This window comes from Siniperca chuatsi, linkage group LG1, assembly GCF_020085105.1.
Source record: "Siniperca chuatsi isolate FFG_IHB_CAS linkage group LG1, ASM2008510v1, whole genome shotgun sequence".
Lineage (NCBI taxonomy): Eukaryota > Metazoa > Chordata > Actinopteri > Centrarchiformes > Sinipercidae > Siniperca > Siniperca chuatsi.
In genome coordinates this window covers 6,474,318-6,535,265 of record NC_058042.1, presented here as the reverse complement: position 1 = coordinate 6,535,265, position 60,948 = coordinate 6,474,318, and the positions used below count along the sequence as shown (strand labels likewise).

Below are 60,948 nucleotides of genomic sequence, written 5' to 3'. Positions count from 1 at the left end.
TATCGGTCAGTGACATGCTTGGGAGCATGGCAGCTGCATTTTGCATTTGATCAACTAGCAACAGAAAATTCCAACTTATTCAACCAGGAAAAGAAACTTGGACTGAGAATTACTGTCTAAACATGATGTGATGAAGATGTACCTTTTTCAAGTTCCTCATGGAGTATGTCTCAGATTCAATTTTTTAACTGAGAGAAATTATGTACAAAACATTGCAGACCACTTGGACTCAAAACCAGACCATTTTTACATCAAGCAAGGTGAAACCAGATTTTCCAAAGAAATGTAATACATGCATGGTAAAAACTTTTTTTAATTAATATAAACCTCTTCAATTCATTCATTCAATGTTTATTTATATAGCACCAAATCATAACACAAGTTATCTCAGGGCACTTAGAGCAGGTCTAGTCTGTACTCTTTATAACATTATTTACAGAGATCCAACAATTCCCACCACGAGCAAGCACTTGGCGACAACAGGCAGAAACCTCGAGCAGAACCAGACTCAGGGTGGGCGGCTATCTGCTGCTGCAGGTTGGGTTGAGAGAGAAAGCGAGAGGGGAGGAGGGGAGAGAGAGAGAGAGAGAGAGAGAGAGAGAGAGAGAGAGAGAGAGAGAGAGAGAAAGAGAGAGCAGGAGAAAAGAGAGCATGCAGTATCACAATGAAAGTTCCACATAGAGATGTAAAGTAATGGTAATGGTGATGGTAATAACATTAATATTAATAAAATAAACAATAATTGTAGTCACAGGTGTTGAGCAGTAACATGGGGGCAGTCAAGACTCTACAGCTCCGAGTCAGAGTCCTGCTGAAAGCGACAGAAAGAGAGATGAGAGAGATGAGAGAGATGAGAAAGCACAAAACTATGGTAGAGGGACGATGTCGAGTCAGTAACATGCATTAATGGGATAAGAATGCGTACAGATGGAGAGGGAGAGGAGGAGAGATTAGCTCAGTGCATCATGGGAAGTCTCCCGGCAATCTAGGCCTATAGCAGCATAACTGGGATGGTTTAGGACTCACCCAAGCCAGCCCTAACTATACGCTTTATCAAAGAAGAAAGTCTTAAGCTTTCTCTTAAATGTGGAGGTAGCGTCTGCCTCCCAAACTCAAACTGGGACCTGATTCCACAGGAGAGGAGCTTGATAACTGAAGGCCCTGGCTCCCAGTCTACTTTTGGAGACTCTAGAAACCACAAGTAACCCTGATTCGGGGAGCACAGTGTTCTAGTAGGGGTAAGGTATTATGAGCTCTTTAAGATTTGATGGTGCCTGACCATCAAGGGCTTTGTAGGTGAGGAGAAGGATTTTATATTCTATTCTGGATTTTACAGGGAGCCAGTGCAGAGAAGCTAATTTGGTAGGAATATGATCTCTTTTCCTCGTTTATGTCAGTACATGTGCCGCAGAATTCTGGAGCAACTGGAGATCCAGTTGCGTTCATTTGACAATTAACAAAGACTGTCCAGTAAGTTATTGACCTATTTTGCAGATTTTTATAGTGGGTCTATTTGCAACAAATTTGACATGTTACAACAATTTAAATAGGCCCATCCCAGGTATCATACTTACTTAAACCTGTGGGGCATAATTAACCTACAACTAAAAAGGAGTGGCACCTTTAAAATTAATTGCCTGCCATGTTTAGTTTCATGCTTTGCCATGAAAGTTTTGTCAGTGATGTCTTAAAGTGGTGTAAAGAAATCCAACTAAGTCAGATTTGGGAAGGAGACATCTGTGTTTTGCTCTCCTTCTTTATCACTTAAACAGTTAGCACCATGGAGACATAAACTTGGTGTGTCTCAAACTGGTTTCCAGGTCAGTAGGTGATGATTTGTTCAGGAAGTCAGCTAATGTATTTTCTTAGGTGTGACAAAATCAAGCAAACTTGGTGTTTTATTTAAAGTGAGGACACTAAATGATGTTCCATTTCCCGTCAAATTGAACTGGTAGATTGGGCAGCCAGAAAAAAAAGTAAAAGAGTTTGATGCACAAACTGACCTCTGCCTGTTCTCCCATGGTGTTCGGGCAAAAGAATTCCCTGGGGGCTCACACACTGACTATTAGTTCCATGAGGGTAACAACAAGCGGGAAGTGGGGAGAGAGGAGTTTACGCACCAAATGTTTTATACCATGATGTTTTAATTGAGCAAATAAAGACTAATCATTTCAGTGACTTAAAAATGTGCAACTAGGTTTTAATTTAGATTAAATTGGGTAATCACCTAAACCTGAGGAATACATACAGTATATTCAGGATGATTTGCGTGAACAATGATGCATCAACTTTCCAAACTTCCAGTGAATGTAATAATTCCATTTCAGTTGAAACACTACTTTATCTTCCTCCCTGTCTTTGTATGTCCTTTTCACATCTCCATGAGGAGACTATGGTCAAAATGGGATAGTCATCAAGCAATAAACAATACTGTTTTTCCTCCCCAAAATTTTTATTTCAGGTGAGAGAAATGTGCAAACTGAAGTGGATATTTGTCCATGGTAGAAAAGAGGTGATAAAGGCTATGACTAGTTTCTCTTGATTATTCATGGTGGTAATAGATGTGAGTGCTGCAGTGTACAGGTCGCTGGGCTCGGTTGCCTTGGGATTTTGTAGACGGGAACAATGGTGGCTGCCAGGAAGCATGAGATAACAGCGAGGTGTAGGGAGGGAGTCTGTTACAATGGCTGCTAATTGGCCTGCACATGCCCAGTGGACTTGCCCTTAAAAGACTGCATGTTCTGCTGCTTTGCAAGTGTTTATCTATTCATACTTTTTATTATACATGAATGTGTGATGGATGTGTGTGTCAAATGTTCACTGCTTTGTATTAAGGCTTGCTTTTGAAAAATGAAAAATGCTCAACCAACGTGAAAAACTGCTCTGAGTCCAAATATTTCAAAATAAAGGAAAATCTCCCCCAAAATGAAAATTCAGTCATTATTGATTCAACCTTGTGTTATTTGAAAAGCCATTGAAGTTTGCAGGATGATGAAAGACATAGCCCGTTAGCCTTCATAGTTACATCTCAGCCTTTTCCTCAAACATATTTTACTGCTCCAAAATTCTGACTATAATTTCCATCAAAAATGCACATGTTTTGTTATAACCCAAGTTTTCAAAGGGCAATATTCTAAGAGGAATAATAATGCAAATGTTTTACCTTTTGGACCTATATTATAATCATTTGATCAAAAAATAATCCTTTTATCAAAAATGACAATAACTTCCCCACATTTTGCCTCATAAGATTTAACGTCTCCCATAACATGACGTGTAGACCGTCTACTGTTACCTACTCACTCACTGAACAACCACACTGTGAGAATAATTTAAATATTGAATCACTAGCAGTGTCTAGCCAGTGAAAGCTGACTATTGCATGCTTGAATGCAAGTTGTGTCCTGTTGTGCATCATGGCTGATATATTGAAAAGTCCCTTTCTTAATAATAACAGAAATGATCCTTTTCTGGGTGTGGAGTGCAAGACTGGACAAACGCTTACCCCACACATGCTGAGTAATTCATGATGACTGTCGCAAATTCATGAACGTGCCAGATAGCCTGAGGCTGAAGCTCTGCAGTGACGCATCCATTTCCGTCAAATACCAGCAAATCACAACAGTCATTATGTGCACTACACACTGCCTGCAGGGAGATGATATTGAGCTGAGCTTGTGGCAAAATCTCTCTGGTGAGATCTAAAATTGCATAGGAAAATGTTTAAACAAGACCAAAAATGAAGATTCTTGTTTTGTTGGAACCCATGGCTTCTCCTGTGACATGGGAATGGTGGGTGAAAGAATGATAAGGAAGTGCCAAAGAAAAAAGCTGTGTTGTTCATGTGTCTCCAGAATTGCACATAATAAATATCCTCTAACTGAGATCTTGAGCTGTTTCCGAGGTATTTTCCCAACTGTCAGCCAACTGATCTAACACTTTTGTGAATGCTGTTTCACACGATGTTGTCCATAATTAAACTGCTGGTTGAACTTCATTATATAACAATGTGGTGATCGTTGATGTGATGATGGTCTGCTGTATTTATTTATTTATTTTGTATGTTTCCTACCTGTCTTGCCTGGCGTGAAGACCTGTACAAAATTTTTAGTCAGGACCAGGTTTTGCATTCTTGCATTTACCTTTATTATCAAATAAAGCTAACTAAAATGTTGGTGAGTGGGTATGTCCATATGTATGTATGCATGTATGCATTTGTGCTGACTGTCATGTTAGGTCAAGTATATCTGTATATGTATGTGTAAATATTCCTTCCAATATACCCTTGTCTATTGTGTACAAATACAAGGATGAATATAACATGTACATTTTTTATTGTCATGCTGAACCATTTGCCACCAGTTTTGGCCTATTAGACACCAGTCAGATATTACAGCAATTTTATTTGAATACTTTAAGTTGACATCCAACCTATTTTTGTTCCACTTTTTGTTAGATACACTGTTTTTGGGGTTAGAGTGTGGTCATTTACAAAATGTACTGTATCTCAGGAAAGAGGTAGATGACAATAACAAGATATTTAGCTTTTCGGGTGCTTCTTCTTTATTTATATCTGGCTGCCATGTATTGTTTTATGGCCTCTATAAACATTAAAGTGCAGTAAACACAAGATTTAGCCTGATCAGTGGTTTTTGTTGTCATTTTTATTTTTTATTACATGAAACTGAAGTGGTAAATGAGATCATACAGCCATATTTCCTAAGTAACTGGTGTCATATTTTCTATTGTTCATCCTCTTCCAGCAAGAAATATCTGAAAACTAATTTATTTCCTGAACAACTGGCTCTAAAAAAAAAAAGGTAAATGAGTGTTTGTGTGCAGTGTCTGAGGAGCAGGGGGGAAAAAAGCGTGAGAATGTGTGTGAGGAAGAGGGTGTGTTCACAGGTGTGCCAGCCCTCCTGTGTGTGTTTGTGTGTTGCCAGCCATTGTTGTACTGATGTAACACCTACTTGCTGTTGTGTATAAAAGGCATGGCATGATTCTGCTACAAATTATCAGTTCAGTGTGCCAAATAGCTCCAGCTCACTAAACGTTTCAGTCCATGGCTCCATCACAAGTTTCTGGTATGAAGATGAGGAATCTTCTTTTTGGGGTTATTCTTGGACTTGCCGTTGTCCACTCGACACCTGTTAACAGTAAGTGAAAGAACTTTTTTTAATTGTATCTGTTTTTCACAGTGTATCTCCCTGAAACACTTAAACCAACACTTTCTATTTTAGCTGAGTATCTGTGATTTTATTAGCTATGTCATTAAACTGTAAAATTAAGATCCAAATCAAGGTAGATTTTTTTCTTCTTATATCATCATGTAAGATATTCACTGGTGGTCAATGAAATTCTTTTGCAAAATGACATTCTTCCATCTCAGGACTCAGGGAGCCATAGTCATGGGTTTTGCGGTCTGACAAATACAGTAATTCTTCTATACAGACCTTTCAAATTTCAATAATTGCCATGGTGTCCTTTTTCTTACCCCGTAAGTCAGCAGTTTCCCCGCCGCCACCTAAGATGCCCTTAATGTTTCAGGTGTAACTCTTTCTGCAAGAATGCCAGAGTAGTATTTCATTGCCGGTGCACAGGTTTCACTGGCACCTCCAGATTACACACAGAGATCTTTGTAAAATGTTCTGAGCTGCTCCAGGAGGTGCATTAATGCGTATGTCTTGAGTAAGGTGAAACCAAAGATCAGCAAAGAGCTGTTACACAAGTCTAACTTCACAGGGAACACTGGAGCTGAACATGACAGCGCAGAAATGGAGAGTGGAGATGCATGATTTGATTCTTAGGCCTTTTATACTTTTTTTAAATTAGCTTTTTACTGACCCTTTTTTGACTTTATTGAGATTCAACAGATTATTGCTAATAATGGTCAGTGGTGGAAGAAGTACTTCAGATCATTTACTTAAGTAAAAGTACCAATAATATGATGCAAAAATACTCCATTATAAGTAAAAGCCAAGTATTTAAAATACTACTTAAGTAAAAGTACAGAAGTATTATCAGCAAAATGTATTTGAGGTATCAAAAGTTAAAGAGCTCGTTCTGCAGAAAAATGGTCCTCGAGCTAGTGCTAGTTTTAACAATTATATACACAATTGGCTTAGGCGGTTCCCAGTGAAGGGGTCGGCCCCTCCGAACGGTCAAAAGATAAATCTGAGGGGTCGTGAGGTGATTTTAATGAAATATTGGATTTTTTTCCCTCTTTGGGCCGCGAACAGTAATTTAAATGAAACTATCTGAGAAGTTTTGAGGGAAATATTTATTTGGTGGAACTGCTAACAACAAAATCATAGATATCTGAACTCATAGGCACTGCTTTTTTGTAAGCGGTAACATGCCAAAAAGGCTGGAAACCACTAGTTTATTCTTTAACAATATGTTGTATTTTGCACGCTTATCATATATGTTTTTTGAATGGAAAATCTTATTCTGAAAAGTAAGTAGTAGCTATAGCTGTCAGATCAATATAGTGGGGTAAAGCACAATATTTCCTACTGAAATGTAGTGGAATAGTATAAAGTAGCATGAAATGGAAATACTCAAGAACTTCAAAACTGCACTTAAGTATAGTAGTTGAGCACATGATAAATGCTAAATACTTTCTTCCCACCACTGATAATGGTAATATGCTATGAAATAGAAAAAAAATCAACACTATTAAACTATGATTATGCAGGCAGTTAAAAAATAAATTTAAATGAGCAAAAAAAAAAAAAAAAAAAAGAATGTTTGCATTAATTATAAGATAAAGCACATTGCCTTATTTGTCCCCTTGCTTCCTCCTCCTTAATGGAACACATCCCTGACAATGGCTTCCTTCCAACTAAAACAGAGAAAAAGAATAGTCATGGTTTATTCAGTTGTACTGGGTGTGTCAAAAGTGCGGTATGCTCTGCTTTGATGAGGCTGCCTCTTTTTTGATAACCCACTCATAGATGATTAGTCACCCAGGTTAATCATTACTGTCTCTCACCACACCTCATCAAAAAACACAACACAAGTTTATACAGGAATTTGGGCATGTAAGCCCAGTGTGGTCATTTTGCAATACATCAAAAAAGCTTCCTTTTCGCTCATGTCAGGGCTGGTAGGTAAACATGTGGATTTTTTCATCTCTCTTTCTCCTAGCTGTGACTCAGATCCCCGCCAAAGCTGACAATGACGTTCTCCGAGAGGCCATGACAGATGGGTTCCTCATTGAGCAAGCTTTTCTCCCTTCACTCACGACTGAATCACCCAAAAGAAACACAACTGTTCAAGCCTCCCAGCAGCCGTCCTCTGACTCCAAAAAGAGTGACATGTTTGAGGGCAGTGCTGATTTGGATACCAGCGAAAAATCCACGACCTTCCTGTTCGTCCAGCACTATGCAACCACAACTCAGAGTGTTTCACATGCTCAGAGAATTACCTCCACAGTGTTGTCAAGGGACACTGACGACTCCAGTTTAGATTCATCTACCACCCAAAGCCATCCTGACATCCTGAGCACTCTGGGTTCTGATTTAGGGTCTGGCGATGGAGAGAATCTAGGACAGAACCCCGCTACAAGCTTCAGTATGACATCTAGCTCCAACACAGACACTAGCACTACATCATCATCCTCCACGGCTACTCCACACAAGTTTGAAGAAAGTGAAAAATCAGAGGAGGTGTCACCCATTTTTGGAATGAAAAGCAGGTTGATTGATCAACCACTCAATAATGGTAAATACCATGTACTTGTCCCAGTACTTATGCCTACAATCACTATCACATTGTCTTTATTGATTGCCTATGGAAAAGTTTAAGCCTGTGTTTTTCTGTTTAAGAACCAGAGAAAGAACCTGTCAATACTTCATCACCCCAGAACAACGGACACAGTACACCGGGTGAGTCCAGTAGTCCAGTAAACCAGTTTTCTGCATGATTAAACTCTGTCTTAAGACAGTCCATAATATTAATTCCTACTCTCCCACTCTTCAGGTTGGATCATCATCGTTGGTTTTATTGTTGGTGTTGCAGCACTGGCAATGCTCTGCGCTGCCATCGCTACCAGAGACAAGTAAGACTTCAAAATCAGAAAAATAGGAAAATATTTTGACTATAACTTCATGAGCATAGAATTAAATTCTCAATTCCTTATTGCGCAGGTGGAATGGACCAAAACAGGCATCTCAACTAGAGACCAAAACTAACTCCTCAAACCAGAAGAGGGAGCTAGAGATGGAGACATTCCTGCACAAAGACAATCCCAGAGAGAATGGAAAGGCAGCAGAGTACACAGTCATCCCCCTGGATGAGCTTTCAGAGAAATATTCATCAAAATGAGATTCAGAAACAAACCCTCTGGAGGCTTGAGCTCAGAACAACAAGACTGTCAGGGCTATTGAGCAAAAAGTTTCTATGGACTTTCACAGCTCATAGCCCAGTTTGAACGAGAATTATGATCTGTTTTTTTCCAGCTGACTCAGAAACTCTTATCTTTACTTTGAAACTACAGCAATATTTCTGTTGATGTATTTATTGCCATATCAACTCTTTTCAGCTGAAAAGTCTTTACATTGTTTTATTTCCTGTTTTTTTCTTTGTAAATAATTAAAAATGATTTTTTTTTTTACTCGCAGGTCTGTTAGTGGACACAAGACAATGATTCTGTGATTTGGTGAAAATGTTTTTTTTTTAAAGTTGTAATATTATTTTGAATCTCTTTGCCTTAATATTGAAGACCATGTTGTGGATTGTAACTTATATTAAGCTGCTCTGTCGTTTTCCCCACATTCATATGGGGGCTCTGTTCTGAACAGTGCTTAGCCCACTAACTCAGTAGCTTCTCTTGACAACCTACACAGCACTTCAGCTGTTATATGCTCTTATTGAATGTTCATATGCTGTATCATATCCGCCCTCATCTGAGAAATAAATACAACAAAGGCTCATCAATAAATTTATTTGTTTCCATTCATATTTACACACAAGTATTAAAACATTTACACACTTTCAGTCCGTTTGCCTGACAAATATTTTTGTGCACTGTTATAGTTCATTTAGTACGAGTGCATTCAGTCCTGCTTGCATTTAGTCAGTCACAGTCAAAAGAAGTTTTGCATTACAGTGAATGTCAGACACAAGGACAATGTTGAACACATTCTGGGACCAATATGTGCATAGAATCAAAAAGAAAGATAGAAAATATAAGTTTTATTGTCTAAAGATTGTACAATTTCACATGTTCATAGAAAACACCTGCTATCTAGGCCAGTTGACTGAGAACATGTTCTTATTTAGATCAAAGCCCAATAACAAATGAAATAGATGGTAAAGGGATGTAATGAGTTAGTAGATAATGGGTTTTTGACATAAATCAGGGCATGCTGACAATTACTGAGGAAGATTCTTTTCCATTTTGGAGGAAGGCAGTGCTTGAGCCAAACAATGGATGGCTTGCAGAGGTCTCACAACATGTAGACATACTGTAGCTGCCAACACCAATATCCCACACACACAAAACTGCCTGAATGTGTTCATAACCCTTCAATAACAAAGTCTACGATGAGTCAATAACAACATTCATTCCTTAAACAAGTGAAAAACGTTGTGCTTTCTTCTCTGACAACCATTTGGAGCTCAGTAGTTTCTCTTAAAAACAGATACATTGAATGCATTGTTTGTAAATAAATGACCCTAAGTTCACAACCTATTGAGACAACTAGTGGCCCATAAAAGGAAAATTAACAATCGCACTAACATTGTTACACACGCACATATATATACATAGTTATAGTCTTTATAGAAACCTTTAGCATAGCAAAAACAATTCTGATAGATGACATAAAATGTCAAATTCTATGCATTTAATTGATACACTTTATCTAAAGAGAGTATATACACAAAGTGCAAGGAGGCACTTTAAACATGAATATAGAAGCTGTCGCTTATATGAAATATGAAGAGAAATAAATAATCCTGTTTTCACCTAGGTTTGAACAGAGTTGCCTTACGGAGTTAAACTCAAAAACATGTACATATTCAGCCAACATCCAATGACATTGTTACGGCTTCAGATTTATTTGAGTGCTGGAGGCAGAATTTAGTGTGCTTCTTCTACTAAAATGCGAGTCCCAGTATTCTATTGAAATGAAAAGTGGTAACTTTGATCCAAAAATGTATTAGTCGTCACACCGACTGCACTCTGCAGTTGACATCATCAAGGCAAGGTTGTCATATAGCAAAGAAATAAACAGTTTGAAATAAAACGCTGAGTGTTTGAGAGACACCCCCCACCCCCCACCCTCCCTTCACTCTCTCATTGAACCCCCAAATTTATTTCCTTGTTAATCTTCCTCTCTTGCTCTCAGAAACACACATGAACACACATAAATTCCAGTACACAGGCATTTTTTGACTACAAACAGAAACTCAGTGCTTCACTCATAAAGAACATATATACAAAAAAAAATAAATAAATAAGTAAATAACTGGGAGGGCACCTGTCACATATCTATTTTCTGCTTTACGGCTCTCTGCAGCACATCCTGGACTGTGGTCTAAGTCCTAAGCTTTGCTTCTTAGGCTTGACCATGTGTGTGACATCAGGGCGTAATCCCATAAATCAACAGTCAAAGGTGATGCAGTGTTAAACCATCCTGCACTTACATCATAATACCACACAAAGTTCATGGTCTGTTTTCATAAATCCAGTTTGCATTATTTTCAGCCTTTGGTCTAGTGTTTATGGATATTTCATAAGAAGCGTGTCAGAAATCACAAACACACAAAACCATTGATAGTGACAACCATTCAGTAATGAAGTCTGTCAAATGCTGATGAGCTGATCTGTAACATTTGTTCTTAGGTGATTTACACCAACGTTTATATTATGCCTCACTTGGTCCTTGTATTAAATGTAACTGGAAAGGCCATCATCCACATATCATCTCTGCCCTTTAAACTACAATGAAAATGTTTCAATACAAAAGGTAGGAGAATTCTTTTGTTGACAGAACAGGAAGCTTGCAGCAGCACCAAGTAAGGCCCTGAGTGTTGTCAACTGAATGATTTATTCTTCTGTACAAAGTGCATGGAATGCACCAGTTCATTACAGTTTGTGTCTAGTTAGTGCAAATGCAAGATCTAATACAAGTCAGTGAATCATCTGTAGTTTGCGCCAGTAGCTACCCAGTTGGGTAACTGTAAGAAAAAGACTGGCCGACTGTTTGTTCTTGTGGTACAGTGACTCTGCTAACTTGCACTTTTTTTCCCTTCTTTTGTACGTGATTTTTTTTTTGTTGTTTTTTATAGTTGTGACGGCAAAAAGTAAAAACTGTTGGAACTCAGGGTAAGACGCAGCAGCATCTGGATCTGCTTTACTCGCATTTCCATGGTCCCTCCTCAACAAGAGAGAACTCTGCAGTCTTGCCATTTTTGCCCATGGTGACCTGTAAGCAATTATCAAGAACATCTAACTATGGGGCCAAGGCACTGTCATGCACAAAGTGTCAGCGGTTGGGAGCAGAGAAGCCATTGCTTCATAACATTCAGGCCATTGACCTTGGGGGTGGAGTTTATGTGTGAAACCAAGGCTAATTATAGCTTTTCAGAGTTGGCCATGTATTTTATGGATTCTCTGCCCAACCGAATTACAATACTCAGTTATCAAAATAATCAGAATGCAACTTTAGCGTCAGACAAAAAGTTGCATCATACAGACACTGAAATATCAACAAAATTCTACTGTATGAGTGAAATTCTCTAAAAATAACAATTTTACTCTTGTTTGTTTAGAAATCTAGCTACAATATTGTGAGGAAAGGATCTTCAATAGGCATTTCATGAATGTATGCATCACTTTGGATGAAACATGGTGAAACAGCAGTCTTTATGTATACCACTGGCTAGAAAAATGATTGAAAACTGTAATTTGGTCAGGGCTGCCACAAATACATGTCCAATTAAGTAGACAAAAGAAAAAAAGTACAGATCCTAATAAAATCAAGACATACCACATCAAAATACAAGTTGAATAGAATTGTGTACAAGATAGCGCATGATTTCATGAGAGTTAAACAGAGATAAAAAGCCATGATAAAATACCAGATGTATAATATATATATATTTTTTTTTGCTTTTGATGAACCTGGTATCACAAAAACTGCTTTTTCATAGGTTTAACAGGTGAATAAATAAATATAGAAATATTTATTTAGCATTTTCACCCCTTTTTTAAAAACCATTTTCTTCAATGAAAATATGACATTTGCTAGTCACATAGACACAAATACACAAATATAAGAGGTCACACAGAAAAGAAACACAGACAAGAAAGGAAAGACGAACACAGACACAGAGCTGGGGAGGATTCTCTACATACAAGTCTCTATGTCCGTTAACGTGAAATGTACCTTGCAGTCGTCTATCAAGATTGAGTTGTGGTGAGCGTATACATTCTGGTTGGTGTTATTTTCAAAGAAGGACTGTGTCTTTGCCATCTCAAAGTCCTCCATCCGGGTCTGTTGGGAGTCGAAGGAGTCAAGCTCGTGTTTGGAAAGGTGGTACACGATACCTGCTCCATAGGAGTCCCCAACCACATTAACAGAGGTACGGAAACGATCCCTGCATGTTGAAGAGGAAAGATACAGGAAAATAATTAATGAAAGAAAAGGTGAACCACGTGCAGCAAGGAAAAGTGCTACAATCTCTACATCTTCAGAAGAAGAAAATCAAGAAAATCAAAGCCTGACAGCCAGAGTTGTTTACACCCCCAAAACGTATGTTAGAGACCTGTAGAACATGCTCACATGCTGCTTTGTCATGAGACACACTAGCAAAATCTGTACATTCAAATTAAAGTCAAACATCTGTTTTGATGCTGCTTTGGCCACTACTGTGATTTAGCTCTACAATGTACTAATTATATGTGCAAACATGTGTTGCTCTGGAAATAAATGCAATGCAACATACTGAAAGTTAGAAAATTAAATACTGTATGTCTCATTAAAATGTGAAAAGATGCTAATATGTTAAATAAGGCAGGATGTTGGATTGATTTTTAACTCCATTTACATCGTTAAGACTGTAAAGCAACAGAAAGCTGTTACTGTACAACCAGGCAAGCAAGCTGTTCTCAACTTTACAGTGAAGAAAAGTGAGTTTTTTTGGTCAAATGGATTGGTATATGTTGGTCAGAGTTACAGTGGAAGTCAATTTAAAACCCAGTGAGCATGGTAAGTTCCTCATTTTCTCAAATTTCTCAGTTTTGTTGAGATGATGAAACATTCTGAAGGAAGAAAATATTGATTTTGTCAGATTGTGACCAACAATTACTGGAGAATTTCGTCTTATTCAGAGATTCTTGGGATAAAAAACATTAGATAAACAATCTACACAATCTTAATATTAGATTATAAAGTTGTACATTAAAAGTATCACAGAAGTAAACTGTATTATATTATCATTCTTATTATTAGACAATAAGCTCAATGGTTTTAAAATACAGCACAGGGTTAGTCACCATTATGTGAAATTATATATTCAGAGATGATCTTGCGTTGGTTACTTTAACAAACCTGAAGATAAGAAACCAAATCCCTTACATGGTGTTGTAATATATCTGTATGTTTTGAATAAAGCATTTGTGTTGATGTTGAACTTACAGCAGCCAGTCAACAGCGACCAAGAGGCTGATGTCCTGAGTGGGCAGCCCCACCGCCGTGAGGATCAGAAGCATGGTCACAAGTCCAGCACTGGGGATACTGGCTGCTCCAACACTGGCCAGGGTAGCTGTCATGCTATAATAATAATAATAAAATGGCATACCACACATTAAATATTTGAAATGACTAATCAATCAAACTAGAAAGTGTATGAATGTGCAGTGCCTAACTATAATCAAGAAAAGTCAAAATTATCTTTATTAAACTGATTGTGAGAAACATATCCACATTGGTACTATAACTCCAAATGAGGTTTACTGTATTTAAAAACATTTTACTGTATGCATGTTTCGCCAGTATTTATGGGGGAAAATAAAATTTGAAATATTATAGTTGTTTTTTGCTCATGCAGGTTTAAAACCTTGTTGAGCAGAATTTGGCTAATTAATTGAAGCTATCTAGAAGAGTTTCAGGAGCAGGACCACTCCTCAATTGTGCTACTTCCTGCATTCCTATAAATACCCACCAAACCCTCTCCTCTTTCGCTCTCGTATACTGCGCCCCTCCCCCCACCCCATTTCTCTCTTCCTGTCCTTCTTCTTTACCGTAGGGTCCTGAGGGGGTCTGTCGTGCACGGGTACTATGGTGGATTCCCTACTGAAGCTTTCCCACAACACAAACAGCAAGCGGATCAACTAAAACCAAGTTTCAAGCCTCGCATTTTCATCAATAAATTGTTTAAACTCCATCTCCCATCAGATGTGTTGTGACATCTTTCTCTAGTCACATTCTTACCTGACAGTAACAATCTGGCCCCAGTCAAGATCAATCCCATTCATCTGAGCGATGAAGATGGCAGCCACAGCTTCATAAAGCGCTGTGCCGTCCATGTTGATGGTGGCACCCACTGGGAGGACAAAACGTGTAACTCTCTTGTCGATGCCCAGGTTCTCCTCTAAGCATCGGAATGTGACAGGCAAGGTACCGGCACTGCGGCAAATAAAACAGGAAGAAATGCTTTATTATGATGCTGTCACAAACAGCATGCAGTGAGGTTCAGTTTGCAAACTCTGCACCCAATTTGGCACTGAAGACTTGCAGAAATAACAACTTATAGACTGCCTGTTGAGAATTAATTTGACTGGGTCACACTTGATGTTGCAATAGTTTTTAAACTTAATTACGCTATTTTTCATTCCTACTGAAATAAATCAACTCTGAAATATGCTAATTTGTTAATTGTTCATTTGTTACATAAAACAGCATTTAACTTCACCAAAGAAACAAAAATTTAAACTAGTTTGAATTCACTTTAATGGTGAATCTCATTGAGAAAGCGGCAGTTGTGACTCAGTAGTTGTTTTGTATGTTTTGTCTGATAATTAATAAATGTTTCTCGTAGATGGCGAAGCAGTGAGCGAGCCAGAACTTGAGAAATCTGAACTCAGCTCAATAAGTGTATCTATGTCATTAATAAAACATCGAGTAAAGGAAAGATATCCCACATGGAGGCAAAGTGAGAAGCCACTGTTGGCAAGACTTCTTCATAGTTACCATTTGAAATAAAGGTTACTTGTGTTATTTACCATATGGCCATGGATGAAAGGGGGAAGCAGAGTATTCACAAAATAATGCAGCACATTGGAGAGGAAACTTGAATTAGAGACAGTCATACTGTGCTCACCAGGGTCAGACAGTCTGAATCCTAAAATATAAAACAGGAATGAAGGCAGAGATCCATCATACCTGGATGCTGTTCCAAGTGCTGTGACCCAAGCTTGGAATATTCCCATGAAGAACTTGAAGGGGTTTTCTTTTACTATCACAAAATATATCAGCGGAAGGAAGATGCCTCCATGGATGATGAGACCCACTATCACGGTGACCATATACATCCCCAGCTGCCTCGCAACCACCTCCAAGTCAGCAATGGAGATGATCTTTCCACAGATAAGGCAGGCAATACCAACAGGGGAGTACCTGAAGATAGACACAGGATATGTTTGTGATTTAAAAAAAAAAAGTTATATACATATATTTCTGCAGGTATATTATTAGCATTTTAAATATATTGAGATAAAGTATAAGTTATCTGTGGGATACTCTGCATCAATATCATGTTTGTGGAGAACAAAAAGCAGGGGAATGGTTTGGCAGTGTCAGTGAATGTGGAACGATGCCTGTAGTGGACAGTACTTACCACATAATTGCACCAACAAGCTTCATAACAATCTCATTCAGGATATTGAAAAACTCTAGCATCAGCTTGGCCTTTTCTCCCATTTTTCCCATAATGACTCCAAAAGCGACAAAGAATCCAATCAAACCTGTAAGACACAGAATATAGTAATGTTAAATTAGTTTTGGATAAACCTGTCTTATACAAAATGAATATCCTAGGAATAGAATGAGGACTAATTACTAATTGAAAGCCAAATGGAAATGGAATGTTTTTGGTATCTGTTTGCAGTACCACGAAAACGATAATTTTCTGAAAAGTAAAAGTAATTATACAATATAGGTGGTAAAAAGGAAATTCATTGTTACAACTGCCAAAGAGTTTTTTTAGTTTTTTTGTTTGTCTATTAGCAGAATATCTCAGAAATTAGACAGCAGAATCAGCTTTGGTGGGAAGTTGAACCATGAGTCAAGGAATAAGTCATTTGTTTTTGGCATGGATACAGTAATTTGGTTTTGCACCATTGCAAAATGTGTATTTTTGAATTTTTTTTTTTTTATGAAATGCCTAATTTAAGTTGACTAAAACACCTGGCACCCATGTATCCCATAACTGTCTATCACTATTATTAAATCTGATTGTGCAGAATTGGTGGAGGCATTTGTTTTCTGAGTGTTTTCTAGTTATTATGTAATTGAAAATGAAAAATGACTTATTTTTCTTCAACAACTGCTATTTCTTTTCAGTTCTGCAGTGGGTGTGTTTTCAAACTTTTCACCTACCCAGGACATTCATCCCACTCTTGAACTGAAGCGACCTTTTGACTGTGAACTGTGGAGGTGCTTTGGTTCTGTTAGTGGGCACTGGTATTTTAGTGATTACGGTCTGGATCTGGACAAGAAGCAAAGAAAAGAACAAACAGTTGGAGCAACTGACATATGAATCAGACTTTATATGGTGGGTGAAAACTTTCTGTGAGACGCCTACCTGCTGAAAGCAGGCCTGCACCAAGTTCTCTGGAAAAGATTTCGGATGAGATCGAAGAAAGCGTCCACGCTGGACACCTCGTCGTTCTTCTTTCCCTGTCCGAGGTTTGCCCTCAGCTTGGGGTTCCCGGGATGGATGAGCAGCACCAGGATCACTCCCAGGACGGCTGCAATCACCGTCGTCGACATGTAGTACACCATTGCCCTGGTGCCTAAGCGGCCGCTGGATTTAGCATCTAAACCAGCTAGTCCTGTTGGCATAGTATGTTTTACAGGAAAATAAAGTAAGTGTCCAATATAAAAAATAGCCTAAAATATACTGTACATTGTTGCATTGATCCTAATGTAGGATTCATAACTTTTATCTCTTTTTTTAAAGATAATTTTTTCAGGCTTTTTGCCTTTATTGGATAGGAACAGCTGAAGAGAGACATAAAAGGGGGGAGAGAGAGGGTATAACATGCAGCAAAGGGCTCCAGGCTGGAATCAAACCCGGACCACTTTGGTAAGGACTGAGCCTTAGTACATGGTACGCACGCTCTACCAGGTGAGCTGCTGCCCCAACTTTTCTCTCTTTAACCGATACCGATATAATTAGATTTTGTGGGAGTCAATAGATATCAAATCTATGCATTTTATATAGTAGATCTGACCTATTCTTCAGGTAGTTATGAAATAACTGCCCACACCAAACATTTGCTAATGTCCTTCCAGTCAGACCAGTGTGCAGCATTTGAACTATGAAGCCTCCACACATAAGGCTTGCCTCATTTAGATTAGAGGTGCTGGTGTTGTGATTGTGACTGTTCTGTCTGTGAGAACATATTGTATAAATATATTGGAAAGAAAATTTGGTACCCAAACGTTTCTCGTGAATTGCTTCCAAAGTCAGATGACTCAGTCAGAAACTTAATTTAATTACACATTTGTACTTAGCTAGAGAACTGGATTTATCTTTTGAATTTGGCATTTAATTATCCGGTGTGACAGCAAGTGATTATAACACTATTTCTCTGTTGACTTGTGGAGGGTCTAGATGTCACAACATCCAGAACAGCACACGGGGAATAACAGCAATCTTCAACATATGAACTGTTTACTGAGGTTAATTGAGTTTGTAAGGAAGGCTTACTGTACTTTAGACAATGTGTCCAATATCACTTGTGCAGCTGATCATCATTATCATATCAACCTGGACTGCGCTGGTAAATTATTATGATTTAGTATAATCTCAGGTTATAATGTTATATGTATTCATTCGCAGCAAAAAATGTCAGAGTCTTTCTCTACTTTTTAATCAAGCAAGTTAGTTTTATGTGTTGATTAACAGCTTTGAATGATTTTTAGAGACCAAAGCTATGTTATCTTTAGCAACTAAGTTTGTAAAGCAAAGTTGAACACTAGGCTATTTTATAAGTGATTTGACGTGGGGGAGTTATGACCACAGGTATTTCAGACATAGACCATCAGCATAAATCAAGTTTTTTTAAACAGGTCTACAGTGATCTAGATGCACATGAATGCAGCTGGAAAGATTAATAAAAAGGAAACACACAGTTTTCCTATACTCCAATAAAGGACAACTGTATGCTCTTTAATTTGCATATATGTGTATTTCAGTGGAAATGTTGCAAACGCAATTGGCATACAGGCAACCTAACATAACCATGCATGGACTGTATATCAATAGATTTTGTAGTCCTAGTTTTGAACTAGTATGAGATTTATGTTTTCACTAAAAATTGTTTTAAGTGCGGAAAAACAATAGCATTGGTATACTTGTGCAAGATGCACCTAACAAAAAACTGTCTATGTGCCTCCCCTCCTCTACACAGGTCTCGTCTACAAAAAAGGCAAGAAGCTTTTTTCAGTTTGCCAGAAAAAAAAAAACAAAACGCCCACTCTCTTGTCTCTCCTGTTGCAACTCAACTCTCAGGTAGCCACAAGTTGCACTATGCGACCTCATTTCAGAACCGTTGTCAGCAAATTGAGCAGAACATTAGCAGCAGCTACTGTACCTCACCCACCTGTGACCAGACTGGAAACAACAAGAGGCAAAATAAGCATCTTCAGCATCCTCATTAGGATCTCCCCAGGGAAGGCGATGATCATAATAACATCAGGAGGCAGAGGAGATATGTGCCGCAGCAGCATTCCAGCAATGGAACCCAGAAACACACCTGAGCCGGAGAGAAAACACAAATCAAACACAAAGCCAGTTGACTATGAGCCATGAACCGTGAACACTTTAAGTGTCTAAATAAGAATATATCAACATCTGTGACAAATAAACTCTCACCTTTTGCTCATTAATTAACATCACAACCTATCATCTGAGAGTCACAGTGCCATGGTGTTGCCTATAGATACTGTGATAACTGTATACATGTGTGACAAATAAAACCTCCAACTTCAAAAGGCCACTTCACCTTACAGCAGAGAAAAATAGAACTTTGATCTGAACTAGTGCAGTGCACGTTCAAAACGTGCCTGTTTGGACCGGGCTGATTGCTTGGCCTCCAGTATTGCTGCGTGCAGCTTTCTCAAGAACCGCTCATTCAAACAGCAATACACGGGTCCTCAGCAATACACCCACCAAGTGCGTTCGACGAACGGTTGTTAAGAAAATTAAAGGACATTCATACATACATACATACATACATACATACATACATACATACATACATACAGACAGACAGAAAGAGACTCCTTCCATTTTAGTTAGATGTTTTCCCAACTACTGTACATCCGTCAACAGATGTAGACTAGAAAACAATGAAGAAATAATACTGAAGACAACACCTTTCCTTGTTTAGTTTGCCTCTAGTACATTCAAATGAAATATTAAAGTAGCTCCTCAGTTCAGTGTATTACAGTGTAATTTCAATGCAATTGAAATAGAGAGAATAGCATGAAACTGCTAGTCTTTTGAATGTTTGCTATTTTAACATCAAGGAAGAAGCTGTGAACCATTTTCATTTTTAAATGCTATGTAGTAAAATGTTTTGGTTTCACATAGGGCAGCACCAGTGGTTCAGTGGTTAGGACTATTGGTTATCAGCAAGAAGGTCCTGGATTTGAAAGACTGGGGCCTTCCTGAGTGAAGTTTGTGTGTTTTCCTCATGTGTGGCTGGATTTTCTCCTGATGCTCCAGGTTCCTTCCACAGTCCAAAGACATTCAGCTAAGGTTAATTGCTCATTGGTGTAAATGTGTTTATCTGCTTGTGTGTGGCAGTGCAGTGACAACCTATCCAGAACGTACCCTGCTTTTTGTCTAAGGCATGCTGGGAAAGGCTCCAGCCCCCTTGAAACCCTGAAAGAGTAGAAAATGGATGGATTGTGGATGGAAGTAGCAGGACCAAAAGCTTACCAAGGATTGTGAGAGTGAGAACCATGTTCCTCATGATTTTATCACACAGACTGCCACATACACTCTCAGGAGTGTCCACACTGGGCTCCAGGTGGCTCTCGTCCATCCTGACCTCCACTTGCTTCTGCATTTTGTTGGCACTGAAGGAAGTAAAGAAGGAAGAAGAGCTGGTATTAATCACAAGGTTTTTAAGTTGTACTATGATTTCTGTACTACATATATTTTTTTAATGTTTTTCTGATTACAAAGCAGCAGACATGCCCAGTAATCAAAATGGTGTTTAGTTGCAGCTAAGAGAAAAAATGAACAAAGTTGAAGGAGGTTGAAAAATAGAGGTGGGGTTACACTACAATTAAGAGTCTAATTACACTTCTAATAGAAGTATTCTATTATTACTGAGTATGGAACAAATAGTAAGCTTTATGCACAACCACCTGTTGCTGAGACAACCTTTATAATTCACATACATAAATTACATCAGGTGGATGGGGGGCACAAAGGCAACATTCTTGCCCACCTCTGTAATGTCCTGGGATTTGATTCCCAGGAGCGGTACTTCCAGCTTGGTTGTGCATTCCAGCATAAATAATTGTCAATGTTTGTTGGTGGGAAGCCAGTGAGGTTCTTGTCACTGCAAAAACAACTCCTACTGGTTGGTCAGGGCACCTGCACAGGTAGTTGTGGGATCTTGGGGATAATGTAAACCACCCACGCATGATACGCTCCTACCCAGGAGCTCCTCGCTGGCAGGTGAAAAAAGGTTGAGTAGTGAGACCATGTGCACTGGAGGAGACACATGTCTGTCTATACCCTCACCGGGCCAACAGTAGAGTTAGCAGTGGCAACACACAAAAGCACAGGGCAAGTGACAGTGCTATCTATTATCTATACTAGGTGATTAGAAAAAATGCAGTAGTGATTGAATTCACAATATTGCATAAAGGATGACATTTTTAATATGTGTTCATTGTGTCATTAAGTAACTAATGGGGGCACATGTACACATGATTAAATTCAATTAATTCTGCATACTCTGCATTCTGAATGCATGCAAAGTAGTAAAAAGTTTGCAGATGGCCTTTCATAATTAGCGACTGACATTCCCAACAGTTAGCACAGAATCAATAAAGAGCCTATTTATAATCTGCATTTTGAACTAATTATTCCATTTTTCCTCAATGAATTTGAATGAACAGAACACCAGCTGTTACTCATATCCTCCCTCTCTGCTACTGCTGCTGCTGCTTTGGTTGGATGTCTATGCAAAGTAATTCATGATAATTTGAAATATTCTCTTTCTGTGTTGAATAAAATATAAGAGCAATGAAACCTGCATGTAGAGTAGTGCATGCATAATGTGGATTTTTTTCACGAGCAAATACTGTATATATACACGTGTTTGTGTTATGTGGTCAGTGATTCGGCCTCATGTTTTCTGTGAGTTTCTGAACTTTGTAATTTCATTGCTTAGAGATGTTAATTTCAGATAATGATCTCATCCACCCTACGATCCATTCCCTAATCTTTCTGCTTCATCATGTCACTGAAGCAACAAGTATCTCAGGTTTGTTGTGGTCTGGCGTAAAGCCTCTTTGACTTAAAGATCAGCTCTCCCCTGTGCGGCCTTTAAATCCTCTGTAGAGCACATACATGCACAGTTATGTAACAGTGAATGCCCGTGTCATTTGATCTTCATAACTTGAACACCTGGAATATTAATGCTGGCAGCAAATACCACAAAAAATACTAAAGTTTCTCTCAGCAAAGGTTGTGGATTAAGTCAAATGTTTCTTTCAGAAAAAGTACTTTTCTTCAGGACAATTCACAGTACAGAGGGGAGACAAAGCTTTAATTATAGGCATTATAAAAACACAATGTACTCTTCTTCCCACATTCAATAATATGTTTGATATTTAAATATTTGAATTACCTTCTGTACAAGACATGAAAGGGAGCAGGGAACATATAAGGTGAGGACAGAACAACTGCCAAGTCAATCACGTCTGTCTGATACACTGTGCTCTAGCATTAATGAGACTTAAGCCTTTTAAAGAGGATAAAATTAGCACCTCCAGCACACAAGTGATTGAGTTATGTAACAGAAAAGGGGCCTCCCAGGAAAAGTCAAGGTGTCACCACCACCTGCCTGACGACTGTTATGGGAGATTAGTAATTTGAATACCAAACTTCAGTGTTCAATCATAATTTCTCTTTGTTTTTCTACTAGGTAAAAGCATGGGACAAATCGTTTAAGACCAAAAACGCTTCAGGAGTAAGCAATGTTTGGCAGTTTGGTACCAAACAAAGGAAATGTTTGATAGGGTGAGGGATATATTTGTCGATGCAAGCTGGAAATGTTATGCTATTACCATTAAAAGTCACACAAGATACACTCTATCAAGATCTCTGATTGTGAGACTGATGCAAAAGGGTCAAAGGGCAGAGCAGGACAGTTTATGGGCTGTGTTTGAAGAACACAAACAAAAAAATCTGAAAAACATCATACTCACTCTATTAATGCATCACCAATAGGTTTATTAAAGATATAAAACTGACAGACATTTACCCTTACAGCAATTATTCCTGGACACAATAGACACAGCTATTATTGCAACATTGATGCATCATTCAGGTTTTAAGGGAAATCTGCACAGGAGGTGCTGATTATTTTGATGGCACCTCTTCCATGCCAATGTCTAGATGATTCATCTCATAAACTACTACCACATCACTACTAATAATGCTTACCAGTTGTTTTGTATGTTGCTTGGGCTTGATATTGTAATTGTGGAGAGCTACTACACAGCCATTGGTGTCATTGAAAAAATTAACAAAATCATGGCTCATGCATTAGTAAATCCAGTCAGAACCTCCAAAAAGTATTTTATCCCTTCAGAAAGGGCTCTTCCGTCCTTAAAAATCTGCTGGTGCAGCATTCAATGTATATCCACAATCACAGATGCCTGTGCATTCAGCTGCAGGGAGGTGTGTAAAGGTAAACTGACTAACCTGGAGGTCTGACAGGAGTCTCCCAGACAGGAAGGGTGGAGTCATCCTACTAAGATTAGCAAGGGAGTGAAAATCCTTGTTTTTTTTTTTTTTTTTGGCTTAGTTTTATTTGTTTACTTCTCCTTCCAGAGGGAATGACTTACATTGCTTTGCATGTCCAAAGAGAAGTATCAGAAGGTCCTGAATAAGTGCTGAGCGTTGTTGTGAAAACACAAATTGTGAGTTTTAGATTAGATCACTTTATTAGATTAGACTTAAAAATTAGAGAAACATGGAGAAAAAACAAAACAATGCATATTCAATGGGCCAATTCTTTAAGCATCCACATGCTGCACTTGCAGAACTTAAGTACAGATGCTTAGTAAGAGCTTTAAAGTGCATGGTTTGCAAAGCTTTTATTTTGTACAGCCCTTTCCTGGAGTTTTAAAACACCTTGGCTAAACACAGTCACTGGGGATGTTGTCAGTAGCTGCAGCCAATAATTCATTTCTAACACAGAATGGTATTGTGATGGGATATGTGTGAAAACTTGTGCCACCAAGGGTGCGCACTGCTCATTGGCTCTACTGACAAATTACATAAATTTAGTGACACTTAAGGTGATAAAATGGAAACTTTCATGTGGCTTTCCTGTTATTAATCTGTGTCAGGTAACACACTTTATAATGTCTGATCAAATGTGTACTATTCATCTGTACCGCCATGTGGATAACTTAATATGACTTGCTACTACTCATGTGGACTGTCTGATGTCTTCAAAAAGCTTCTTGCAAACTAAGTGATTTATTTGTAATGTTAAATGGGTTGCAGTTAGGTTTATTTGCATGCTTCATTTATATGTGAATCAGTTAAGTTCAGTTGAATGGCACAAATTCAAGGGTTAATGTCAGGTTCTCAACTAATGTTAAGCATGAAGTTCCCAGTAAACAATAACTTCCAAATTAAACAGCAGAAGGCTTCAACCAGAACTCATTTAGCAGAATTAAAGCTGATTACTAGAGCAAAACAGAAAAACTGATTACAGCTGTTTCCTCAACACATTTTTGAGTATTTAATCAGACATCAATTATGGCTTATATTTGATTATATGGCTTATAGATTCTTATTTCACATTGATTGTAATGGAGATGTTGGCATGTAAGTGGCTTCTGTCAGTTCTGTTCCTCAGCTTATACCAACATTGGATTGCTTGAGATGACTTGGTAATTTGGATGAAGTCAAATTTAAACTTTTCATGATGTTTGTTGGATTCCAATAAAATGACCCTGAATGTTTCTTGCGCTGCTCTACCAGTTTAGTGCTGCTTATTCATTGAGTGGCCTCAGTGCAATTATACTCTTCCTGGAAGCAAATGAGCATGGAGCCTTTTGCTTTCACAAAGCGACATGGCCATTGCAGTTGTGATGGTGTTGCCATGGCAGCATTTATTCTTTAATGTTATGTTGGGGTGACCAACTTTGTATGTGGACAAGATGATTACCAAGGCGTCTGTGATGTCATTGGAGCCATTTTAACACTTTGACAGTCGTCATGCTCCTATTTGGTCTCTTATTATAGGTCAGTCATGATGCCTTTAATTTCTATCCATAGTTTAATTTAGTCATTAAAATGTAGCCATGACAGCTTGACCGTGTTACTACTTTATCCCTTGATGTGGGAATCAAAGAATAGCTAGGTCAGACTCAAAGGAGACCTGAATTCCAGTCTGAATGCAGAGATTCACTATTACAAGATCATAAGGCTGCTTTAGGAAATAGGCGTATTATCCCTGCAGTTTGCAGAGTTACTGGGTGTAGGTGTGTTGCGTAGGTGACACTTTATATCCGTGAAGTGAGTGTGAAGATTCCCATTACAGAGCTGCTCTCAGAGCTAGGACAGGGAGAAGAGAGGCACTCTAAGAGCACATGGCAAAGCCTTCGTCCATGCAATTCCACGCCTGGCTCCGCCTTTTCTCCTCTCAGCACCAAGCCGACCTCATGCTGCAACACCTGACAACACATACCACGCTTAGACAGCAAGTGTCTATAATTAACTAATCTGTTCTGAGCCATCCTAATCCAGTACACATACACACTGAGATGGATCAGACACACTCAGAGAACAAGTCTACAGCTGTGATATCTTAGAACAGATTTCCACAAATCATAAAACAAAGGTGGATCCTGATAGTGGATCACTTTGTGGCAATCAAATAATATAAGTTTAATGATAACACTGATAAACAGAAATGAGTCAGCAAGGTGGATCTGTGATTCAGGGTGTGAGATCATCTGTGTGAACATTTCTCCTTATGCTCGATTGTAGCACAGATCTCTGCACTATAGTCCCAAAAACAACAAAATGGAGCCCCAAAACTGAAAAAATGCAGTAAAAGGTATGAGACAAGTCAGAAATATAACTAAATACATCAGTAAATAATATTATTGGTTGAATATTTAAAATCTAGTGTAAAAAGAAATAAAATAGCTGTATACTTTTCCTTTAACCTCCAATCAGTTGGAGTTAGAGACTGGAAGTTTACTTTTTTGAATGATGTGGGTTATACATAGATCTGATCGATTATTGAGAGGTGGAACTGGGGTCAATATAATCAATAAATCCAGGCACCATGATTAACACACACACACACACACACACACACACACACACACACACACACACACACACACACACACAAAAGATTTAATATAAAGGCAACGAATAAAGCCGTTTTGTTGTAAACCACTACTCAAATCTCTCCCCATGGCCTAATATTAACCTACATCCACACATTAAAAGATAAGCATGAACAGACAACATGCAACATACATGTCTTACTGGTTTTGGTCTCATTTGTCCAGTTTTGACCTGTTTTAAGGATGTTATGTGATGTTGTCCTGTCTTACATACTTGCATGACATTCATATGTAAAGAAGAAATCAAAAAATGTAACATCAGGATCAGCTGTTGTCATCGTTGTCTCTTAATTGCACTGTTTCAATGTAATTAATTCCGGCAGACAGAAATTTTTGATTGTCGCCACTTTAAAATTAATGAAAAAAGAGGAAATAAAAATCCTTGAGTGAAACATCAGATGGACAAAATAAAACACTTTTCAATACAGCATTAAACTACAATGGCCCTACGGTAAATACCAATTTGGGGAAGCTGAATACTCTCCTTTTGCTGAGTCTCTCAGAGGTTTTGGTGAGTGCAATGTTCATTTTCGGGGACATTGTAGAATGTTAAGCAAAATCCCATCTTTCATATTTTGTCCATCCGATGTAATTACAGTATGTGAACCATCCCAATACTCCACAATTCCGGGTCAGAGATACATTATCAGTGGTCATTGTGAGGAATGGTACAAGCATACACAATTCCAGAATCATCAATTTTTGATCATCAGCCAAGAGACTGATGTAAAGGGGGAAATGGCTCCATGCACACTCAGACACAGACTGTAGGAAACACTATAAAAATCAACACTAACCAAAATCTCTTTCTGTTGCTGGCAAGGAAATTGGAAAAAGGCCAAACAGGTAAATACACAATTCATTAAGGACAAAACTGCTTGAAGTTACATTAAAAGGGGGGAAAAAAATCCTAAATGCCATATAATGTATATAATCATACTCACATATACTCATCACTACATACAAACTACAGAATCAGAATGAAAACAGCATAAACAATCAAATTCAGCAGCAATTTGAACTCAGTATTGCTCTACTGGCTTCAGTTGAATAAATGAATGAAATTAAACAATAAAAAAAAACAAATTTCATAGCCCTCATCAATAAAATCTTAATTTTAAACCAATAATAAAACCAATCTCAGTATGTTATAATAGCCTCCTTCTGTACGGTAACAGCAAACTCAGCTCTCACATGTACAGGTCATCTATCTTAACCTGGAGTTAATCTAACCAACACGCCCGGTAGCAGCATAGCAATCAGGTCATGTTTTCTGTTACTGAGCAACACCTGTAAGCCTCACTGTTTTGTTAATGTAAGTGTCCCACACATATTAAAATTGTTTTCTTGTATTCATTAAAGTACAATATGTCTTAACTGTGGAATCATACCATCCAAAGAACGTAACTCAAAGGCGTTTACATCTTCTACATATTGTAAATACAAGATAAAAAGAATACAACTCCCAGCATGCTCTAACCCCTGTTACACAACATAGACATGTGGTTGCTGTGGATGTGGAAAGTCCATTAACTTCACAGAGATTTAGTCTAAAGATACCACAACCCCGGGGGTCAGTCGGTAAAATAGTGATTATTCAATGGGCCAGAAACAATGAGGATTAATGGGCTTTTCTGATGGTTCCATGTATCAAACTGTCAATGCTTTTAGGGATTTCATGCTTTCAGATAAGTTAAATATTATATGCTTCACTACAGGTTTAGAAATCTCCATCTACTGTAGAGGAAACAATAGATGAATATTATCTCTGGAGACTGAAAATATAACCACACTTTGCCCACAGTTCAGACAATTGTGAAAGTTGCTATTTATGTTTGGCTTTAATAATAATTTCCATGAATCTCCAGTGATTTATAGCCAAATACAGGATTTTGATGTACTGCAGTTTTCAGGTTAAACAGCCATTTTTTTGTGACAAGCACCCAATGGACCCCCCACACAGAGAAATTTCAGTTTGTGTCATGACATTATGAACATACTTACAAAAAACAATTTCAATTGTCTTCAATAGAATTGTTTCAAGATTTTTAACAAGTGTTAGTTGGAGTCTAGTGCAGTTATTCTGTCTTCTTGACACTTATTTCTACAAAACACTTTATTGGCCTCAATAAATATACAGATATATTATTTATTTTATAAGACCAAGCAGAAGTAATGATGTATGTTGGCTATTGCATGTGGTAAGTTTTTCATCTGATATCTAGAAAAAAAGAACTAACTGTGAACTCAAGATCTCAAAACCATGACAAATAATATGGAGTCTGGGCATTTACAGACTAATTAGGCAGAAATACAAATTCATTGTGGTGTTCTGAAAAATAGACCTGCCACTTTTTGTAGTGTGTTATATATATATTTTTTCTATGTAAATCACAAACCTTTAAAGGTTCTGAAAAATGAGATTATGAACAATAATATAGCAGCAAACAACTATTTGCTATGTAAAGATATAGTGGAGCCCTGAGCAGAGGATGACATCACACCCCCTCTACCTGTGTGTTTTTTTCAATGGAGTCTGGTTGCGGGCGAGAGTGATATAACGGCTGTTTCTGGTTTAACAAAAAGGATCTTACTGTTTAACAAAAAGGTCTAGCTCTGTAGCGATCCTTTCCATAATGTTGTCAGACCCTTAGAATAACAATCTGAACCTGTCAATGGCAAAAACAAGCACTTTTAGTGGACATACTTTGATGGGCGTGATTTATCCACAGCTATTGCAGCCCGTTTTGCAGCTGCCCGCTGAGGCGCAGAGCCAGAATATTTTGGTGAATTAAGGATTTATTTAGACCAAATCAGAATCATTTCTGTCAGTTTGAATGAAGTGTGTTTTACGATGATCTGCAAGGTAAAATAACTCTTTTTCTCTATGGAGTCTGGTATGCTGTAGCACCAATTTGTTTTGGTCTGAGATGCTGGAGCTCTAGTGCGACATTTAGTGGCAATGAATGTCACTTACAGCTCCTTTAAGATGTAACACAGCGAGGAAGCATAGCAGACCTTCCTTTTGCCTATGAACACAGCAGAATAGTCTACATGTGTAAAAATCACAGATAATAATCTTCATCATATCTGATAAACTGATTCTCAGGCAAACGACAATAAAATTTAGACATCTAGTATGAACTAAACAATACCAAAATTTAACTACTGAAGATATGTCAGAGAAATTTTATACAAATTGTATGTGAACATTGAACCACTTGAGAAGTTAATGCAACACAGTTAGTGCATAAAACAATGTGGTGATGTTTTGCCTGTGCCAAACTGGAATCAACTGCAGTTTCACCAAAGGCTCAAAGTTGTGTGAGCAAGGACTTCCAGCAGGACAATAATCCTGAGGATACACTGAGTCTGTGTCCAGCCCATCTGAGGTTCAGGGAAGAGCAAGGAGTGTTTGCATGGCTTTCCTTCTACACTCACCAGACCTCAACTTCACTGAATGTCTTTGAAAATGGAAAAGGAAAAACATGCTATGATAATGAATGAATGAATGAATGAATGAATGTACGGGCAAGTCAGGGATGAAGGTCAACAAAAACTGTACTGAACAGAGAATTTCCACAAAAAACAAAACAAAAAACATTTTGAAATGTGTATTAGCTTTTGGGAAAAACATCCAAAACAGTTTTTGGTAGTCAGTTCAGACTTTTAGATCAGACAGTAAATGGAAATGTAAATAAGAATATAAATAACAATAAGGTTAAGTCTTTCAACAAAGATATAAAATGTACATGCAAAAACGTAACACAGTGGATGCATGTATCGGCTATGTACATGGAGTGTTGTCACCAGCTAATAGCAACCCTGTTTTGCATCATAGAGGCATGATTCACGGCTGATGATCCTGTTTCAATGATGATTTTAATTACATCTGTCTTGTAAGAGCAGGATTTCAGCTGGATATGAGCCAGAGCTCAGCACCAGCTCCTGATTATGAGGGTGAACTGCTCTTACTTATGCAATAGATGTACAATTAAAACATTTCAGATGGGTAAGCACCTCTTGACTTGCTCTGCCATCATCCCCTCCACTTGAAAATGCTGTTTCTACTCAGACTCATTTCAAGTCTTCTTGTCCTTCCTTACACAGAGTAAGGCAAATTAAAGCTAATTGCCCAGCTAGAATGACATGCTTTTTTGCTGCCTTACTGGAAGTTAGGTGAGAAGGTTGATATCAGTTTCCATCTCTGTGCATTCAAAAGCTTGTTCCAGAAAGTGTCAGGCTAGCTTAGCTGGAAGCAGTGGGAACTAGCTACCATTGACCCAAAAAAGAAAAATACATCTTTCAACAGCTCCAAAATCTTGTTTCCATACTCCATACTCCATGTAAAAAGAGATATATATTTTGACAGTTGTTAATGGATGTCCACTGGTTATTTGAGGAGTTAGTGTGTGATGGAAAAAAAGTACAATGAAAAGAGTGATGACAGGAAAAACCTTTTGATGCTAAAGGTGTCCACGATGTTCTCTAGAGACTCAGACTTTCTAAGTACAATGTAATCCTCTGTAAGAGTGCACTGTATACTATGCCACAGATTGAAATGTGCAAAATGCATTGTTTTATTTATACTATGTCTAAAGAAGATGTGATTATGTCTGTAGTCACATTCCCGAACAAGAAGCATAAAAAAGAAGAAACTGTCTGATGTGCAACCCATCTAGTTAATTTTACTCAGGATTTAGCCCTTCGGGCTATTCTTTTGAACTTCATCCTCTTGCAGCCTTGTCTTGAGTTGGTGAGAGTGGTGGGAGTGAAACTCACAGAACGCCGTATCTCTAATGATGCACATGTGGCCCCAGGCCAGCAGTTTTGCATTGCTTTAAGAAACTGTCACTTTCATAAAATGCATGATTTGACTGTTCTTGTCCTGAGATGTAAAGTCATTAATCTTTTAATTCACTAACAGTTTGTGTTTCTAACATGTTAGGTGGATAAGGACCAACCTAGCTTATTTCAAGACTTTGTGCACTGATGATTTTCACTGGTAGACATTTTTCAAGTATCCTGAGTTGACCTACAATGAGTCATTCACTCAGGAGTAGCAGTAGGAATACAACCAAGCATTCGGGTATGCTTAGAATTGGGTCACAGCAATGACAACATTGCAACAATTCCTCCCTAATAGCTTTATATTATACAGTATATGTCTAACCTAGCAACCATCTTCAGTACGAGGAGTGTCATTCAGCATCAACATGCATGAAGATGAAGCTTGGGTCACCTTGAGGGAAATCATTTGTGTCCCAGGCAGAATTGTTCTCCTTTACATTTTAAATTACTTGTAATTACCTGTTTGCCAGTTACATGCATGCTTAATGTTCTCAAAAGGAAATTATAGTGTTATTATCTACCTCTAGCATCCATAAATGAAAAGTGCTCACCTGTGGAAGTCTTGCCTTCTTTGAATTTGTGGGCTTTCCTGATTGGAGTAAATGTTCATTTCCTTCAAGTATGCGTACAATTAAATCAGAATTAAAATTTGCAGAGTTTTGGAGAGAAATCATACAGGTGTTGTAGCAGGTTCCTCTTCCTCTCCTACTCTAAGCTATAGAAATCCTTGCACCTCCCCCTTGCAACCTAAACAAACACCCTGCACATGCAGTGTGCACAATGATACACAGACAGAGGGGTCGGGATTTGAGATGAGCGGTCAGTACCTCCTCTCAGGTGTGGGTGGGGTGTTCTCCAGTTAAAGAGCAATAGATTAGCAGACTTTCACCCCATTTTTTAGCATCATGACATCATACAGTAAGATGGAGACCTCTCAAAACATTAAGGCTCAAATCCATAATTTCAACTCAAGTGGAAAAATTATAAAAGGTTGTGAATGCATTTGTATTTACAATGCATTGCTACCCATTTGCATGTGTTTACTCATGTGGTTCTTTCTATGATTTTTGGATGTGCAGTAGAGTCACTAAAGTGTTTACAGTTAAAGTCTTAACGCATTTTCTAGTCTTGACTTCTGTCATTTTCATTATAGTAGAAATACAATCATCAGTTGCTTTTTTCTGGCAATTCAGTTTGCAAGTTGCTACTGAGCTACTCATTGTTTAATTGGCCGGGCTTAAAAAGTGTCCTGCACAAAGCCGCGGAGAGCAAAGCGGGTGTCTGCGTCTCAGGAGTAAGAGCTAAGTTTAGCAAATCCTCTCAGTGTGTTTCTCAATGACAGCACATGTTGGCCAGTCTGCAGAGAAACTCACGAACACATAACCTCACATGCAAACACGCCACAGACACACAGGTACTGTGCATATTTACTGTGACAGTTGAACATGCAGTCCGTACGTGGTGTGCTGCCATGCACGCACACACGTGCAAATGGAAATTATCTCTCATTGCATTTTAAATGATAGGCTGTTTGTTTTTTAACAGACAGTTCAAAAAATGCAAATGTTTAATTTGGAATTTGAAACTGAATAATAAATGTCCTAATATCAACATAGCAGAAACTTAACGTATGCATACTTACACACATATGTGGCTTACTTTGCAGATAATAACTTATCCTTCTTGGAAAATGTTTATCTCCAGGATAGTCAGCAGCCAGAAGCCTGGAGCTGGCAGAGATTCAAAATTGAAACTGGCTTTTGAAAGTATTTTAAGTTGCATGATATTATATTAGTTCAAGGTAGCAATAGTAACTTCATGTTCAAATAAAAATTACAAAGTAGCGTAACATGGACTGAAACTCAGCAAAATCAGGACATAAGCTTAGAATAAAGCACAAGTAATGCAGTAGGAAATAAATGACAAAATAAAACAATAAAAATCTGACTGCTGATGACTGATGGTCATCTCATTCTTGTTTTTAAGCCTGGAACTAGAAACAGCTAGAAGCACACAGTGCCTAAAGATAATCAGTAAAGTTATGAAAACATATAGATTTCTTTCTTGCCAGTGGTAATGTCATCAATTTAATTTTATAATGTTGTAGCCGGGCGGAGTGCAGTACTGAGATATTGAGCATCAAAGACTCAAAATGGCAGCTGGAGGATTTCTTTATTTTTTTTAAAGAGCAAGCTTTATCTTCACCTCCAATCACAAAGTAACAATGAAAGATCATGAGTATGTGGGTGTGTATCTCAACCAGCTCACACTGAGTTGTTTGAAGTGGAGGTGGCCCAAATACAGAACATTAACATGCACAAATAAGAGATACAAGTAGAGTGCCAGGAAAACAGTTCTCAGCTTTGACACAGACAGGAGGTACAAAATTATCACAGCAAATGTTGTGTTCTCACTGTCCGCTCCATCTCCACCATTTCTACCAACTGTGAGATTTACAAAACTGGAAATAAATGACCATTTAAGAGATTTAAGTAGCTGAAAATCAGCTTTACATTAGATTTTGAGAAAAAAAGAAATCTACTTCATGTTTTTCTCTATCCAGTCTCGAAAGTTGGCTATTCGTGTATGAACTGTGTAAGTCTGTTGGTGGCAATTCTTTTCCTTATAACTGAAACTCTCTAAACCAAGAAGCTGCCAGCCTGTGCTGGAGGCTCCCTGACTCTCCTTGTGACCCGACAAGACACCACTTGTGGATGAAAACACAGCTGGCACGATTGTGATGCCTGGAACAACACTGGGACAAGAACTTTGAGGACTGGACGGCTTCCTAATGACACACAGCGTATTGTCACTGATCACTGTGGAATGTGCTCCTCCTTGAACAAATTCTCTTTCGCATTGAGCAACATCACCCAACTCAACAAGTTTCGTCTGGCTCAAGGGAGTGTAGCGGCTCAGGTGCCTGTGATCGGTTGGTAAAATCCATCTCACAGTGTAAGCCTCATGCGCTGTCACCTCTCCTCCTTGCAGTTTGGGTAGACACACTGGCAACACACGCTCACTGATCTTGACCTTGTCTTTTAGCTTGAGCACAGCCAAATCGGAGTCTGGTGCAGTGTAAAAATTTGGATGGACTAAAATTTCTGAAACCTGTTGGGGCAGAAAGAGGGAAAGAATGAAAAAAATTGGAAGTTAGAATACCTGAGAAAGCCTGATTACACTAAGAATGTGCCACGTTTTGTTGTTTTTGGAATATCTTTCAAGATCAGATAATATCCGTCAAGATGCGCAAATATTTCAAATCCAAATCAAATATAGATGTATTCCGGTAAAGCTTTAAGTGTACATCTAAACGCCAAAGGATTTCTTCCTGTACGGTTTACAAACAAAAACCTATCCAGAAGATTATATCTATTTAATGAAGCTTCCTAGCTTAATACTTTATCCATGCATCTGCGGTTTGCTAGATTTTGCATTCATGGGAAACTTTTGTGTGCTGCATGACCTGAAAATAAAAAGATGTAAAAAGATGTAAGGCCATAATAAGCATGGTTTTAGTCATTTGCAGGTCAAAATATGTTTAAGCTTCTAGGTTGAAAGTGGGATAAATGTAGTTGAAACGATATTTTACTAATGTTTTCATTTAAATGACTATTTCAACTGGCAGTTAGGACCTTACATGTTGAAATATAGTCAATAAAAAAAACCCCCAAAACTTATATGCAACCTAAAAATCTAAAACTTTCAGCCTTCAAACTAATTTAGCCCAGTATTAACCTTTGCATCTAAATGTCTTTTGACATACAAAAGATGTCTAGATATCAAATGTAGAGATCCATGCTTGCTGGGAAATTATATGACTGTATATCATATTTTGTGGTTTGACTAACTTCACCATGCAGTTTTCTACAAACTCATCTAATAAAAACAACAATATAAAACATCTGATGGATTTTCACCAAAAACTATTTTTTTTTCTGAATAGCAGACTGTGTTGTACCCTTAGGTGGTGCAGGCTTTTCAGCCGATCCTTGGATGTCTGGTATTGCATGCCTATCACAACCTTCACATGTGCTTGGTGAAGGGTCTGCTGCTTGTCCTTGTCTACCACACACTGAGCTGCCACCAGGACACTACGCTGGGTGAGCAGAGCCCCGCTACAGGCCAGGTACCAGAATGTGGACTCCTCTGAGGCCCCCTGCTGGATAGATGTGGTTATTCCACGGGGCCTGTGGGTGCTGGCAGTATGATTAGGAGGTGAGCGGATATAGATGGCTGCATGCCACGGCCACTGAGTGTCTGTGAGGTTGTGTAGACTGAAAGTGTCGAATTTGCCACAAACTGTGGGAAGATAAGAGTCAGACAGGAGAAAGAGTGAAAATGTAATTTCATAACAAACTGGCATAGTAAAAAATGGTGTGCACAATATTGGATAAAAACTTTTCATATAAATTCAAGGTAAACATAATTCATAATGGTAAAACATAATCGTGTAAACATAATTTTTCTGCCTTTTTCTTTACAAGGAAAAAGTTCTGAGACACAGGCCCTGCACATACAGACACAGGTGTTTCTTGTTATTCCGGCTAATTAGACTTCTGCTCAGGTTGAAGTTGGGTGGAGCTATACTGGAATTTGAGTTCACCAAACTTCCAAAACCAATACCAAACTAATACGAATTACAGGTGTAAATTGTTCCACCCAAACAGGTGCAAATAAATTAATAGGCGGGTCAGAGAGATGTCAGTCACAGTAAGTAAGTAAGTCACAAAATAAGTGAAAACACCTGTGTAGGAGGATAATGGTGGTGTAGGGCATTTAAAGGAATAGTTTGACCTTTTGTAAAATTCACTTATTCGTTTTCTTGCAGAGAATTAGACGAAAAGATTACCTTTGGCCAGAGTGAGGATAGCTACTTTCCACTGTTTCCAGTCTTTACGCTAAGCTAAGCTGGACGGCTGCTGGTTCAAGCTTCATATTTAGCATGCAGATGTGAGAATGCTATCAATCTTTTCATCTAATTCTCTGCAAGAAAGAGAATAATTGCATTTCCCAAAATGTCAAACTATTACTTTAAAGTGAGCCTAAGTAACGCTTGCTGAACAGCGGCCACTGTGGGAATTATGGGACGCTGGTTCATTTTAAAATGTGTAAAGGTAGCACAAGCAGAGAAGAGTCATTTGACAAAATAATCTTAATTTAATGCCTATTTAGTAGGTTTCTCCTGAGCTTTCAACTGCAAATGAATTAAGATATTTAAACTATCATTTCCAAGGTCAAACATTTACTTTCACACTCAAGAGTAATAAAATCAGTAATTTAATGTTAGTTAACTTACAGAGCAATATCTTTCTAAGTTTGCTAAAAGTTGCTAACATTAGCCACCATAAGGTATTGGTCAATCCAGCCCAAGTCAGGATTTTTAGCAGGAAACCCCATAAGTGTGTTGAATTGAGCAACAATGTGTTTTATTCCTTATGAATTAAACGTTTCTTTTGTTAGAGGAGCAATATTTTTTGTTACATAGTCTCACTTTAAACTAGAACATACAGTACATAGTTGTTGGTTTTTCTCTTTGAAAATAATAATAATCAGGTTTCACTTCACAAACTGGGTCTATATTGATGCTGCTCTCACCTGGTGAGCAGGAAACATGGCGCCCACTCCACCTGCCAGTTTTCAGACAGGTGCGTCGGGAACTTCCTGTGTGGTGGTAGAGCAGGGAGGCACACTTGTACTCAAGGCTCGTGTAGACTGGGTGAAAGCCACGAGGAAGATCCACGAAGGTGGGGTCGTCGTTTTTTGACTGTTTATCCAATGTAAGTGGAATAAAACCAGCTGACAACAAATCGTGCATGTTGTACCTGGAAGAGAGGTGGAGTCTTTGGTCTGGACAGTTTGTCTGAATAGCCCCTTATCTGCACTTGAATAACTTAATGTGGGAATATTGTTACCAATTTGAGCTACATCTACCACACATTTTTTAATTTCAAACATTAGCAATGCATACTTACAGTGAAGATGTGCTGCATCTTGTCGCCTACATCAGCAGAGGGAGCAAACTCCATTGCTAATTTCCCTAAGTAGATCTTTTTTGTCAAACTATAATTTCCAAGGTCAATAATGAACCTCTAGTTAAAAGTGCCTGATTTTGTTTCAGTGCCTAATGAAATTTCATTAAAGGAAATTTAGGGATTTTGGGGTTTTAGCATAATCAGATAGTGTACAGTAACTAACAGTGTTTGGCATTTAAGAAAAAAATATTTAACAATTACATAAGGTTGTCACCTGTTCAGTTTCAAAGACGCATTTATGGATATAAATTGCTTCCACATCTACCTTTATGATTGCACGATTAATGTTTCATATGCCTGATATATACAAGGGTATGACTTATCTGACCTACCTCCCACAGTGTTTTTGTTTTCAGAAACAAAAACTTATGCCATATGATTATTTTGTAAGATGCTATAATCACATAAAAGGTGAGGGTCTACAGCTATGCTAGTGGACTGTGCAGCTGTACTTTGACACAACAGTGCTTTGAGCTAAAAGCTAATGTCAGCATGCCAACACAATGACAATGCTAACATGCTGATGCTGAGCAGTTATAATCTTTACCATGTTCATCATCTTAGTTTGGCGTGTTAGCATGCTAACATTTGCTAATTAGAACTAAACATAAAATGACGGAAATGTCATTAATTTATTTATTTATAAACCAAAGTATTGGACAAACTGAAACATTGACCTGATGATGGCGCTAGATAAAAAATGATGGGATCACTAAAGTCAGTAGGCTGTATCCTCTGGGGAGAATGAATGTCTGTATAAAATTCCATGGCAATCCATCCAATAGTTGTTGATTAATTGCAGTCTGGACCAACTGAGAGACGGACATTGCCATACACAGAGCCATACCACTAACATGGCTAAAAATTCTACACAGTGGCTTTAAGTTAAAAGACTAAATAATGTAAATACACACAACACAGTGTCTTAGTGGTTACCTCGATATCAGATTCACAACACTTTGTCGCACAAGTTCAGACACTTTGGGCTCTCGACATGCTGTGGGGGCAAATCAAGCAGGTGACTGTTAGTGCACTCACTTTCTGAGCCTCCATTGCAGAAACAGTTCGATTTCAGTAACATGAATAATTGTGAGCAGAAGGGTAAGTTAACTAGTTTACTATACACTTATCATATTGCTAAATTTTTACTTTTTTCACATGTCAGGTTATGTAAATTTCTAGGGAAATTGGGGTGTCAGATAAACAAATCCTCAAATAGTAATGCAGTGGAAAAATAGGCTACTTTGTGTGTTCCCAACCCAAATGTTATTTTGAAAACAGCTACCTCTGACACACTTAGGTGTCCTGCTACTCCAGGATCCATTAGAGAGGCAGGTACTCTGGTGGTTTCCACTAAGAATGTAGGAGTTTTTACAGAAAAACTCAATGGTCTGTGCATCTCCAGTTGTGTCAGCAGGTCTGTGGTAGCCATTGAGCAATTTTGGTGGAGGGGAACACTGGACTCTGCTTGTTTGGCCTGTATGAGTATGTGTTTGAGAGAGAAAAGGAACAAACTCCCCCCAATTAATACATTATGTGGCTTTTATACTGTACAAACACCAACAAGACCAGAAGCCACCTGGTGAAAAGGTACCTTTTACACATGTGGGAACTGTGCCACTCCACGTGCCATTAGGCAGACAGATCCTCTGCTGGGAGCCAATCAGTTTGGAAGGTGGATGGCACCGGTAGTTTACAGATTTAAGCTCCTCCTTTGGGCCATATGCAGGCAGCAAATATCCATTCACCGGTTTGTCTGGGAGTTCACACACTGGATTCTTGATGGCTGCAGCTGTGGGGACATTTTCTGGTGATACAGTAAATGAAAGACAAACCTCCACTGAATCAACAGTTAAAACTGAATAAAGACACACAAGTGTTAAAAGTTTGCAGTTCACTGAATTCACATAAATGGCACAAAACTGATAACAGATCGAGTTTGAAAATCCTCTCATTCTGCAGTTGTTTGAGATATTATCTTGCTGTTCAAAAGCAATGCTGTGGTATGTAAAAATGTTTTAGAAGGAATAACATTAGTTGAGTTACCTCTTGCTGCATAATTATGGCAATCCCTCATGAGATTGAAACAGATATAGGATACACAACCAGGAAGTGCATTATTTACAGTTTTCTAAGGAAGACCTAACTTAATTTTGATAATTATTCTTTTCCATTTCCGAGATTTTGAAAAAGTGTGTAGGGATTGTGGGGAACTGCTGAAACAGAAGGTAGCAACATTGTCAAACACACACTATAGCCCAGCCGCTGAGTTTTTGTTGCTACTCTATCTAGCGGGGCTGCTTTCCAGGCCAAGAATTGAGTTGACATTTGATAAATTTAGCAAAGCATTTTATGTGTCATAGCCTCCCATGGAAGCTAATTATCTAAAACTCATTCAAAGTAATGAACAGTGGTTTTTGCTGAGGTTATGGTCCAGCCTAACTAACTAAAAATCCTGGAGAGGATGGCCTTCATTTTCCCTAAATACTTTGAATCTCAATGGTTAACATATTTTTGATTATCTTTCAGGTGATACTAGTACTGCAGCATTGTCTGCATAAAGAAAGAGATCACATGAGTAGGCTGCTTTTAAATCATTAACCACTTGGAATTGGAATTGAAGGAGAAAGGAATTGAACCCCTTTAATGGCTGTCTCTTGTTTGGTTTTTATATTGTTGTTTATATTATATTTATATTGTTTTATATTATATTAAAAATAACACAAACCTTCTTTGACATATTGAAGTAAGCCTTACAGAAATATTGCTAAGTGGGGCTCTAACACCTTTCCGGCTGTACCACTATGATATGTTCAAGTTAACTAGCAAGAGTTAATGTCCAGGGAAAAGACTGGATAAATAGGATGCAAGTTAGATGCATGATTTGCTTCAAAGAGGGCAAATGGAGAGTGTGATAAATCTGTGCCGCTGACTGTCCGTCTCACATCACTGCCCTCTATAAGAGGCTACACACACACACACACACACACACACACACACACACACACACACACACACACACACACACACACACACACACACACACACAAAGTCCAACTTTGGTGCATGCATGGAGGGATAGCAGAGTATAATGTATTTGTGTTGTGTATTCATGATAAAGGTACATGAAGTAAATGCCTAAAGTATATCATGAATAAGAATATATCAGACTGATACAATCTTAATATTTTATGTGGATTCCATAGAGGAAACCACCTTATACAATGCATCAGCTGAGCGTGTGGACAAAACAAGAGGAACATCATACATTATAATGCAATATAGTCCAACAATATTGCTATGGACAATGGCACAGCAAAAACACATCTTATGCTTTTAAAAAGGAGTATTTATTTTGAGGCAATTGTATTAGATTGCATTATACTGTTGAGTGTTTCTGATATTTTGTCTATCCCATAGCCATACTGTATGTATGTAATGTGAAAGTAGCTTTCACATTACTAACAATAAATGTACCTGCCTGAACTCTCCTGAAAAGTAAGAACAAAGCCTTCAAAGTTGTTGTAGCCATCTGAGGTGAACAGGATGTGCAAGAGGTTCCCAGAGCTTTTTACTGGAGGAGGCAGCTGATCCCCACAAAATCGGCCAATCACAGGGGAGCTCAGATCGTTGCCGTCACGCACCTCCACATAGTCATAACGACAGTTATGGTCAGATTCCAGACTGAGCATTGAAAATCTGCAGCATAACCAAAGAGAAGTTATGTTTAATTGATTTTTCAATCCAATTCAAAAGACTTAACATCAATCTTTAGGTGCAGAACAGTCCAATTATGTGGGCTCACGCAGGGCTGTGTTTTGTGAGACACTGTGTAAACGTCTCAAATCATTTGCCATGGAATTTCTTTTTATTGCACTCGAACATAACACCAGGTGAAAGAAGCAGCATCTGTATAAACTTTGGTAAACATTGCCCTGACTTTAGCCTACAGAAAGTAAAATCTCTAGATTGCTTTTCTAACTATTTATCACCTGAAGTCACTTGAATAACATTATTGATTGAGGTGCCTTTACAAATGAAGACTGACCATTATTTTCTGCTTTAGACATTGACTACCTTTCAGTGTTCATTCCATGCATGTGGAAGCTTTAAAAAAAGTGACCCACCTCAGCTCAATGCTGCTGTCCCTCTCCACTTGCACTGTCCATTCGCATCGGGCGTTTGTTGGGTAACTCTCCAGGGCTATGTGACCCTGAGCCCGTTGAATGATGGCTCCACATGCTACACACAAGAGAACTGTGATTACTTTCTATTTCTACTGATTACTTGCACTTACCATTTTACTGTTGCAAGCAGGATCAGTACTAATATGACATGCTGTGAAAGTGGGCAGATAATTTCCAAAAAATTACGAGATGATGGAATCCAGCCAGCCACTTCAATAAGCATGATTATAAACATCATGTTGGTATTCATGCTGGAATGTGTGTTCCTCAGAGAACTAAAAAAGCAAAACAAGAAAAGAATTCGGTCAGTCCTTGCTACTAAAAGGGACCAGGATGAGGGTTGAAATTAGAGTTTGAGTTGGCATTTAATGGTTAAAGGTTTTAGGCATTTAGAATATTTTAGAATTCTCACACATTTTTGTACACACTGCCTCCTTAGCAAAGTAGTATTAAAATCATGCACCCTATTTCATTTGAATGCTTTGCCATTTGGATCTATACATACTCTAAACAGGATGTGTAGGAAGAACAATAGAAGTTGCACAATGGCTCCAAGCCTTCCCTTGTGTATGTCAAACAGACAATACATAACAGAATGCCATCCAAGTGGCAATTTCCCCCCGGACCATGAAAAAAATAAAAAATGGAAAAATATCATGAGAGTGAATAACAGGAGTGGCAAGCAAGTTGTTTTCTTTCCTCTATTAATAGCATAATGTTGTTGTGGGCAAAACTATTTGGGTATGGTAGCTGCTGTTGCACAATGCTGATAATTATGTTTTCAAAAGAAAACAATTGACTTTAGTTGTAGCTTGGCTGAAACCAAACTAAAAAGCGCTGTTGCCACCAAGTGTCCTTATGGTGTATTACAAATAGTAATAGTCATAGATACTAAAGAGGTTTATTTGTGAGTGATGGATTATGTTTCCTTAACTTATAGTAAAGGCATATACCTATAATAAAAAACCCCATTCCTAGTAGTGTTTACAAATGCTGCAAATATAAACAAAGATTTTAAAGTAAGTTTGAGATGTCACATATTGTCAGTCTTCAAGAGCTCTGTCAATCATTGACTGAATGAATCAGTTATCAGTGGTTGCAGTTACCTTAGGACCTCACATACTCACATGCACATATGGTGACTGGCCAGATAACACTATACTGGCAAATGTAATCTAAAAAGAAAAGCTCATAGACAGAAAAAAATCACGCATTCAGCCAAAGAGTTGTAAAGATGGCATATCAGCACAGGGCATGAAGGAGTAAAGCTGCTCAATGCTTCCTAACGTGGTACTTCTGCACCATGCGATCCATGTTTTCTCATGTCAGCAATGAGATTCACAATATTCAGCCAATTCTGTGGCAAGATAAGCTCTTACAGCATTACTGCATTACAGCAATCTAACTCACTTTTACAGTCCCCTCCACTCCAGCCTTGGCGACACTCTGTACAATACTTTCCATTGACGAAGAAGTCATCATTGGCTTTCCATGTTCCATTGTGGCAGGTTTTACAGTTCTCAAACAGACTGCAGCCTGGCAAGGACAAAAGCAGAAAGAAGTTGAAAGTACTGTAACGTAAAAATAATAATCCGAAACATTTTTAAGTCAATTTGCAACTCTTAGTCACTGACTAATATAATGCCATAATGATTCAGCATATGCTGAACTTTTGTTGATCCAAACATTCAGTGTTTGGTAGGTTTTTCCCAGGAAAAATGTTCTAATAAACAGGAAGTTAAGTATTTTATGTCTCTGTGAGCAGCGGCTGCTTGTTTGTAAAAACAGAAGAAGAACTCGGTAGGTAGCATGAGCAGCGATGGAAGAAGAGGAGGCAAAATGAGCACCTCGCAGATTATTACAGATGAAGGAATATCTCTAAGCGACAATGAGAGTGTACCTGGGTGAATGATACAGGGGTCACATTGATCCAGAGCATTGCGGCAGCAGGGAACAGTATAGCCTACCCTCGACCCTTTCGAGGGACACCGACACTGGATCAGGTGGTACTCACAACATGGACGACACATGACGTTCCACTTAGAGCTTGGGCAGTTGTCCCCTGTCAGAGGTGTGGAACCAAAACAAAAGACAGTGGCATCAAACTTAATATGCGCCTTCTGAAACCTCTGACTACTGATACTTTTATGGCTCTAAGATGGTAGACAAGATAACATGTGAAAGCTTACAGTGGAGGAGTTACACTTACATATTTCTATCTATAAAAAATTGTACAACTGATTCATCCCTACAGCAGATTTTCTGTTTCTACATGTGGTTATAGAAATGTAGTGAACAGATCAACAAATCTGTCCCTTTAGCATATTTTCCTGTGGTCTGATGATGCAGATCAGACTTTCTGGTACAACACATGTACAACATTTCATGATGACTGGACAAACTGCTGAGGTGTGAAATCTATCTTGGCAGGTGATTTTGTAGCACATGATGCTATCAAGCTCAAGCTGGAAGCTGTATACTGTTGAACCAAATCTCAGACATTAAGCTGCCATGGTATACCTTGTGAGCTTTGACCCACAATGATGCACCATGTTGAGCAGAGACAGTTTCAAATATATCCCAAAACCCCACTGAAAATGTCAGCTTTTCTCCCAAACCCCATTTTGAATACTAGATATGTGTACTGTATAATGTTATTGTTCTCTCAAACATGATAAACATACAATGGGGCAGTGGAAAGTGGACTCAGGATGAAAGCTACAGCCAATTGTTATTATCACAGGTTTAATTCTACCTATCAATAGTTATAGATTTCTGTGCTAAATGAAATGTAAAAGCCTCCCAAGTATTGAACCCTTACTAATATGTCCAATATGTACTTTCACTGGTAAAGGAAAGGGCTGCATACATGCTACACCAGGAAAGGTTGTGTGTTAGTCTCATTTTAGTGAGGCACAGAGTCTGTAGCATGAACTGAGAAAAGTCTTAGCAGCACAAGTGACTCATCGTCATGAAATAACTCCACAGTTAGTCAGCACGTTTTAACAAAGAAGAAGCCATGTGATATAAAGACTATCCAATTTTGTGTACAGTAAGAACAACATTTAATCGAAACTGCAACAAATGCCTTTTACTTACCATGTGGCCAAGTTGTTACACACAAACAGAGATTTAGGATGAGGTAGTCGAGTTTGGGGTCCAGAAGAGAGGGCATGGGCACTTTCCTTGAGAGGAAAGTGAGCATGTTGGCTGCCAAGCTCACAGCAATAAAGTTCCAAAGAAGTTCCGCGAAAGGAGCACTAGCTCAGTGTTATCTACAGATCTTCCCGTCTGCTCAAAAATATGACGTAGCTATGGATGATGAATTCCCCCAATCTGGGCATAATGGACAGAGATCCTTAACCCATTCCTTCCGCTACCTTTTCATTTGTGAAAGCTTGTATTTGCTTTGGAATTGCTCAGCTCAAATCAGTGCCAGGTCTGGAAGTATTTCTCTGCTCTTGTTGTGAGCTGCACGCTGAATAGTAACAGGGGAAAAATACTTGTTGGCAAAGGAAGTGGAAAGTTCATTTGAGGGAAATAAAGACATGCTAATGAGGAAAACAGTGAAGAGTGATGAAGAAAGTCCAGAGAAAAAAACTTCCATCTGTCAGTTTCCTGAGAGGTTTCAAGGAAAGAACAGAAGTGAATCTCTCCGAAGCTGCAAGTTAGATATTCAAAAGCATTCTTTTTCTCCAAATACTTCTAAAGTCATGTGAAAATACATATCTGCAGGTGCATCAAGCCAATTGTGGTTACTGATGCTTCATCATACACCAGCTGTTATGCCGGACATGACAATTTCACAACTTTGTGGAAGACAGATAACAGATGTTCTCTCCATGAAATGTTTATGATGTCAGCCTCCATAGATTTGCCAGGAGCAATGAGGCTGACAGGATCGTCACAGCCCATTTCTTGCCCAAGGTTACTTTTCCATTACCTAAGCCGTTACTTAGGAGTTTCCATGTTTTGATACCTGTTCTCATCTTCTCCATTACTGCAGGTTGTAAGCAGACAGATTGAGACTGATAATACTACATGACCTCAACTGTTGTTTTCTGTTTGTAAAGACTATGCTATGTGATATTTTCATTATCTGATATTTTTTCTGACATTACTAAAGATGAGCGTGGATTGCAAAATGTACATTTGTAAAGAGATGACAAAGACTCTGGGACTTTTGGTTTGCTAATTACTGTAAAAATGTTCATGGCAAACATGCTCTGTTCTTTTTGTTTTTTTATCATTGTTGGTATACACACACAGTATATTAATAGTGATCAACATTTTGTAGATCATACATATCTTATGTAACCATGAATCCCCAAATCTGGTGATTTGGAATTTTTCAGAAATTTCAAAACATGAAGGATTAAGTGTTTGTTTATGAGTTGAGAAATGTTTCCTACCTCTTAAGCTAAATACACCATTTACCTGTTGGATTATCTAAAAAAATTAACTGTCACAAAGCTGAAAGCGTGTTTTTATTAGCTGATGAAAAGCCGATGCTTTGGAGATACATGTTTTTTTACAGGACGGTGACGATATATCTATCTATTTTCTTCATGTTGTGCCCCAGGCTTTGAGCAGTAACCAAGGGCTTCACTGTTATACTTTTAGATTTTTGACCACTAGAGGGCAGATGATCTCCATAATGAGTTGGCGCTGAGGTAGCCTTGACATAATGTAACCTTATTATGTTGTTAATGCTAATATATTAGCAAAGACTTGCCTATTTACACATCTAGCACTGCAGACATGTAACAACAAAAAGTTCAATATTCACTCTCTTGGTTTGGTATCCACCAATTCCTGTGAAAAAAACTGGCCATTGGCTCACTAGATGTTTGAGTTTTCTACTCCACAAGCTTGTATTTGGTGCTGGGGCAGCTAATGTGAAAATCTATCCAGCTTGACTAAGTGTAAGCAAATAGCAGGAGGAATGGGGAACTATGTGAAAATTACAGATGTGTCAAAGAAAATGAAAGCTGTAATTAGTGCCAAAGGTGCTCATGTAAAGTACAGACTTATATCAGATATTATAATATTATTGTATTTCAACTGGAATAATTGTAGAAATAATTATCAAGTCATGCTTTCATATTGTCATCGAGCCCACAGAGAGGTATTACCTGACTCTTCAGTTCCCGCAGCTCCACACAGCTTTTTAGGTTCTTTCAGCTCAATGTTTTTGTCTAATGACCTGCAAACTTACTGTTGTTTCAGTCTCACTGCTCTCATCAGGGTCAATTTTCACACCCAGCAGCTGTTTTCTGCCCACTGTATTCTACCTGTCCAGCACCAAACGACAGACACAGTTTGTGACTAGCTGGTCATCACAATGGAGCACTTAGCAGCTAAAGAGACAGATATTTTTCTCAGGAAGGAGAGTGAATATTGGACTTACATTCGACTCCAAATGGATGGTAATGTTTACTGCTTGTTTGCCTCAGGTGGCCAAACAAAATCACTGAATGCAGGTTTAAGATGCATTTAATCACAAGACTGAGGACATTAAACTACATGAAACAATATAACTAACAGTCTTTAGAAACATAAAGTATGCAACACTCCTTGCATGGTGAGAATGTGTTTCTATATACAGCAAGAAGATACTGTCCCAGTAGTAATTAACTCTCGCATCAACAAAGTGACAACCACATTTTGACCACCACTTTGAGCTGACACATATAAAGAAACATGAGTGAGTACTTGTGATAGTTGCAGCCTTTGAACTGTCAATCAGTACTAAAGATTTTGCCTGGTCCTGTCATGTTGAACCTGACCCAACCAGACATGAGAGAGAGATAAATGAGGGGTGGGGGATTATGTATTCCACATTTTGACACATTATAAAACTTTCATTGGTGTCACAAGGCCAAATTCACTGTTGAAATGAGTCCTTGACATCAGAGACCAATGTTTTTTGGTTCATGTAATTACCCATGGTGCTCTGTCAGCTATTTTTAGCCCCCCTGCTGCTCAGGGAAATATTCCATTTGGAGCCTAGAGACTCTCATCCAGCCCTGCTCCAACATCCACTGACCTTCCTCACCTCCATCCAGCTATGACAATAACCAAGCTACGCACATTGGCAACACTGACAAATAGAGGGGACCTCTCACATCTCACCAGCTTAAATGAGGCCCCAGAAATAGCAAGAATTATGAAGATAGATAGATATTAAGCTCTGCAGCAGTTACATGCACTTAGCAGTGAGTGTCTTTGCCAGCAGGCATCAGGATTACTACAAATCCAAGACAAACTACAATGACCAGCTAGAATTAAGTGCAATAGTTTAACATTTAAAAAAAAAAAAAAAAGATTTTAAACCTACATTAGCATTTTTCTCTAAATGGTGAATCCTCAAATGTAAATATGTTGAAAAATGTGACTGCTGTTGCATCTCACCAACCCAAATCTTAGTGCTAACAATTTGTGTGTCATACTGCTAGCTCCAAGGTCAAAAATGAACCTTCAAGCTCAGTTTAAAATAACATTAGAGATGAGAGAGATGCTTATTAAAATGTTTTAATAAAATGTAAAAATGTAAGGAATCGAATAACTAAAGAATGATTGTCATTACATTTACATTTGATTAAGATTCATTATCTAATCTGGCATGTTTTGTAATTTTTTATCATGCTGCTTTAAGACAGTAATATCTGGTCTATTTATGTTTATTTTGGTCATTTCACTTATTAAGTTAAAGTTAAAGGAACAACACATCTCTATATCACGCTGATAAAACTTCTCACTGGACTGCAGTCTCAAACAATGAAAATTATATTTTCTTCTTCGTCTTATATTATTATTTTCTTATTCAAACACTAGTAGTTTGCTGGTAGATGGCACAAGTCATAGCCATTCTCAACAATGTACTAGTTTTGTTCCTGGTGCTACTGGTGACCTAAAAATGGAATTTACATACATTAACATATCTGTAGAAGTACGTCTAGTCATTTTGTTGACACATTAAGTTTTATTTATTTATTTAACCTTTATTTAGACAGGTAATCACATTGAGACACAGGGTTTCATTCTCAAGAGAGACCTGGTCAAGACAATCTCAGCAGGTTTAAGGATATTCTTAATGCTCTTTATAATGACGGTCATAAATACATTAACAATGTTCTCATTGTGAGTCCTTCTTTTGCCGTTCTGCCTTCAAACATCAACTTCAGAAGGAGGGATCTGTTAAAATGTTAACTTCATCAGACGCCAACTGCTCCATGTGCCAAGCATTGGTCATCTTGATAAATGTGATCCAGTGGTCTGTGTGGAAATACTCAGTGATTTTACGCTTGAAGCAGACTATTTCACACAGTATTGACCTTTCAAAGCCCACATACGACGGCAGTGTGCGTCAATGTCTGGCTTCAGTGTGCTAAAAATCACATGACCACCGGCTTCATTAACTTCTCACACACATCAGGAATAAGCACAAACATAAGGAAGTTAAGCTGTCTTACTGGTTCATTTCACCTGGCTCTGAATTATCACAAGATTACATCTGAAGATATATAATTGATAATACAGTCTCTAAATTTAAGCTGCATTTAGAGAATGTAGATTGACACAAAATATATATATAACTATTTAAATAAAAATAACCTTGAAATCCATTGTTTAATAGTGAAAGCACAAGCTTCCCTTTTAATCTTCCCTAGGAAAGCTTGAAAACAGTTGAATTGTACACCATCTTTAGTGTTTTCTTTTCAATAAGCTCCCTGGCTCTGCCTTTGTTCCACTGAAATGTTACAATGATTTAAAGATATTTTAAAATGCTGGTTTGGAATACAGACAATGGTTTACCCAAACATTATCAGGCTGGTAAAGAGGTACCTGATATGTCACACTGGAAGTTAAGAGTGAATGACAATTGCAAACAAAGACTTCTCAGTTGTGGTGCAATTGTACACTGCAGTGACATGTAAAGATACTGACACATGTAAATGTAAGAACACCACGTTAAACACGAGAGACCTTTAAGTAGATATTCTAACAGGGCTCTCTTTCAGTCTGTCCCACTTTTGTTTTTAAATGCAAATATATTTTCATAGACCTTATGTCATCGTCTATGTTTACAATTCAAATATTGACTCGGTTTAGAAACATGTGCTCTAGTAAATAATGTACAAGTTTATGAGTGCAGCAGTTTAAAATGCAGGAGGGTTTTCTTTGGAGATAAAAAGCAGATTATGTCAGTCCCACTGACACGAGGTTTCTGATTACCTGCCTGTTGCATCCTCCATAAACACCAGGATATTACAGTTCCTGTTGTCTTGGCTTTGTTCATATTTGAGGAAGCAGGCATGTTCCTAGCCAGAGGCTACCCTAAAAACATTAACAAGATAGTAACATGCATTCATAAAAATGGCATATAGGTGTAAAAAAGTTTATATTTCGCTATGACGCCTCAATCTGAGGACATATACCCTCCCTGTGAATAAAAACATTTTTCCTTCATTCTAGACTACACCATAAAAGACACATTATTATATTTCTCAGTTGTTTCATTTTAAAAAGAATTGTAAAAATGCCCAAATGAATGTGAATAGCTTTAAATAAAAATATATATACAAATTCCTTTAAGCCGTAAGTCAAACTGTATAAAACCACAAGACTATTTAACCCAACCAAAACCACTTCAATTACTAATCAGTCATATTCTAAATGTGACATTATTTCACATTCTCACACCACATGGATAAAAAGCTGAAGGTTTCTCAGCATAGTTATAAAGGTTACACTCCCAAGTTGCCTTTCTCCCCTGGCAGCAGTTTTTCCTTGGCTGAGTCCTGAGGGTCTTTGTGGGGATTCTTCTTCATTTCTAGACTTTTGACCCAAGTGTAGGCTGACGAGCCACACAGCACCATCATGTTACTGGTCCACCACAGCAAGCTTTTACTGGAAGAGTTGTACACCACTGCAATAACAGTCTGCGCACAGGCCTTTGCTGTCCCTGACACATTGTGCGTGAGTGGACTGGTATACTTGATCTGGAGGCCTGTGACGTAGCCGATGGCGAAACCAAATACTCCTCCGAGTGTCATCATGCCCCAAAACCCAAGGTCGCTGAGTTCGCTGAAACTGGCAAGACGGCCTAACTCTCCAAACACAAGAATGAGCGGGAGGAAGAGGACGCAGGCATTAATGTTGTTGTAGTAGGACAGTTTCCAGATGTTTCCGTCCACTGCAGGCATTACCTTCTTTGTGTAGATGGCGTTCAGAGAGACGAAAGCACTGGCCAGCACCCCAAAAAAGACGCCTGACCAGGAGAGGGACCCTGTCGTGCCTTCCTGGTCCACACCAAGCCAGAATCCGCCTGAGAAGCATGGACACACGCAAGACTGTGATATCACATTGGAGCAGCTGAGCTGCTGTCAGCTGAATTTCAGCACTGAATAATCTCAATATCTTTCTTACCAGTACTTTCAAAGTCATGCAAGTGAATAATTGTTATATTTCGTGGATTTATTTCAGACTTTATGGCCAAGAATTTAAATATTAGGGCTTTTTGTGTCCAATAAAAATGCCCATTTCACAAGTTCCCAGAGTCAAAGGTCATATCCTCAAATTTTTTAATGACCAAAAGTCCCACATTTCATTTATATCACAGCAAATTGAATATTTACAATGAAATAAAACAGAGAAAAACTGCAAACTGTCACATTTGAGAAACTGAAACCAGTGAATGTTTGCCATGTTTGTTAGAAAAATGACTAAAAATTGGCAATATAATGAATATAACAGGCACTCATTTTTGCTGTATTCACAAAAACTGAATCATGTCTCCACCACATCAAATGAAAATTTGGAAATTGATAGAAATGGTAATGGGGTTTGGTTTATTTCTTTCCTGGTGTCATTCTATGCAGCAATTAGGTTTTGAATGAGTCGATAACTGAAATGTAAACAATATACCATGTATGGCCAAATGTAAGTGGCCAACTTTTTGTGTGCTTGTGACATATTAATGCTAAAGCACACAATGATATTTTAGATAAATATTCCAACTTCGTTGCAAAAGTTTGGGGATATTTCAACATGACAATGCCCCCGTGCACAAAGCCAGGTCAATAAAATAAAAAATTAAAAACTCTTCTTTTCAGTTTGGTGTTGAAAAACTGGCCTGCACAGATCCCTGACCTCAACCCCATCCAACATTTTCAGGATGAACAGGAATGCTGACTGCTAGCCCAGCCTTATGTCTAACATCAGTACCCAACCTGACTAATGCTTGTGTGGCTGAATGGGAGCAAATCCCTGCAGCCAGCCAAAATCTTATAGAAAGCCTTCCCAGGAGAGTGGAGGCTGTTATCGCATATTAATTAATGTTTCACCTTTCACATGTGTGTAATGCTCTGGTGTCCACATACTTTTGGCCTAAGTGCATGAGGATATAGGTAGATACATTTCTGACAGTACCAACTAAGTGCAGATTTTATTTTTAGCCACTGACCTATTTCAGCAAATGGCAAAAATACTGTCAGATTCAAAGTCTGACTAATCATTTATTATTTATCTAATACAGAAAATATTGCCTTATATCCACATCCAGGAAGAAAGAAAGTAAGTTAACATACCTAGTATGATCCCACAGCACAGTAAGGCTTGGAATGATGTGGTTTGTTTCAGGATCACGTACGATAGCAGCACATTGAAAACTGTGCTGAGTGAACGACCGACCGTGTAGAAAGCCACTCCGACATATTTCAGGCACAGGTTGTTGAAGGTGATCATGCCAATGAACACAATGGACAACGGCAGGACCTCCCGGGACGTCTTCACGTCGAATCTGACCGACGGGAAGTCGATGAGTCCCGGGCACAATTTGGACAGTAGCTGCATAAGCCAGCACAGTCCAACAGTCACCACACACTGATAAAAAGTGACGAACAAGGGCGCATCCAAGTCTCGGTTGTCCAGCAGATAATTATTAAGGAACACCATTGTTATTGAAACAAACCAGTACAGTGCAACCACAGCTGCTATTCTAACAGCTCGGAATATGAAAGTCTCTCCATGTCCGTCCTGGTCCATTGTTTCCGAGCCGGACAGAGCCATCCTCAAGATACTGGACCGCTTCAGCTGAGCCCTGTTCATGATTACAGAGAAAGGAGAATAACCTGGGGAGAAACTGGAGCATTTACATGAGCTAATGTGTAGCTACAGACCCGGCAGTACTACAGTAACTGTACGATCCAAACATGACGGCTGAGTTCCGCCAACGGCAATAACAATACGACTTCCGATCTATATTTTCAGAATAAACGCTCATCTCCACAAATCTAAACCTGACTATAAACAAACTTACGTACTAAGAAATTACAAAAATAGTTCCACAGCTGAATGCAACTCCTTGTTCTTTGCAATATATTCGATGAATACAACTGTTCTGTATGTGTTATTATAAAAATGACTATACGACTGACTATATGAACTGGAAAGTTATTGCACCCAATATAAGTCAAAAGTCTTGCTGTCCTGCTCGTTATCACTCCAACGTTTAGACACAAAGAAAAGAAATGCATTGAAAATTTTGCATTTTGAGACTAAAATGAAAATCACAATACTTTACAAATCAAATTTAAGGGATCCTTATTCAAAATGACGGTTTGTTATGCATTTGTCAAAACTGCATACCTGCCGATATTTCATTACAGATTTTTTAAATCATGATCAATCATTTCTTTCACTCGATGGGTGTTGATGTCAAATTCTCACTTTTATCTTGAAGGCAGTCGCACAAGCCGGAAGTCCTCTTGGGCATGACTACTTCCTTTTTTGAGCAGACTTTTATTTAAAGAGATAGTGACCCTGAAGAGCTCTCATTAAGAACTAGTTCACTTATCAAGATGTCTCAACATATAGTACAGCTGTTGCATTTACGCTTATATCGGGCAACTAATCTATTTTTAGTTTTTTAAATATCACCTTCGATTACAATTTTTTTATATGATGTATTGTCAAAAAGGTTTTCATACCTTAAATGTCGGAGATTACGATGCTGCCTATTTGTTAAATCCAGCATGGAGAAACAATGTCTATAAGGACGTGTCTCGTCTTTTTCCTTTTCCTCCTACCCCTCCCAACAGCACAGGTGGATTTTGTATGACCTGCATTTCCTGGTATACACAATTTACCCTGTCAGAAGATGTTGCATGGGGCAAATCATGGAGGAATATTATAATGTAATATATCAATAAATACAATACAATACAGTCCAATACAATAAAGGTTTTGAAAACCACTACTGAGATTGCTAACCTGAGTGCCATGTGGAGGGTGTGTAAAGTTATGAGGGCAATTCATTAATTTTGATATGATTATCTTTTGTTGTTATATTTTACATATAAATTTGTCAGGAGGTATACCTGTTTGGATAAGACTCCACTTTATTTGCTCATACAGGCCTATTTTACAGTTGATTTAATTTTAGGTACTGACTTTAAAATATGTCTGTGTGTTTGCATGGATGTAGAGTGTTTTGATGGTGGAGTAGAATAATCCAAACCCCTGCAATAACGATGAAGCCTTATACATGTTACCTCCCAAAACATATGATGATGATAATAAATAATAATAATAATAACACAACAACAACACATATTTCTCTTTGTGTGTTTTTACCACCCCACACACACACACACACACACACACACACACACACACACACTTTTTATATACTGTATATAGGCAGCAGCAGGCATTCATGGTTTACTAATATACTACTACTGTACTAAAGTCTCAAGACAGTAGGGGGCAGCAAATAATCAGTGTTGATTTGGTGGCTGGCTGCAGGATCATGCAAACACATTATGTAATTGCATAGTGACGATCAGCATAATTTGTTTTTTAGAAGTGAATGAAACAATACATAATGGAATATAGTATTTTCAACAAAGAACACTGAAACACCTCAAAACACCACCATCTGTACCTGTATGACTATTGGACTGCCCATTTCACTTGCCTCAGAAAAGCAGCCCTTGATCATCTACAACATGGACAAAATGTGGCTGCTGGGCTGTTAGTTAAATCTAATCCTAGTCTGTAATTTTGTTCCTTGATCTCTTTAATGACTACTGTCTGTGAAGCTTAGAATACATATGCTAGTTTAGAATATTTCCTTAACCTTTAAACTACAGAACCATCTCCACCCATCTATTATATCAGCTGCATTTGTTGATGCTGATGCTGATTCATCTGTCATCGTTCTCCTGCTACACATTTGCAGGCTTGTTCAGTTGCTGGAAAATTGCTGTAAGTGAATGTTTTCTGTTGGTGTTATGTTTTCTGCCACAGTACACAGCAAGTCGCTGGTGTACCAGTGTTACAGTAGCCACTGAGTTGGTAAGCTATGCCCAAGGACTCATATATGCTCTCAGCAAGGATGTAAAACTCCATCTTCGTCCAAGAACACAGAGGCTGTATTTGTGCAGCCTGACTCAGCCTATGCAACACATCCATCAGGGGGTGTCTGACCCCTCATTGTGCTCCCTTTTGCTCAGGCTTTGGAAGGGGAGAAATGCCTGGCTGGAGCCAAGTTTGCTATTCACAAGATGGTCTGCCTCCCTGACCCCTGTCAGCTGGGGAGATTTCCACACTTTATTAGCAAGCACAAAAATGGAGGGAGATTGCCACTGGTATCTTGGATCATGGAGGCGCTGGAGCATCTAAACTGTATATTTCCACCCAACATTTCAGTGAAATGCTCATTTCAAATATAGGAAACAAGCAGTTGTCCAACTCAAAACAGATAATAATAGATGAATAGAATAGTTACATTGGCTGATTACCACACAATTTCAAAGATGCTATGTTATAGCCCCTAGACACCAGAGGCTTGTGCCTAATTCTGGATTTCAAAAATTACAATGAGAATTTGAAATGATAACATTTGCATGCTTACATTTTATGGTCCAGCCTTTCTACATCAACAGTATTAGAATATCCTATACTTCCTTCAACTTCATTTGCTTTGTTATAAAGACTACTGGATACACATCCATTAAAAGACAGAACTGCCTTCACACACTACACTTTACACTGAATATTATAAACTATTACAATAAAGAGTCATCTTTCATGTAAATTATTTTCATCTGATGTGACTTGGTTTGAATTTGGCTGAGATAAATTTCCCATGGTGAGGCTACATATAATGTACACTACCGATCAAAAGTTTGGAGTCGCCTGCCACAAAAGCTTGAGTCTGTACAGTCAGATGGCTGAGAGGAATACTCTCAGGTATTTTTGAATGGTCTTTCATGCTTTTGTAGAAAGTCCTCTTTACAAATAGATGTTATTTTGTATGAAGGGATTGCAAGTAATGTTTTGTACAAAACGCTGTATAATGGTTCAACCAGACTGACCAATCGAAGGGAAAGAAAGAGAAAAAGATACCTCTGACCAAGAGTTAAATAAGAATAAAAGAAATCAGCATTCATTGGTAAAAGAAATTGGAAGCTGAGCATTAAAATCTGCAGATTTAAATAGGAACAGGTTCCTCTTTCAGTGTCAAGTGCACAATAATGCCTATAACAAGCTGGAATTAACAGGCGTGTTGCTTTAGCAAAGCTATTCTTGAACTTTAAAATAGAAATAGCAGGTTAGTCTAGGGTTAGCACTATTGGGATTGGATCATGGAATAACAGCTGAACATACTATGGACTGACAAATCACATTTTAAACCTATTCAATCTGACCACTGAGTAGACTGCAGAGGGCCCAGAGAAAAATGGGTTCCCAAAATATTTGGAGCCCAATTGCACAGTTGTGGTTCAAAAATGATCTAGGGTCACTTACGCTTTTCTGGACTGGAAAACAAATTAAAAATTGAAAAGTATTTGGGGGAAAAATGGTTACAACAGTATTCTCCCCCCGTCATGCAACACTGTGGGGACCTCGACTAAACGGAAGTTTTAAACTCTTTCAAATGCAAATAAGAGATTTGGTGTATAATTATACTGTTTTTATTGATGTTAAATAGCCATTATTGAAAGAAAGAAGTAAAACACCAATATCACAGGTGACTCCAAACTTTTGAGTGGTAGTGTATATTATGTACAATTTTGTCAAATGTGTGGATATGATGCAACAAGGCTTCATAACAATGGGACTTCTTTTCCTATGAACATTTGTCCCTCAGTAGCCTACACTATTTCACATATCCTCCATGGCACCTTTTACTACATAAGTGGTCTATGTTTGCATTAATCTTCCAAATACAGAACATTTATTGTGAAAACAATAATCTCTGTCCTCTTATGACTAAGAAATATTAAACCAATGTCATATATCACCATCACAGAAACAAATGGCTTCTTTATAAAATATCAAACTATTGGATTTTTTTTAAACATACTAGATTTGGCATAACGTCTGTTGCAATGCTACAGTTATCAGTAAGCTAATTCAAATAAATTACCGGATGATGCAGTTACTCAACCCTTCTATAAATGCAAGGACCTCATTCAACAAACATCTGTGACGGATGATGGCCATGATAATCCAAATGACAAATACCCCTAAAACCCTTTACTTCATTTTGCTCTAGTTTTAGAGCACAAGGCGTGGTAAATGTCCATTTCAACACTCTATAGAAGGGCAATACAGTAGATGTTGTTCGGCACTGAAAAAGGCATGATGAGCAATGCATCAACTGCAAGCTCAGGGACATGCAGGACATTTATTATTATTTTTGTAAATATGATGGAAAAGAGGCAAAAACAAACTCTGAGAAGGTTCAACAAAACAAGCTAAAGCTGAGGAAAACCTAACCAACTAAACACACAGCTTCACAGCAAGCTGCCACCTTTTTCTCCTTCTACAGACCAGTGACTGGCATTTGTACCTTCTCAGCCTCACCTAAACTGGAACATACCATCTGTTCAGGTAAGCTGGTGCTGGTGTATAGGTAATTGCTGTTCATAATGAATCAGAATAGATATCAGGCCAGCAAGGGTGAGCTGTGTGATACAGTCCACAGGGCAGCTTTATTTAAAACACATATAATCCTCCCTTGTGGACCAAAGCTGGTTTCCTAGCTATACTACTTTTACTACTTTGATCTTCCTGTGGTTGTAACAACCTGTGCTTTCTCGTTGTCTGGAGAAAAGAAAGAGCAGGAGGTCCCCCTTAAGATTGTTTATTTGACAATTGGAGTGTTAAAATAGGCTTGAAAGAAAAAACAGGTTGATGGACAAAACAAATACAAATGTAACATTGAGTTATAAATTGCCCAGTTATGTGTGTTGTATGGGATTGACTCCAGGTTTGGAATGAATGCAGTTAGTACACTGCAATATACAGTAGTGTACAGTGTGTCCTGGATTTCATTTACAATAGATAGATAGATAGATAAACAGTACAACTTGTATACACTTATATATTCCGTGGGTCAAAGCAGGATCTTCTGATGTACTAATAAATTACCTTAGACCTACCTGAATGACCCGATCCATGTTTTATGATTGAAGACAAATTAAGGTTAAAAGAGAGTCCGATTTGACAGCCACAAATCTCAGCACCTTGGTAAAGTTATTGTCATTTCTGTTGTTCACCAACCTATTTTGTACTGAATCAGTACAAATCTTAATTTTCACCTAAGGAGGACAGTAATATTTCTCTAAATTCGAAGAGAAAACTGTTTTGGGGAAACAACTTATGCATTTTTAAAATCCCTTGACACTGCCCCTTCTACTTCAGACCAAGTTAAAAACTGATGAAGAGCATAACATTCATTGACATGAACATTGACTCACATTATGTCTTTCTAATGATAAGAACTATCAAACAACTCACAATATGAGCAAAACCTTTGTAGTTCAATAATAATTGGTTTTGGTTAGCTAAATGAGCCAGTTAGCATTCTGGCTGTCAAAGATGAGTGGTTTTTCTCTGTTATCTTTCATGTTATGAAAGATACAACACCCATAACTTTTATGTTATTTTCTTGATATTGTTTATCCCCAAATCATATCTATTTATGAAAAAAATATTCCAGCTGCCTTTCCCATGAGACTATGAAGCTTTACAGGAACAACTTAAGCTAGATGAATGGGAGACAATGATGAGAACCTGTGTAACTGGCTAAGCAAAGCTATTCATTTTTGTTCCTATTTACACTGACTAAATATCGAGGTTGGATTTTCTTCCCTTTCTCAAAATATATCAACATATTAAGCATGTTTGAGTTGTTTAAGTGTTTATGTTGCTGATGTTGGCCAGAATTTCTTCATCACAATTATTTATTTTCAGTGTGTCTAAAGCCACTACCTGTGGTGAGAACTGAAGTGAAACGCACTTAATTGAGGGGACACTTCTTTGGCCATCATGGTACATAAACCATCCCATCCTTGTAAGACTTTTAGAGCCAAGAAAGGAGGACATCCTCTTGAAGAACTAAGACCATAAAACATGAATGAGCTATCCTCTCAGAATTAAATAGCACCATAGAGCTATTAAGAATCCCTTTAACTATTCAGTATATGCTGACCATCGTCCTCTTAGCTGTGCAACATGAAATACAGCTGCAGTATATATGCAGATGTTCTATTTGTCACTGTCAGACTGACATGTTTGGCTTTGTTCAGTAGGCTGGCAGACTCCAAACTCCTGTCATCAGAGACCAAGACGTGTCTGATGACTCATCCTTCAGTGAGGAGCAACAGTCATACTGTAGAGCAGCATGATAACAATGGAGCTGCCATTTCGTTCAGTAAGGCTTTCCATCCATCCATTCTCTCATTTACTCGTATTCATTCATGGGGAGGGCAGGAGTCTATCCCAGAGTGAAGTCAGGAACTAAATAGGTCACCAGTCAAACAACATAACACAGCAGACAACACAAACACATTAACACCTAAAGGCAATTTACCGTTTCGCTTTCACCTGGACTGCATGCCCATGGAGCAAAAGTGAAGCAAGGAACATGGGAAATCCACACAGAAAGGCCTCGGTTGGGTTTTAACTGAGAGTTTTGTTTTCTCTCTTTTAACTGTATGTAAATACAATCAAATAAACGTGAACTTTTGCTGCACAGTCATAGTATGAGGTTCCATTTGTGCCAAAATTAAAGTTGAATTGATATAGACAAATGTTTGTTACATGACAATCTGATTGTCTGAATAGTTTTGTCACAACTGAAGTACAGTTCAAAGTGGAATAGACATAGACAAATGTTTTGTCACATATTCAGTCGACAAAGGCACAAATGGAACCTCATACAACTGAGCCACCATGTCAAGCTGTTTGAATTTGCATTAGAGTATTTTATGTCATTTCTAGACTTATATTATTTAAAATCCATCCATTATCTATACCCACTTTTCTTTTGTAGGACACAGCTCACACCTCACAGCCCACATCGGGCAAGAGGAAGAATACTGCGGTGACCCTGAGAGCTCAATGTACTGAAACTGCACTGAAAACACATGCAAATAGACAAAACACAAGCAAATTAAGAAATGCAAGTAGCACAGACAACAACAGAAACTGTTTCCAAGGGACACAATAAAGTGATGTACACAGCTGGGACACGCTTGCTGTTGCCATGGTTTTTGTCATGAAGTTATTGAAGTCGGCTATCCGTAAGTGGTGTTGGAAAATTAGCTGAATTTTAAGTTCTTTGGTGGGACAACAAGCGTAGAACTGAAAAGAAAATTCTGAAGTACTATATACAGGTATTTTTAAGTCTCTCATTGTTCTGGTTTGTTCTGCCAATCCTTTCTAGTGAGTTAAGTTAAACTAGTTCATCCCTTAGAAGTGAACACAGCACATAATGTCCATGAGTGCACTACAAAGGTCACCAGCAGACAACCTCACTGAATGACTCATTGCTAATGAAGCTAAAGTGGTTGTGTACTACACGCTTGCATTTTCACTCCCTGCACTGCTGCCCAAGGGCTTGGTTAATTATCTCCTTTGTTTAAAATTATTCTCGCACCAGCTTAGAATGTGCTGTTAGTGGGGTGAATGAGCTTGATCAATAATAGGACTCCTGTGTAGCAGTAAAAAAATCCCACTTTCTCTCCACTTGTGTGTTTTGTTTTCTTATTCACTCCTCCCTTTCTTTGCTGTTGATCTCTTTGTGTTTTTTTTTGTTTGTCACTTTCCTGCTTCATTTTCCTGCTTTGCTGTCCATGACTCCTCTTCTCTAAACCAAAGAAAAAGGCCCAGTGAGGTTATTCATTGCATAAAACATGAACTATTTCAAAGTCCAAATGATAGCAAGTAACACATTTGCAGTGCTAGTTTTGCTTGACATAAATATAAGGGAAACAATTATTTTAGAGATTTATAGCAGTAGATTGGTATTGTTCTATTGTTTTCTATCAGTGTTGCTATTTAGGAACTTAAGGGCATCAGCTGTGGTCTCTTTAGCTGTCTGCAGTCTGGGGTGAAGTGCCATATTGGGAGGATTGTGATTATTAGTGTTGGCCGTCATAACCACATCCATGACTCTTGAGGGAAGAGTTAGTGATGGGTAGAAAGCAAGCCATTTATGTTAAAGCCCTGGTTGCAATATTATATACCATACCATAAAATATTGCATGGTAATTTGGCACAGTAGTGACCACATTTCACAGTACAACAATAGTAATAGTAATAGACATTGTTTTGTAATGGAAAAAGTATCACATGTACAGTTACCCTGTTTTATTAAAAATCCAAAAAAACATACATCTCACACATGTCAAATATAAATATGACTTTACAGTCCTTGTAGGAAAATCCAAACAACTGGCTCCAATTACTTTTTGTAGATGACAAGGCATCAAAACATAAAACATAAAACCTACTTGATCCGTACCAGAGAAAAACAGTAAGAACATTTATACCTCAGTTATGCAATACAATTGATTTTTGTTAGTGATAGAGTTTTTTTCACACATATGTTTTACTTACCAATAAAGTTCTCACACATGACCACAATTAACAGGTTACTAAACATGCCCCTGCAATATTGTCACTGTCAAGAACTTGTATACAGTT

At 38.2% G+C, this 60,948-nt stretch overlaps 4 protein-coding genes across 9 annotated transcripts; 1 reads left to right on the top strand and 3 right to left on the bottom strand.

Moving 5' to 3' along the window:
• Window positions 1–4,998: 4,998 nt before the first annotated feature.
• Window positions 4,999–8,944, top strand: LOC122879354 (cell wall integrity and stress response component 4-like). The gene is made up of 5 exons (XM_044203364.1): window positions 4,999–5,156; window positions 7,150–7,725; window positions 7,830–7,889; window positions 7,984–8,062; window positions 8,151–8,944. The coding sequence occupies exons 1-5, from the start codon at window positions 5,063–5,065 to the stop codon at window positions 8,326–8,328; spliced, it is 987 nt and encodes a 328-aa protein (XP_044059299.1). The 5' UTR covers window positions 4,999–5,062; the 3' UTR covers window positions 8,329–8,944.
• Window positions 8,932–31,417, bottom strand: slc1a2a (solute carrier family 1 member 2a). Its single transcript, XM_044203353.1, is given in 12 exon segments — window positions 8,932–11,435; window positions 12,399–12,609; window positions 13,650–13,784; window positions 14,445–14,639; window positions 15,396–15,629; window positions 15,850–15,976; window positions 16,611–16,719; window positions 16,816–16,853; window positions 16,856–17,065; window positions 18,842–18,994; window positions 20,185–20,324; window positions 31,271–31,417. Coding segments are annotated over 12 exon segments (1,683 nt in total). The 5' UTR covers window positions 31,330–31,417; the 3' UTR covers window positions 8,932–11,363.
• Window positions 31,418–32,872: 1,455 nt separating this feature from the next.
• Window positions 32,873–44,421, bottom strand: pamr1a (peptidase domain containing associated with muscle regeneration 1a). Of its 5 annotated transcripts, none has more exons than XM_044203390.1 (11): window positions 44,041–44,421; window positions 42,842–43,007; window positions 42,352–42,477; window positions 40,882–40,996; window positions 40,236–40,453; window positions 38,349–38,561; window positions 38,040–38,231; window positions 37,691–37,751; window positions 36,318–36,544; window positions 34,681–35,021; window positions 32,873–33,830 (listed from the first exon to the last, which is right to left on the bottom strand). In XM_044203390.1, exons 1-11 carry the CDS (start codon window positions 44,041–44,043, stop codon window positions 33,258–33,260), a joined length of 2,235 nt encoding a protein of 744 aa, XP_044059325.1. In that variant the 5' UTR covers window positions 44,044–44,421; the 3' UTR covers window positions 32,873–33,257. The 5 variants fall into 5 exon arrangements, with proteins under 5 accessions (XP_044059325.1, XP_044059308.1, XP_044059315.1 ...); XM_044203373.1 differs by having other exon boundaries at window positions 42,842–43,003; XM_044203380.1 differs by having other exon boundaries at window positions 38,349–38,546; window positions 42,842–43,003.
• Window positions 44,422–47,924: 3,503 nt separating this feature from the next.
• slc35c1 (solute carrier family 35 member C1) lies at window positions 47,925–52,711 on the bottom strand. Of its 2 annotated transcripts, XM_044200228.1 has the most exons (3): window positions 52,594–52,711; window positions 51,534–52,045; window positions 47,925–50,272 (listed from the first exon to the last, which is right to left on the bottom strand). In XM_044200228.1, exons 2-3 carry the CDS (start codon window positions 52,012–52,014, stop codon window positions 49,692–49,694), a joined length of 1,062 nt encoding a protein of 353 aa, XP_044056163.1. In that variant the 5' UTR covers window positions 52,015–52,045; window positions 52,594–52,711; the 3' UTR covers window positions 47,925–49,691. The 2 variants fall into 2 exon arrangements, with proteins under 2 accessions (XP_044056163.1, XP_044056154.1); XM_044200219.1 differs by lacking the exon at window positions 52,594–52,711 and having other exon boundaries at window positions 51,534–52,213.
• Between the last annotated feature and the right edge of the window lie 8,237 nt (window positions 52,712–60,948).

Coding starts and splice junctions, on each gene's coding strand:
- pamr1a (XM_044203373.1), bottom strand. CDS start 44,146: ATGCTCACTTTCCTCTCAAGGAAAGTGCCCATGCCCTCTCTTCTGGAC. Junction 38,562..40,235: donor TACTTTTCAGGAGAGTTCAG/GCAGGTACATTT, acceptor CTGTATCACCAG/AAAATGTCCCCACAGCTGCA. Junction 38,232..38,348: donor AGTTCCCACATGTGTAAAAG/GTACCTTTTCAC, acceptor ATACTCATACAG/GCCAAACAAGCAGAGTCCAG.
- slc35c1 (XM_044200219.1), bottom strand. CDS start 52,053: ATGAACAGGGCTCAGCTGAAGCGGTCCAGTATCTTGAGGATGGCTCTG. Junction 50,273..51,533: donor GTGCTGTGGGATCATACTAG/GTATGTTAACTT, acceptor CATGCTTCTCAG/GCGGATTCTGGCTTGGTGTG.
- LOC122879354 (XM_044203364.1), top strand. CDS start 5,063: ATGGCTCCATCACAAGTTTCTGGTATGAAGATGAGGAATCTTCTTTTT. Junction 5,157..7,149: donor CCACTCGACACCTGTTAACA/GTAAGTGAAAGA, acceptor TCTTTCTCCTAG/CTGTGACTCAGATCCCCGCC. Junction 8,063..8,150: donor GCCATCGCTACCAGAGACAA/GTAAGACTTCAA, acceptor CTTATTGCGCAG/GTGGAATGGACCAAAACAGG.